The 72,089-nt window shown below is 33.3% G+C and overlaps 4 protein-coding genes, 1 long non-coding RNA gene and 1 other non-coding gene across 9 annotated transcripts; 1 reads left to right on the forward strand and 5 right to left on the reverse strand.

Annotated features, from left to right (window-relative positions):
- The first annotated feature begins 4,133 nt into the window (after positions 1-4,133).
- Positions 4,134-7,149, forward strand: LOC108461739 (uncharacterized). Its single transcript, XM_017761663.2, has 5 exons — positions 4,134-5,300; positions 5,491-5,549; positions 5,662-5,790; positions 6,416-6,551; positions 6,639-7,149. The coding sequence occupies exons 1-5, from the start codon at positions 4,602-4,604 to the stop codon at positions 6,972-6,974; spliced, it is 1,359 nt and encodes a 452-aa protein (XP_017617152.1). The 5' UTR covers positions 4,134-4,601; the 3' UTR covers positions 6,975-7,149.
- Positions 7,150-24,891: 17,742 nt separating this feature from the next.
- LOC108463637 (uncharacterized) lies at positions 24,892-26,474 on the reverse strand. Its single transcript, XR_001868110.2, has 3 exons — positions 26,404-26,474; positions 26,195-26,267; positions 24,892-25,039 (listed from the first exon to the last, which is right to left on the reverse strand). It is a non-coding gene; the product is annotated as an uncharacterized LOC108463637 (long non-coding RNA).
- A 1,012-nt stretch (positions 26,475-27,486) lies between these two features.
- Positions 27,487-30,612, reverse strand: LOC108464205 (eukaryotic peptide chain release factor subunit 1-3). The gene is made up of 2 exons (XM_017764367.2): positions 30,325-30,612; positions 27,487-29,063 (listed from the first exon to the last, which is right to left on the reverse strand). The coding sequence occupies exon 2, from the start codon at positions 29,036-29,038 to the stop codon at positions 27,728-27,730; it is 1,311 nt and encodes a 436-aa protein (XP_017619856.1). The 5' UTR covers positions 29,039-29,063; positions 30,325-30,612; the 3' UTR covers positions 27,487-27,727.
- Positions 30,613-31,863: 1,251 nt separating this feature from the next.
- LOC108464404 (uncharacterized) lies at positions 31,864-39,083 on the reverse strand. 3 transcript variants are annotated; one of them, XM_017764695.2, is made up of 8 exons: positions 38,993-39,083; positions 38,825-38,900; positions 38,617-38,718; positions 38,121-38,169; positions 37,837-37,933; positions 34,439-34,491; positions 33,620-33,682; positions 31,864-32,491 (listed from the first exon to the last, which is right to left on the reverse strand). In XM_017764695.2, the coding sequence occupies exons 2-8, from the start codon at positions 38,896-38,898 to the stop codon at positions 32,228-32,230; spliced, it is 702 nt and encodes a 233-aa protein (XP_017620184.1). In that variant the 5' UTR covers positions 38,899-38,900; positions 38,993-39,083; the 3' UTR covers positions 31,864-32,227. The 3 variants fall into 3 exon arrangements, with proteins under 3 accessions (XP_017620184.1, XP_017620183.1, XP_017620185.1); XM_017764696.2 differs by adding an exon at positions 32,961-33,023 and having other exon boundaries at positions 32,450-32,491; positions 38,825-39,048; XM_017764694.2 differs by having other exon boundaries at positions 38,825-39,049.
- Positions 39,084-39,127: 44 nt separating this feature from the next.
- Positions 39,128-39,945, reverse strand: LOC128295476 (transcription factor GTE8-like). 2 transcript variants are annotated; one of them, XM_053031077.1, is made up of 2 exons: positions 39,447-39,945; positions 39,128-39,217 (listed from the first exon to the last, which is right to left on the reverse strand). In XM_053031077.1, exons 1-2 carry the CDS (start codon positions 39,729-39,731, stop codon positions 39,191-39,193), a joined length of 312 nt encoding a protein of 103 aa, XP_052887037.1. In that variant the 5' UTR covers positions 39,732-39,945; the 3' UTR covers positions 39,128-39,190. The 2 variants fall into 2 exon arrangements, with proteins under 2 accessions (XP_052887037.1, XP_052887036.1); XM_053031076.1 differs by lacking the exon at positions 39,128-39,217 and adding an exon at positions 39,218-39,322.
- A 26,621-nt stretch (positions 39,946-66,566) lies between these two features.
- On the reverse strand, positions 66,567-66,673 carry LOC128295816 (small nucleolar RNA R71). Its single transcript, XR_008286365.1, has one exon. It is a non-coding gene; the product is annotated as a small nucleolar RNA R71 (small nucleolar RNA).
- Between the last annotated feature and the right edge of the window lie 5,416 nt (positions 66,674-72,089).

Raw genomic sequence — 72,089 nt, forward strand, 5'->3', positions numbered from 1 at the left:
TTGATGACATGTTGATAGCGAAAAAGATAAAGAGAGATAAGAAAGGTTAAAGCCCAACTAAGTGAAGAATTTGAGATGAAAGATTTAGGACCAACAAAGAAGATACTTGGTATGGAGATTCTCGAGATAGAAAAGCAAGTAAATTGTACCTAAGTCGGAAGGGGTACATTGAGAAAGTTCTTTGCGGGTTCAATATGCAGAGTGCTAAGCTGTTAGTACTCCTTTAGCGACCATTTCGGACTTTCATCGGCCTTATCTCCTCAATCGATAATGAGATTGAGTACATGTCACATGTTCCATACTCTAGTGCAGATAGGATCTCTCATGTATGCTATGGTTTGTTCACGTCCGTTTATCATATGCGATCGGTCGATTAGCGAGATACATGGCGAATCTGGTAAAGAACACCGGAAAGCGATTCGATGGATTTTAAGATACTTACGAGGCACTACTAATGTTTGCTTACAGTTTGGAAGAACTAAAGATGGAGTTATAGGGTATGTTGATGCTGATTTTCTGGAGACCTTGATAGAAGAAGATCTCTCATAGGTTACGTCTTTACAATCGGAGGTTGTGCAATTAGTTGGAAAGCCACTTTGCAAACTACGATCGCTTTGTCTACCAACTGAAGTTGAGTACATGGCGATTCTTGAGGCTTGTAAAGAAGCTATTTGGTTGAAGGGACTATTTAGTGAACTCAATGAAGACCTTCAAATCAGCACAGATTTTGTGACGATCAGTGCCATCTTTCTTACAAAAGATCAAATGTTTCATGAGCGAACAAAACACATTGATATTTGGTATCATTTTGTTCGTGATATTATTGCTCGTGGTGATATTGTTGTGAGCAAAATTAGCACTCATGAAAATCCTGCAGATATGATGACTAAGTCACTTCCTATAACCAAGTTTGAGCATTGCTTAGACTTGGTTGGTGTTCATTGTTGAAGTTAAACCCTTAAGGGGTTTTTGGAAGAGGTGAAGAACTTGTTTATTGAAAGTTCGCGATGAAGAACTTGTTCATTGAGAATTTGTGTCAAGGTGGAGATTGTTAGAATTAAGTGACCCAAATTCTTATTTAAATAAAATACGATGGAAAATAAAATAAAAGTAAAATCCATATAGAACTAGACTTCTTTTATTTTATTTTAGAATAAGGTTTTAAACCTTATTAAACTCCATCTATTTTATATTGATTAGGATAAGGTGTTTCAATCCTACTAGAATATGGCTTTGCAAGCCTATAAATAGACATAGTCTATTCCTCTTGTATTTGAGTAAAAATTTTTCGACATAGTGAATTTTCTTCTCCTCTGCCCGTGGTTTTTTTCCCGAAAGGGTTTCCACGTAAAATTTATGTGTTCTTTATTTTTATTTATTTTATTCTATTTTATTTTTCACAACTATTAAATTTCCAGCATATTTTCATAATTTCGAATTTATTTCCATTTAATCCCTAAAACTCAAAACTTATAGCTTAGTTTACGATTCAATCCTTTATTCAATTCCAATCAAAATTTCTATCAAATAAACCCCCAATTCCATCATTTTATTCAACATGAACCAAACTTAGAAATCTAATGACTTTCAAAATTTCTACTTAAAACAAGTACTATTTATCTCTAGGATTCCAAAAACTTAAAAATCATAAGAAAATAGGCTAAATTGGCTTACCAAATTAACTTCGAACCTTTAAACCCTATTTTCCCTTTTTCTTTTCTTTCTTTCTTTCTCCCCTGTTTCTTCTCTGTTTGCTTTCCTGCTATTCTGCTTTCCTTCCTTCTTTTTATTCTTTTGTTTCTTTCCTTTATTTCCTTTTTATTTACTTTACTTTTAATAATAATAATTTAATATATATTTTAACACATAAAATCTCGATTTTTATGCTTATGTCACTCACTTAGGACAAATGGTATAATTATCATTTTGGTCCTCTTCATTTTCTTTTAATCTACAATTTAACTTTCATCCTTTATTCAATTTAGTCATTTTTCCTAATTACTCTTAATTAAGCTAAATTCACCTAATTTAAACCTAATTAAACACATCGCTAAACTCATAAATATTTCTAGTAATTATTTCGAACTCGATTTACTAAGACGGAGGCCCGTTAATGTACTTTTCTGATGCCCGTGAATTTTGGGTCATTACATAGTGGATGTCGTAGGGAGTACATCATCCCTTCTTGTGTAGTTGTCGAAACAATCAAAATCAACTATTGGTTGCCAATTGTTGGAACTTGATATCATTCCCCTGTAAGTGTTCCCAGCAATGAACATCGGTTGACTGAAGTTCAAATCAAAACCACCAATTTAGTGTCATGTAGTGGTCCAGTATTTTGTGTTACCACCAAACTCCGACTGTTCAATGTTTCTCCTGTCGTTGTTGACATCTAGGGCCGAAACAAATGAGTGTCTTCCTATTGATGATTCTGAGATATCATAATGGGAACTTTCTAGCAAAAAGGTGAACCCACCGCACAACTTTGTTATTGGACTCTTCGCCTATTCTTCCGTTATGGCCTCTCGAACAGGAACATATGTCAACCTCCGAGGGCCTTCATCTGTCCTTACAAACTCCGCATATAACTTGAGAAATGGTGATCCACTGTTCATATGCATTTGCACAATTGCCTCCAACCCCCTCACACCTCTAATATAGAAAGCGTCATATCTAACGAGGTCGATCGAAGCACAAAATCGATATTTAAGGGATGATACTCTCATCTGGTTGGATCCGACGATTTTCCACCTAATTCTTATCTGAAGTTTGGTCAGTTGTATTTTTAGTTAAAAGCCAACAATAATGTATTCTCTGATAAAAAAACGACCCACTCTCGATGTCACGCACTTCATCGTCGTAATAAACAATAGTATTAATTCGTCCACTCATTTTCAACGAAATAACATATTCCACATGTTCGAAACAAAAAAAAATCATGTAGAGAAATAGTGTTGTAATTAAATATGAACAACAAAAAACGATCATTACTTTATGTAAATTGTGTGGTAACTCCATATTATGTCTTATGTGTGAACTTCTCTTATTCTGATCTTCTTTGCTCATAAATGCCTTATGGCACTCAATGATGAAATAGGTTGCTTTTATAAACCCAAGGGTGAGTGCCAGTTGATTTAGAAAATTTTCTCGAGCTTGTGGGAGTTGAAATTCTTAGAGAGAAAGTGCTCTACGTAGGACGTTTTTTCAATGCATGTAAGATAAAAGCATTGAAAATGCCTCCACAGGAAGCGTTTTCTTGCCACATTAGTTGAAAACACGTCCAGTTGGAGATACTGTCAGTGCTTTTCTCTTATATGCATTGAAAAAAGTCCTACATGAAATGCTTTCTCTCTAAGAATTTCAACCCAAACTTTTAGCCACTCAACCATCACATATCCCAAGATTCTCGGGATATATTTTCTGAACCTATATCAATGTTCGAAAATAATGCACTGAAATATTCAATCAAATCGAGTAGTTCGAGTTTCAATTATGATGTGAATTGAATTTTATAATTCAAATAATTAAAATATACGATTGGTGTAAATATGATGCTTTTAAAATTGAATTAAATAATTATTAACTTTACATCTAAAAGAATTATTAAAAAATTATATATAAAAATTAAAATAATATATAAAATAATATATAAAAAATTATAAAATATATAAAAAAAACCAACCCTAATCCCAAAAATGTAAAACCCTGCTTAAAAAACCCTGGACACTAATCCTAATTAAAAAAAAAACAAAATTCTGACCCTAACTAAAATGTTACACATAAAAAACAATTTCAATTAAAAGCGTTTTCATAAAATAGACATATTCTCATCATTTTTCGATAAAATTATCCAAACACTCTTTTTTTTGACATTTTGAGAAATTCATTCAAGTTTTCAACAAATTTTTTTTTTAAATCCAAGCTTCACATGAATCATGGTTTGAATATAATATATTAATATAATAGTAAGTTTGAAATATGGATTGAATTAAGTATGATACAATGAACCCAAAAGACTCGCATCCTAGATTTATATTTGAATTTTTTTTTTTGGTTAATAAATCAAATAATATTTGGCCAAAGATATATTGTATTTCTTAATAAACTAATTATTAAGGTTGCTCAAAAGTCGAATTCAAAATTTATTATCCATGATTTCAACGAAATTTCTTTTACCAGTTTGGCACACACTCGATTGACGATGTGACGTTAGACAATTAACCCAAAAAAAAAAAAAGTGAAATTCGACCGAAACAGGAAAAAAAAATATTGGCGATGCCACATTATTAATTATTTTATGTCCAAAAAGTCCCCGTCCCTGAGACTTTAGGACAGACAACCGGTTTAGGACCGAATCACCGAAACAGCTACTATAAAGGAAATCTACAGCTTGGATATGTCTGAAAACCAGATTCCCTCCCCCTAAAATAAATATATTTATAAAAAATGGTCGTCTACCCTACTTGTGTACCCTCGCTGTCTCGAGCCTTCTTTTGAGTTTCCATGTGCTTTCTTTCCCCTTCCTTTCTCTCCTCACAATCCCACCTCTGTTTCCATTGATTATCAAAAATCTGTTACCCAATTCTCTCATTCGATCATAAATGTCACTCTCTTGCGGTGTCGAATGCGTTCTCCTGCTTGGCTGTTCGCGTTGGGCATGGAGACGCTGCACCTACGTTGGTTCAAACGACAGTGAAACCTGGCCGTTAGCCACCCCCGACGAGTTCGAACCTGTCCCCAGAGTCTGTCGTTTAATCCTAGCTGTCTACGAACCTGATCTCAGAAACCCCCAGTTCCCTCCCGACGGCGGCTACCGACTCAACCCTGACTGGGTCTTGAAACGCGTCACCTACGAAGACACCCTCGGCCGTTCTCCGCCTTACCTTATCTACGTCGATCATGACCGGAAGGAAATCGTGATGGCAATCAGGGGACTCAACTTGGCCAAGGAAAGTGATTATAAATTGCTTTTGGATAATAGGCTAGGGATGCAGATGTTTGATGGAGGATATGTCCATCACGGGCTGTTGAAATCGGCGGTTTGGCTGTTGAACGTGGAGAGTGAGACGTTGAAGAGGATTTGGGAAGAGACTGGGAGGGAATATCAGATGATTTTCGTGGGACATTCGTTGGGGTCAGGCGTGGCGGCGTTGATGACGGTCTTGGTGGTTAATCACAGGGATAGATTGGGTGGGATTCCCCGAATTAAGCTTAGGTGCTATGCGCTGGCGCCCGCCAGGTGTATGTCACTTAACTTAGCTGTCAAGTATGCTGATGTTATACACTCCATTGTGTTGCAGGTGAGATTACTTATTTTTTGTACTCAGAATTGTTTTCTTTCTAAATTTGTCTAATGCATTTGGAAGCACACTAATATTTCAACAAAAAAATGAAGAGTTGGTATTAGTGACATTTCCGAATCACCTCCATTCAGTGAATTTAGATTGTCAACAATCTCCTTATCAGCATGAAATTATAATTGGTTTCCAGGATGATTTCTTGCCTAGAACAGCCACCCCCTTGCAAGATATCTTCAAGTCAATTTTCTGGTTAGTTTGTGTGTTTTGCATCTTTTCGTTGATATTCTCTTAGAGCTTTATTATTTCTATTATTATTAGTAGTAGTAGTATACCTTAAACTAGGTCTTGATGCATTGGACAGCTTGCCCTGCTTGTTATTTCTTGTTTGCTTGAGGGATACCTTCATACCAGAAGGTAGAAAACTTAAAGATCCAAGAAGACTTTACGCACCTGGACGGATGTACCATATCGTCGAAAGAAAATTTTGCAGGTACCGATATTTTCACTCTCTTGCTTCTTCTTCATCTTTACATTGACCGACGCATTTTGAGTATATTTGGATGACTTCATTGCCCTGCAAAATGAAAACATACAAAAAACTTTTCCCTTGCAGGGTTTTTGCCTTTGTTCTTCTCCTTCAAGTTTACTTCTATTTGTCACATAGAAAATAAGCTGTGTCAAAATTATATTCTTTAGTTGCTTTTAGTCAGTGAATGCATTATCAATGACATTGCTAAAAGCTATTGAGACTGTCACATATTTTACTCCTTGCTTATGAAGCAATCAATTGATATCATAAATTGAAGTTCGGATAAATTTGAGCTACCATGTGGATGCTTGTTACTAGAATAAGTACATTGAACACACACAACTTAGACGTTAGGAAGCTATTTCATAGTTTACTTTTATGTTAGTCGGACTAGGGTATAAGTGTTGGATATGGATATTACTCGTATATTGAAAAGAATTTTCATTATTGAAGAGTTCTAAAATTTCGCTACCTATACTTGTTCCTTGAATGATAAGTTACCAATATTATTTACAATTTTATCTTGGATTATGTTGAGTTTATCTCTATATTTGATGTTAAGTTACCATGTGATTTGAGTCTGCAGATGTGGGAGGTTTCCTCCAGAAGTCAGAACAGCCATTCCTGTCGATGGGAGATTTGAACACATTGTGTTATCATGTAATGCAACATCCGATCATGGAATAATTTGGATCGAAAAGGAAGCAGAAAAGGCTTTGGAGGCAAGTGTTCTTTGTTTGGGTTTAACATTTAAGCTTCTCAGTTGTATCATGGATTACCAGCAATGGCTTACTTGTTGGTTCCTACAGATTATGAGGGAGAACAAATCTGAGACGATAACTGTTCCCCCAAAAATACAGAGACTGGAGAGGTTGCAGACCATTGAGGACGAACACAAAGATGCGTTGGAAAGAGCTGTCAGTTTGAATATCCCTCATGCTGTATCCACAGTCGAGGAACCGACTGAAAACAAGGAAATGGAAGCAGAGGCTGCCAAAGCCAATAATGGAGACAGCCCGAAATCTGAACCGGAGTTAAGCTCTAGAGGGACTAACTGGGACGAGTTGGTTGAGAAACTTTTCAAAAGGAGTGAATCAGGGAAACTAATGCTAAAGAAGGAATCAAATCCCACTCAAACCCAATAGCCTACCAAAAATTATTATTTTTTGTTTCTCAGTTTCCATGGCATTACGGGCGACTGTACAATTGAGGTTGATCTCATAGAACAATGATCCATTGATAATGTATATACATTCTTTCAATTTTTGTGATGATTGGAAACTACATCTATTCAATATAATATGATATATGTAAAAAGAACATATGAGTGCTCATCTCAAATGTAGACATCTCTTTTATGATATTGCGTGTTGTTAGCATCGATAATGCATATTGCATTTTTAAAAGAAGAATAGAGTTTAAATTTAGAGAATAATCATAAATCTCAAAGATAGACTGAAAAAAAGTATTGAGTACAGTAGATGTGTTACTCTCAAATGTTGACATCTCTTTAAAAAGAAAAATGATATTGCTCGCAAATGTTGGAAGTATTGATAAAGCATATTACATTTTTAAGTTAAGAATGGAGTTCAAATTTAGAAACAATTTTATTGAAAGGGGTAATCATCACAAATATCAAATATAGACCGAAAAAAAAAAAAAAGAATTCAGTAGATGTGCTACACTCAAATGTTGGTAGCTATTTTTTTTCCCTCATTTGGAAAAATAAGAAGTAATTTAAAATAAATAAATAAATAAATAAAATGAGCAAGAAAGTGAAAAGAAATAAGAATAAAGCAACATTCAATCCCTAAATTTGGTCTCTAATTTTTTTTGGTCTATATTAGTTGGAATTTAGTAATTTTTTTGCCAATTTTATCAATTTGATTGCATGTGATGACATGGTACACTTCATCATTTAAAAGTTAAAATATATATACAATTTAATTCTTTAAAAGTAAATTTTTACAAGTGATGATGTGAGCACCGTAGATATGCTACTCTCAAACGTTGACAATTTTTTTTCATTTAAAAAAATAAGAGGTAATTTAAAATAAAATAAAATTCAGAGATAAAAGAAAATCCCTAAATCTGCTTTTTTTTAATTTGATCTTTAATTTTTTTCAAATTAATTAGAATTTGATAATTTTTTCTAATTTGATCACTAAATTTGGATTTTATTAAGTGTGATGATATAAAATTCTAAAATTGTCATTTCATCATTTGAAAGTTAAAATATATATAATCTAAAAATATAAAAAATACTTTTTTTGAGTCATGATGTGGCATAATTAGACTTGATCATCAGTCGAGCTCGGGCCGATATAGAATTTTAGGTCTAGGTCGGTCGACCCGAAAAATGAGCCTAAAATTTATTTAAACCCGATCCATATTAAAAATGCTAAACCCAAGCCCTACATGGCCCGACTATAATAACTTTTTTTAGATTACTTTTTATATAAAAACATATTTAAAAAATATAATACATCAAATACACTAAAAATATTAAAATAAATGTTTCACTACAAATTGAAAATATAAAAAAAATATAGACATGTGATTTGGGCTAGACCAGGCCAAAAAAATTCTACCCAAGGTTTGGCCCGTTTAAAAAAAAGAATTATTTTTTGTTCAAGTCCACTTTTTTAAGTGGACATTCGGACTTGGACAAGTGACACAACCCATGATCAAGTCTGAGTATAATTTAAAGTGTCATGTCATCATAATTTAACGAAATCCAAATTCAATGACAAAAAATAATGCGGATAAAAAAATGTTCAAGGACCAAGGTGAAGAAAGCTATTAAGTTCAAGAACTAATATTTTATCTTGGTGTAAAAAGAAAAGTGGAAATAATTTATCATTGTTTATAGTTCTGACTTGTGGTTAAACTATTAGTCTTTGATTCAATCAGTTCAACCATTACAAAAATTAAAATTCTAAAAATCCATAATAATAATAATAATAATAATAATAATAATATAATAATAATAATGTTATGAATATTTTATTAAGTGGATGTCCATCATGGTCAAGATAAATTTTTTATATACTTTAAATTCTAATAGTTATTAGAAGTAGATCTCTACTTTTTTTATACTTCTTATGCCTATAAATAGACACTCTGATGAAGCATTGTAATCATCCGAATTGATCAATAAAGTACATTCTCTATTGCTTTCATTTTTTTTTGTTCTTTATTCTCCCCATCTCTCTTTATTTTATAACACGTTATCAGCACGATCTTGCTCAAAGTGATAGTTACTTTTATCGACGATCAAATTTATCCTCCATGATTTTCAATTTCTTTGACGGTAAGATGCAAAGTTTTTACAGGAAGTTTCTTTTATTTAATGTTTCATATCTGATTATTATTTTTCATTCTTCTTTCATTATATATTATCATTATTTTGATTAACTTATTTTACTTTTTGTTCTTAAGGATGCTGAAAGATTTGATATCGTTATACATATGAAATCAAGAATATTTTCGAACTATCTCATACCTTCTAGTGATGATGATGGTGTTAAAGATCTTCAGGTATATTTTACTATGTTTTATTTATTGTTTATTATAATTGGAGACTAATCATGACAACATGCATAGATAGATTTTGATTTGAAATCTCACGCATGTTTGCGATTACCTTATGAAATAAAGAATCTATTGGGATGTTTATAAGTCTGTCCTACTATATTTGTTGCATTCCCCAAAGTGAATATAAACATAAAGAAAATAAAAGATATACTAATGGACCACTAAAAATGGGAACATAGTAATAAATAAGAAAACAATGAAAGTTCTCAAGATAACTTTTCAAAGGGTAAAGATAACTTATGTTATCAATATGATATGAAAAATTATTGGCCACATATGTGGCGTATCCCAAATATTTTGTTTCATTAATATTCTTTGAGGAATGATATGAAAATGTAGTAATGAATTCTATCATTACAGGTAGAAAAATATTTATCTTATTTGGTATTGAAACAAACAAATATTATTCTAATATTTTATAATACAAAATTAGTTGAAAGCTCCGGAAGAGTTAATATATCACTATGTAAAAAGCACAAAATTTGTGATGGTTAATACATTACTTTTAAAAGTTATTTGTAATAGATCTCATATTGAGATTGTGAATGAGGAAAATATTATATTTCATATGAATAAATAAAGAGGATTGAGTTATTAATTTATAATCTTTATGATATTCTTTTGTCATCATCCTTATTAAATGGTTGAAACCAAAATATTTGACTATGAAAGATCTACTCATAAGTAATAGAATATGATAATTCTACCTAAAGCTTATTATGGTTGGATGCATCTAAAGTTGCAAGTATTTTTAAAACTATTAGTATAACTCTACAGATTCGAATAAGTTCTCAATTAAAATTACGTGATAAAATATAACTAATGAGAACTTCTAAGAGAGAAAACTATGTATGAAAGTCATTAGTTATGTACATGTTATGCACATGGAAAATAAGATCCACTTTCAAAGTTTTCTATTAATAGATTTTTCGACATTTGAAGATTTTGGCATATTCCCTGAAGCGAATACTGCATATAATTATTTGGAAATTATATTTATTGACTTAATGGCATTATAGAATTCATAGTGATTTAGACATTTCCAGTAGTAAATGTCACAATAGTATTTAATGTGGATACAAAATAAAAAGAACGAAAATAAAATTACCAAATTGTTACAATTTAGTACAATTGAAACACATGTTAAAGTAAACCAGAAGTTTACTAATACAAATGCATTTACTACTTGGCGTGACTAGTTAGACTATTCTGGATCGTATATGATGCGAAAATTAATTGAGAATTCATATGGACATCCATTAAAGAACCAGAAGATTCTTTAATTTAAAAAATTCTCATTTGTTGCTTATTCTCAATAAAAATTGGTTCTTAGAAACTCACTAGCTAAAGTTGAGATTTAATATCTTGCATTTCTGAATGAATATGGGCCCATTCATCCACCATGTAGATGGTTTTGATATTATATGATTTTGGTAGATGCATCTACAAAATAATCACATGCGTTATCAACTCGCAACCTGTCGTTTCCAAGATTGCTTGTTTAAATGATTAATTTTAGATTATGCAATTAAAACAATTCATCTTGCTAATGTTGGTGAGATTACATCCGAAGTTTTCAATGATTATTGCATGTCAATTGGGATAAAAGTTGACCATCCTGTAGCTCATGTTCACACACAAAATAATTTAGCTGAATTGTTTATCAAATGCCTCCAACTAATAGCTAAATCATTACTTATGAGATCAAAACTTTCTATTTCAGCATGAGATTGTATTGATTTAGATGTTGTACGCATCAAGCCAATAAATTATAAATAATCCCCATTACAATTGATTTTTGGTCAGGAGCCAAATATTTCCCATCTTACAATTTTTGGATGTGCGGTATATGTTCTAACTGCTCCACCACAATGCACAGGTCATAATAAGAGATTGGGAATGCATATTTATATGAGTCTCCTTATAATATTTTTGAGCAATTAATTCGAGATTTAATTGTAACATGAGTTGTCAGTTTTCCCAACATTAGGGGGAGAGAAACAATAACTTGTAATAAGTTAGGGGGAGAGTAATTGAACCAGAAGTTCAATAAGGATAATTCATTACAAGTTAACTGTTACATGTATTTTCAACCTTAATGAGAATAATCAATTGTTATATACCATCTAATATTTTAATTTGAATCAAAGTCCCAGTAGGACAATCAGTTAGAATAAATAATAGATTGATCGATTCCAAAAATGAAAATTATTCTAGATGTTCATATAATGGAGGCGGGTGCTCTAGAAGAGACCCAAGATATAACTAATAAGTAAAACTTCAGAAGAGATTTAGGTACCTGAAACTGAATTTAAAATAATAAAAATAAAAGATCTCGATAAGTTATGTCAATTAGAGAAAATGTGGAACCGAATAATAAAAGTGGTCGACAATGATTTTGCATGCAATATTATTATTGAAATAATGAAATAAAAGGAGGATTTTGAATAAATCTATTGAGAAATATAGATATGGAATAAATTAGTCAAAATAGAAATGCGCAACTCAAGTACAATTAAATTCGAGGAGTTTTTGGACCAATAGTCCAAATATCTAAAGGTATAAAGCCAATGAGGATGCAAATGAAGTAGTTTTGCTAAAGAAGAATAAAATATGAAGTTTTTCGCTAAGTACTGGTATTGATTATGAAAAGATATAATATTATTTTGTGGTGAATGCAATAACCTTTAGATATATTAGTAAATTGACAATTCATAAAAGATTTAACTTGCGTCTAATGGTTGTTGTTTCAACCTTTATAAATCACTATATAGTAAAGTTTATATTAAAATCCTTGAAGGATTTAGAATGATAGAAGCATATTGAAATTCTCGAAATTATTCATTTATATGAATTGAAATAATTTGAACATATGTGGTAAATTTGAGTTGGTGAAGAAGGATTATAAAATGATCCAAAATACCTATTTGTGTTTTTATATAAGAATTATGATTAAAGTTTGTTATGATTATTGTTGAATCTCCTGAAGATATCAAAATATATTTCTCAAAATTTTCCCTCACTCATGTTTTTTAAAAGAATAGTAATATGAATGCTTATCAAATACATTCAAATAGTCATTTGAAAAGCTAGTATTCAAGATTTAATACATAGAATATGAGAAAATATGTGATGTTTTCATGAGGGTGAGTACATACGAGTTGTACTCTTTTTCCCTTAACCGAGGTTTTGTTCCATTAGGTTTTCTTGGTAAGATTTTTAATGAGGCAACATATTATGCATATTATAGATTGTGTACTCTTTTTTCCTTTTTAGGTTTTTATCCCACGAGTTTTTTCCTAATAAAGTTTTAATGAGGCACATTATTTACCAATGGACATCCAAGGGGGAGTGTTATGAGTATTTTATTAAGTGGATGTCCATCATGATCAAGATAAATTTTTTTGATATACTTTAAATTCTAATAGTTATTAGAATTAGATTTCTACTTCTTTTATATTTCTTATGCCTATAAATAGAGACTCTGATGAAGCATTGTAATCATCCGAATTGATCAATAAAGTACATTCTCTATTACTTCCATATTTTCTTTGTTTTTATTCTCCCCATCTCTCTTTATTTTATAACAAATAATAATATAAGCATTCATTTATAAATCATAAAATTAAATCAAATATTTAAATTAATTTAAAATTGGTTCAAGCAACTTTTAATCGGTTTTATGCCAATTCAATCTTCCTATATGTTTTTGTTATTGATTGAATCGGTTGAACTACCATTTCTTAATTTAACTATTGGATTTTATTTAATTCCAACAACCATATAATTCTTGTATCGATATGCTTTATGTATATTTTAATATATTTATATTTTTTTACGCTACATTTTAATTAACTTTTAATGTCAATAGCTATGTTATGTTTATTTATTAATTATTTTTATTTTTAGTTTAAATAATATATTTTAAAAAACAATGCATATATTCACTCGGACAGCGATTTGGATTTTAAACATGATTTATTTGGGAAAACGTGTTTTAATTATTGTTTTGTTTTTAAATGATGCATATAAAGAATTGGATTAATTTAAATTAATTTGTACCCAATTTATTAATAATTATCATAAATTTAATTTCATAATTAAAATATATTATTACTTCATTTTAAAAATAAAATTATGATTATAGAATTAAAATTATTTTATAAAAATTATTTTAAAACTAATTAATTTTATTAAAAATTTAGAAACCCTGCGTATGTTGGGTTCTAATGCTAGCTTTTAGTTAAAATTAGACCTGTTCATGGGTCGGGCCACTCGACTCGGCCTGAAAGCCAGCCTGAAATGTGGGAGAGTTTGGGCAAAAATATAGATCCAAAAAATGAGCTTGGACAAAAAAATAAGACCCGTTTAAAAAAGGGTCGGGCCAGGCCTCGGGTAAGGCATTTTTGGCCCAAGTCCGGTTCATCCCGGCCTGAATTCACTAAAGGATAAAAGAAATCTATTTTTCTTTTTCTTTTTTAATATTATTTTCTTTTTTTCTCACTATTTTGCTACCATTTTACTATTATGTTGCTACTATTTTGTTGTTATTATTTGGATATTGTATAAAACTTATTTTATTATTAATTTTGTTATTATTTTAAAGATATTTGTTAATTTTGTTATTATTTTAGAGGCATTTGCTTGCTAAGTTGCATCTATCTTAGTGTTATTTAAATATACATATTTTTAAAATTTTATTTTCAATTTGTTGGGAAATATTTATTTTGATGTTTTTAGTATTTTGATGTATTATATATATTTTAAAATTATATAAAATAATATAAAATTAATATGGTAATTTGGGTCGGACACAGGTTTTAACATTTTTATCTGAGTCGAGCTCGGGCAAAATTTTATACCCATTTTTCTGGCAGAGTTGGGCCCAGGCCTAGCAAATGGGCCTAAAATTTTAGTTGAGCCCGGCCTGGCCTGGCCCGGCCCATGCACACCTCTAGTTAAAATCAATACCTTTTTGTGAACAATGTTGGGCTTAATGAAAAATCTTTGTAAAATCCAATTTGGGAGAGGTTCAAAATTGAATGAATCTTTTTGTTATAACAATTAAGATGTACAAGCAAGTAAAGTGGACTGTTTATATTGATTGTGCATGGTGTAAAGAGCTATGAAGGTTTGGAATGGTGTTTTAGCAAAGTGATGATTAGTAATTTTGTTTATCTATGTGGTCCTGGAAGATTGAGTATTTTTAATAATAACAAAAAAGATGGTTTAGAGTGGGTCTCTCTTATCATGATTGTTCTTTTTGTAGAGTCTAATTTAAACCAAAGTTAGTGAATAGTTTAGATGTACTCTTATGTGAAGTTGGTGAACTTGGCAAGTTGAAACCATTAATGAAATTGGATTTGATATTGTGGTTGTACTTGATTGCATTGTGGCCACTCTCCCAGCGGTATGGGTGTTCAAGTATGAAGGGTATAACAACTGCTCCCCTCTCTCGAAGAGAAGTTTATAAAGTGAATTTCTTTGAAACTATTATTTTGTGATGACGAGGTGCTTTATAGGCAAATGTAAAGTTTATAATTGTGACCATTTATCATTTGAGTTAATCGTAGTAGGATTAAGGATTATTTCGCGATTGTTTTAAGATAGAAATCAATGTCTTTAAAGGGTATGATTGTTGGCCTTTACCTTGGCATCACTTCATTGGCCAACTACTTAAAACTTAAGTCATGTACCCAACTTAGAAGATAATATTGCACAAGAACAATAAAATCATTGCAAGTTAAGGTTCTACTTCGCCTTTGCTAATTTGCTGAAGTTAAACCTCCTTTAGGTACACTTCTAGAGAGGAGGTACCCAAATGGCATGGCTTCATTCGATGTTGATAACTTTAAAGACTAGCTAGATGTCTCGAGAAAGCCTACTCAAATTGGAGGTTGGTCGTTTAGAACCACTAATTATGTTGGTAGAATGATCACAGGCATGTTAGAGGAGCTTGAAGGATTTTATTAAGTTCCTTGGTGGTTGCCCCAAAAGAAAGTATTTTAAGAAGTAAAATAAAGATACAACATTACTTATGCAAGCTTCTATGAAGCATAAGGTATATGATCCTACCTCCTGCAAAGTGTTTAAAATGCGAAAAGTGGCTCACCCAAATTTGCCTAATGACGTCGCTTGTTTTTCTCAAAACGAAGAGGTCCTTTAGGTACCTACTAATGTTCTTGCTAACATTTTTCCAAATAAGGAGAATGGTTATCTAGATTAGAAGCTTAATGGTTATCTAAATCAGAAGGTTAACAATGATAGTTACCTTGACTCAGTGCCTTCGATGGTCAAAGAGGGCACGAGTCCTTTAGTCGTTAAAGAATATTCTAAGGATTAAGGGTTTTGGTGTGTAGTGATGCTTCAATTATTATTATTAAGGTTGAATTTTGTTTTCCATCTACTTATCACTTTATGTCTTTTTGCAGATATGGAAATTGAAAGTTTTGGTCGATACAACACTCCTCAATAGTTGATAAGAAGGATACCTTGTTTGCAAAATGGCAAAAAAATTGGCAATGGGGTTTGCACTTACTACTAGGCCAACTAAGACAATGCCAATAACTACTTCTCTAGCTACTACTATGTAAATTATTGCTACTCCTAACATCATTACTACATTGATTGTCGATACTCCACCTTCACCCATGTTTATTTCTCCATCACTGCCCTGGTAACCCTTTTCATGCTAAGTCTAATTGAAAGCACTGATAAAGGTACTCCTCCAGAGACTCAACATCAACGGAAGAGAAAGAGGTTGAAAAAATATAACTTTAATATGTCTTTGTTAGAAATTTGCCATCCATGCAATAGCTCTTTCACTTGACGAGATGAAAAAGTGTAAGCCAAATGGTGGACAATGCAAGCCAAAGTGACGGATAGTCCAAGTGCAAGCCAAAATGACGGATAGTCCAAAGCACAAGCCAAAATGATGGACAGTGCAAGCTAAAGTGGCGGACAATCCAAGTGCAAGTCAAATTGCCAGATAATTCAAAGTGCAAGCCAAAATGGTGGGCAGTCCAAGAATTTGTAAACATGGCGAGAAATCTAACAACGAGCTGTCCTGTGATAAGTAGAACTGCGAGCTACAAGCCGCGTATAACATGAAAATGTTTTTTATGCATGTTACCAATGATGAGTGTGTGTTTGTTTTTTAGTTTTGGATAAAACCGAATCTTAGTTGTTAAAATTTATGATGTGTTTAGGTGTTGAGTAACATGTTTAGTTATTTTATTTTGTGTAAAAGCAATGTTTGTCAAGTTTCAAGTCTGTTTTAGTGAGATTAGTTGAGTTTTTGGTGAGGAAAAACTTTTATATATTGTATAACTTGTAAATTGAAAATCGATGAAAAATGTGAAGAAGTGAAAATATAGCAAGTCAGATTTGATTGCTAACTCTCGTTTTTCTTCCTTTGCTCAAAATCCCAAAAATTGGTATCAAAGTCTTTGATCTTTGAGAGTAATTTTTTCCTTGTGTTATAGCAAAATGTCTTCAATAAGTTTTTCACCTCATCCACCACTTGTGTTCAATGGTGAAAGCTACCATATTTGGGTAGTAAAGATGAAGACCTACCTTCAGGCTTTTGAGTTGTGGGAGGTAGTGAATGTCGATATTGAGCCACCACCGTTGAGGGTGAATCCTACCATAGCACAAATTAGGCAACATAGTGATGATTGTGCTAAGAAGTACAAAGCGATGTTATGCATACAAAGTGGTGTTTCAAATGTGATTTTCACTAGGATTATAGCTTGTGAGACTTCTAAAGAGCTTTAGATAAGCTAAAGGAGGAGTTTTAAGGTTCAAATAAGACTAGGCAACAACAGTTCATTAATCTCAGGAGAGATTTTGAGAACTTGAATATGAGGGAGGCTGACATAGTAAAGCAATATGTGGGCAAAATTATGACAGTGGTTTTGCATTAGATTATTTGGAGACCAGATCAATGATAGTAGGGTGGTTGAGAAAGTCAAAACCACACTTCTAGAGAGGTATGAATCAAATATTTCCTCCCTTGAAGACTCGAGGGACCTGTTAGCAATTTCTCTACCAGAGTTGATCAATGCACACTATATGTTCAAGAGCAAAGAAAAGCAAGCAGAGAAGAGGGGCACGCTGAAGAACCTTTCAAGTAACAAACAAGGAAAGCTTGAGCTCCTCAAACAACAAAGGAAAAAAAAGGCCTAGACAAACAAGAAAGAGAAGAGTTAGAGAGGTGGTAGCAAGGAGAAAAATCCACCATGCTCTCATTGCAAGAAGACCAATCACCTGAAGAGGTATTACTAGTCAGGCCAGATATTCAGTGTAGAAGTTGTAAACAATTTGGTCATATAGAGAAGGTATGCAAGAATAAGGGGCAACAACAATAACAACAACAACAAAACTGTATTCAAGCTTAGGTTGCTGATGAAAGTTAAGCTCAGGAGGAACATCTGCTCACTACCTCTTGTTTTGTTTCAAGCAGCAAAGTCAACAATAGTTGGTTGATTGAAAATGGTTGTACAAACCACATGACTTCAAATGAAAGCATATTCAAGCAGATTGACAGAAGTTGCATTTCAATAGTCAGAATTTGAAATGGTCAGTTTATTGAGGCTAAAGGAAAAGGAGATGTGCTGGTCAACCTCCAATAGGTGCTAAAATAATTACAGATGTGCTTTTAGTTCCTGAGTTAGATCATACTCTCCTTAGCATTGGTCATTTTCTTGAGAAGAAATACAATGTTGTTTTTAAAGATAGATGTTGTACTATATTTGATTCACTGAGACAAAAAGTTGTGGCAGTCTTAATGAATAATAGAAGTTTTATATTGGATTGAAACATTGTGGCCTCAAGAGCCTATACCAGTTCAGTGGATAAATCACACATTAGTCAAATAGATTTGGTTGAAAATATGACTAAAGTTGAAAATGAAGTTGAAGATGAAGACTTTGATGACCTTTTTATTAAAGGCATCAGGCCTATTATTAAAGCTTATCATAGATGTGATTTATCATTGTTGGAGCCTACAAATTTTAAAAAAGCTGCACGAGAAACCAAATCGATGTTTGCAACATAGAAGCCAATGAGGAGTGTTAGAAATTGGCCATCCATGTAACAGCTTTCTCACTTGACAAGATGCAAAAATGCATGCCAAAATGGTAGACAGTGCAAACCAAAGTGGTGGACAACCCCAATGTAAGCCAAAATGGTGGACAGTCCAAAGTGCAAATCAAAATGACGAATAGTGCAAACCAAAATGATGGATAGCCTTATAACACTCACGCCTAACTTGATCTTTGAATCCGTATATGGTATATCACAATGTAAGACCATTTGGGTTTAACAAAAACACTTTGAAAATTTTTAAAACTGAGGTCTTGGCGTATACCCCAACATAATAAATAAAATAGTAATACGATAATAGAAATGTGTTTAAACAAACATCTGGTGGAGGCCTTATAAAAGTTTATAAGGTTATATATATAATGTAATATGGGTAATTCCTATACAATAGCTTCAAGTGCATCGTTGGTGCTTAAAACAACATTCAAAAATCATTTGGTGTATAAGCCAACAAGATAATCTCATGAAACATAATATATTAGATTAAATACATACATCAAGAGTTTATAAAGACTCACATTAAATTGTATCTTGACAAAAGTGGTAAAACATATACAAGTTGATTACCAAGTAGATCTACACGCCACCCCTAAAAGGTCATGTATGATACAAAAAATTTGACAAGTAGCTCACTATTGACTGCAACTCTAGCGTAGTCCCTCAAAACAAAATTACTTCCTTCTACCAACACGCCTGAGAAGGAAAAGATAACAGAGTAAGTTCAACAAACTTAGTGAGTTCCATAAATAAAGGAAATACAACAATCTACAGAGATATTTCTGGTAGACGAACATTTATACCCATGATAAAATTTAACCTTTTAGAAAAGTTTAGTCATACTATTCATAATATGCCCAATAACATTCATATATCTTAGACAAACCCAACATGCAAAATTAACAAAACGCATTGGTGGTCACTATCTGGCAACTTAACCATAAATTACATAATTGAACGATTTACACATACAACCCTGAGTGTAGTATTTTCGACTAAGTACACTTGTAATTTTTTCAAACAGATTGATTAATAAAATTATTCATGAATTAAGTTAATATACTTTGTATTATTGTCCTCACATGGTTTTTGCAAGCAAAACAAAATGAAGCAAATGTTGCTCATTGGTTGTCTGAATGTTTAACTAATACTAAACGGTATTACGTGGTCGGATCATAGTACAGAAAGATAACTTGTATTAGTAGACGAACCTAAGCATGTCCTTAGTCTAATCAGAAATGAGTAAACCAATTTAAAGACTAATATGTCATCTATCAAGTCCAATTGGGGAGATCCCTTATCTTGGGCATCGGAGTGGATGACTCCTAAAAGATAGAGACATAGATGTAACTGACTGGACTAACAATACATTGGACAGAACCCAAGTAGAATAGATCTTGGATCTGTTTATGGATTTATTCACTTGTGGCGTTCATAGTATGACATACCTAAATCTTGAGTGGATGGCGGACTATATATGTATGACTCGTACACTTTGATGTAAGTAAAAGCCTGAGTTCAAATAGATAAGGAACTGAAAACTGATACGTTAGGTGTACGAATTTTGTAGTATGTAGCGTCATTCACAACAATGGAATTCATAGCCCAAAACATGGGTAAATGATTTCCATTCATTGTCATTACATGGTTGGTGAAAAGTAAACATGGCCACGGGTCGTCTGTCTTTGTGATGGATGACTTGATCACTATTTGATAGTGATTGAATTTTCATGACGAAAGATGTAGTGATTACCATGAGATAAAGTAAGATCATATTAGGAGAAAGGATATTATCTTAACTAGATCAATAATATCCTAAGAGGGTAACACACTAATGACAAGGTCATTGGACGAGCACTAAGTAGTTGCATTCGTAATGGTATGTCGTTTGGGAGAGCTTAGTCACGATACTATAGTGGAATGACTTCGTGACTAAATGAGTTTATAATTAATAGGCAAAAATTCGCAACTTAATTATAAATCATTTAAGCCTCAACTTCATATGTCCAATCAGACCCTTTACTAGCTCGTTGAAACCAGAAATGAATTTGCTTGTTTGAATAAAAATGAACAGAATAAATAGAAAAAGAGAAATGGGAAACATTCAGGTATGATCATGGTTTTCTCCGAAATGGAGAAATGAAATTATTTGGAAATGAATGTAGGTTTCAAAAAAAGAAAATGGAAATTTGCAATCCTATATAGATTACTTAAAAAATGTTGTAAGAATGAGTTTATGTTTTTAGACTGTTTTGAAGCCCGAAAATGAAAATAAATCATTCGGTCATAGTAAACATGTTGAGTTGCAACATATTGAACTAATTTTCTCAAAATTTTACCCGAGGTAAAATCATTAAAATTTTATTGAGGTAAAATTAGATAAGAAAATTATTTAATGTGTACATATTAATGTTAATTTTGAGAAATAGGAAAACTAAATCGGGTTGGATCATAATATTACAAAGTACTAAGTCAAAAAGGCCCAAGAAGTACTTGTAATTGGACCCGAGCTGAGGGAGGCTCAAAAACCCTCATATAACAGGAAGGGGGCAGCAACTCTAGTAGAAATAAAAGGATGAGTCGTTCACCCCTCTCCTACTTTATGTAGGATGTTATTTTTCTATTTAAAATAAACATCTACAACTTTATAAGGGTTCTACCTTCTCTTCCTATAAATAGATAGCATCGATAGAGCTATTAACAGAACTTTTGAGATATTGTTATTCTACTGAAAAATAGAGAGAATTTATTCTCAACTTATAAACATATTTTTCATAATAAGAATTTTATCGATTTCTATTAAAGAAGAGAGAATTTATATTTTCACTCTAAAAGGAAAACTTTTTCTAGTTTTGTGTTTTGATTCAATTGGTTTGAGCCCACACTCGAAGTAGTTTGTGGTACGAGAATAACGGAGAAGATCGTTTGATTAAAATTCAGAAAACATCAAGGATTTGCTTATCCAAAAATACAGGTATGAATTCGGTTAAGATTTATTGCTATAAATATCATAAACCAGGTCAATTTTCAAAATTTTAATTTTTTGTGTACAAGAAAACTGTTTTTAAATTTAATTTTTTCCAACAAACCCATCATTGTGCCAGCCTCAAACCCAGAATTCAAAATCATAAACATATCAATCAGACGTATTCATATACAAAAACATCTTTAACTTCTCATATCATTTATGTTCATTTAAGCATGTTTTCTTGTGATCTGCCAGTCCGGTTTGCAATATAGTTGCCCTACCAAAGGCATCACAAACATATCTTCTTCTCCTCCATCACACATCATAGTTCACATATAGATGGTACTAAACTCGTACAACAATGAGTGTGTACATCGACATATGAACAGACCAATTAACCAGACGCCACAAGATTACATTATTATGAAGAAATACTTACCTCGCACAATTTATATTGCAAAATAATTTGTAAAACATGGAAGTAAAAAGGAACTCACCAGAAAATCTAACACAATAATCTACTTAGTAGGTCATTTCCCCTTGTTGCTTAAACCTTCCTTAGATTCTTGAGTTAAAAGAGGGACAAATAGATCTATCAAATCATCAAACTATTAACATTTGACATGCATGCATGAAACAGTAACATGCAACAAAATCGATAGCATGCAACCTAGAATCAGGAAGTTTCCTTCCTCAATAACAATTCTAAAACCTATGCATGCATTACTATAAACACATAATTTTCTCTGATAATGACTTAAGGGTTTACCATAAATTACTGGTAATATGGTGTTAACAATAGTGTTAGTTAAATGCTAGAACTCCTCACTACTGATTCTAACTTAGAATTTCTAAAGCTTCAGCAAAAACGCAAGGAAGAAGAAGAAGCAAAAACAAAACGTACAAACATGCTAGTTTGATATCCTTCTATTGTAGAAATATCCAAGAACAAAACTGAGTGGAAAGTCAGAAGATCCCACGATCACTCTAGAAATTCAAGAAGTATTAATTAAGTATCCAATTATCTACACTATCCCAGTTCAGTTCTAACTAGATCTCAACTAAGCTCTAACATCACCTATTACGTCATCGTAACATATACTAACCACAAAAACAAACCTATCGAGCTGCAAATTAACAAGTTCGCCCAAAACATCTAAGGTTGGCGAATATCTTAACAAAAGAGTCCGCCAAACCTTAGAGTTCGCCAAACTTGAAGTTCATCAAATGGAAAATTCCACAGAATACACCACACACAGAGCGAAAAACAAATACTCTATTAACTTAATCATTTTCTATTATTAACGTAGACAGCTATATGCCAAACAATAACTTGATATAATATTTGTCGATCGAGTTGTACAAGTCCAAAGTGCAAGCTAAAATGGCGAACAATCCAAGAACTTGCAAACGTGGCGTACAGTCTAACAGCGAGCTATCCCGTAATAAATAGAATTGTGAGCTGCAAGCTGTGGATAACATAAGAATATTTTTTATGCACGTTACTAGTGACGAGTTCATGTTTGTTTTTTAGTGTGTTTCAAATAAAACAAAACCTTAGTTGTTAAGATTTGAACCTTAGTTGTTTAGGTGTTGAATGACATGTTTAGTTAATTTGTGATGTGTTTAGTTGTTAAGGTTTGTCAAGATTCAAAACTATTTTAGTGGGATTAGTTGAGTTTTTAGTGAGGAAAAACTCTTATATACTGTGTAACTTGTAAATTAAAAATTGATGAAGAATGTGAAGAAGTGAAAATATAGCAAGTCAAATTTGATTGCTAACTTTCGTTATTCTTCCGTTACTCAAAATCCCAACAGTCTCTCCCAAGAGTGTTCTCATGGCAGTGTAGTTTTCTTGTTCATGGATTTCCACAGAATCCTTCATATACCTTGACTTTCATCATAAGTACATATCAGAGTTTTACTTAAAGAAATTTTACAAAAAATCCGATGAGGTGCTGGTTCAAGGAGGGTATCCCTGTTGTAAGAAGGGTAGATAGTGCTCTTAGTAATAGAAAAGCTGCATGAGAACTTGAAGTTACTACTAAAGAGAAACATAAAGCCTTTATGAAACTTAAGGAATAGTTTCTAGTTAAAGGGGAAAAGGTGAAGGACTTAAAGACAAAGTTGGCTGCTTCACAAAAAAGAGGTTGGAATGTTGTAGGTGAATAAGGTAGATGTTTTACAGAAGATAGCAAACTTTGAGGGAAAGCTTGTTGATTTTTCTCGATAGGCTAAGGAGTTGAAGAAGAAGAAGAAGAAGCATTATCGAAAGAGGTGGAAGAGCTGAAAAATAAGTTGGCTTCTATGTGTAAAGCCAGCGGAGTCACTCATTTTGAAGCTAAAAAGTGATGTATGGCGAAGAGCATTGTTAGGCCTTTGACATTCTTTCCCATGATGCCTTAGAGTAGTTTAAGAGAAATATCATAAATATTCAAGCATCGAATTTGGTGAGCGTTTAAGTGTTGCATGAGTCTTTCAATCTTTTTAAGGATTGCCTTGTAGTTGTTCAGGACATCCTGAGGTCCATTAACATAAGGAACCCTTTGACATTGAATGAGAATCCTAGAGGCAATAAATGTTAAAACTCTAGAGCTTTTATCCTTGTCATTTTATCCTTGTCCCTTCTCCTATGTTGTTTCTGAGGAGACTACGCCTTTTAGCGATGATGTCTCTACTAGTTCTACCCTTGTCAGTTTTATTAGTACATTTCACATTCCTCTAGTGCCAAGAATAGATCATCTCGCTTCTCCTTAGCCTTTTTATTTGTAACTTTTGTTTTAGTTCCTTTATTTTGTATCCCGTGTTGTATAAAATTCAATTGTAAATAGACGTTTGTTTTTTGAGCCAAGCCTGCTCATCCTATGCTATTCTCTACTCTTGTTCTTCCCGTTCTACCTATCTAATCCTTTTGCCCAGCTGCTAATGAAGTTGTATCTTTATGCCTCAATGCTACGTCCACCATGTTTGGACAGCCATATTCTACCCTTAACTCACAAATAATTCACGTTCTATTGTATGATTTCCTGTTGTTGGTTGTATTTTTTTAAGTAAGAGCTTAAGTTGCTCCTAGAGTTCAATGTACTGTTGCAGTGTAACACCCCAAACTTGGCCTAGACGTTATGGCCGAATCTGGCGATGTCACATGATAGTGCTTTCGAAAACTAAATCGTTGATAAATCATTTTTGTTATCTTATATAATCTCTAAATCAAGTTATCTATTCCCAAAACATTATCCATTTATTTACAAAGCGTGATTATAATTTGCGGAAGCTTTTAAAACAATTTACGTAGTGGTGAGTGTTTTGAAAGAAAACATTTGTAACTTTTGAAAACCCATGTTTCCCTACCACTAGTGATTACGAATCATAAGCAACGATAAACAAATCCCAAATTAAAGTAAAAATCCATAAAGGCCTTATTATAGTAAAAATACCCCAAATAATAATACTTATAATCATAATCAAATATGAAAATATATGCGGTTGTGTGGCCACCTTTGAGTCCCTCGCTGCACCGATCCACCTATGTTTGGAGATTACCTGCACAATTAAACGAAAGGGGTGAGTTTATGAAAACTCAGTCTGGGCGTAACCCCTTTTTCAGTAACAATATCAGTCTAGTTTGGGCCATAGCCCATCTTAGTATAGTACAATAACAATCATATATATGCAATCACAAGAATCCTACCTAACCAGCCTCTACACACCATCTCCATCCAACCCTGCACTCCATGTGAGGATATAATCAACCCACCTAACCCTACAGTCCAAGTAGTACCGAATGCCGCACTAAATAGTAATATACAGCTCCGAATAATATAATCCCCAGCCCAATGCAATGCAATATACAACATGTCATGCCAAATCATAGTATTATACATGCATTCAGTACAGTTTTAGCAGCATGCCTCATATACAACCATACAGATGTTTATATCATATAAGGGTATAACAATCATTTTAGTCAATTAGGGGTCTAAATACACTTACCGACCTAACAGTAGGTTCACAGTCGTCTCGGAAGACCCGTGCAACCTTAGCAGTTTAATAGTGAAAAATAGGCCCATAGGCCCATGTCATTTGCCTATGTGGGCCCACACGCCCGTGTGGCCCACAAGGCCCAAAAATGGCCTTAGCCGTGTAGATCACACAGCTTGGCCCAATAACCTTACACGCCCGAGTGGTTCGCCCGTTGTGGGGCCCACACACCTATAAGCCCATATGGCCCAACTCGGGCCAACCCATGAATCGCACATGGCCAGCCTCATCGAACATACGCCCATAGTCGTCACACGGCCTACCACATGGGCAGTCGCAGGCCCAAATGGCATCAACTATTCACACTTTTCGGCTTTTCGCCGATTCCAATTTGTAGAGTTGTGTTTACACACATGTCACGTATTCGATGTTGAATACTCTCTAAGCACGAATACCTAACAAAAGTCATTCAAAACCGATTAGTACTTATCAAAGGTCACTCAAAATCGATTAGTAGTTTAATTCACAGGTCTCAATAATCACTAATAGTATTAGCTTGACCTACTTCCAAAAAGACCCTTCGCTAACGTCGTTAAACCGAGAACCACGATTCCCCAAAAACCTTCCTTTACCCAAAATAACGCCACTTAGTCAGTTAAAGCTGCATTAAATCAAAACGCATAACCAAACCCGAACATTAAATTCACAGCACATTACCTTCGATCAAGTAGAGAGGGAAGTTTCATCTACCCTAACACCAGTTAAAGATCTTCCACCCTTCGAATAGTCCCTAAGCACCCACCAAAAATAGGTAAGTATTCACTTATCAAACAACCAGATATCACTATACTATCACACTTACCAACAACGAGAAAAGAGAACCAATTACGAAGTGCAAGACTTAACAGCAAGAAGAGAATGCTCACCAGAAAGTAACACCGTCGGCTCCAACAGGAAGAAAAGATTCGATGACCAAGAATATGAAAGAAGGGACAGATTCAGCCAAGGGAAAACAAAGTGGAGAACGTTTGCTCACTACACAGTAAGAGTAGAAGAATCAAACAAATAGTCGGTAACGAAGGAGAAAGGAACACCAGTTGTAGGCAAGGCAAAACCAAAAAGAACAAATGCCCTAGCTGAAACACACACCCCAAGGAAATTCGGCCAAGCAGGAAAAGCAAAAAGAAAATAGAGACAACAACTAGAGAGGAAGAAAAAACAATCGTCAAAAAGAAAAACCAAAATTGCGAATATGAGAGGAACTGAATTTTGAAAAAAATGATCCCAATAATCAGATAATTCTCCCCCCTTATTTTCTTTTAAAATTTGGCCACTAAATCCCCACATTTCAAACACTCCAACCGCCTACCAGCATTAGAATTTCACTAACACACAATCACCTACACGGCAACAACAAACAAAAATAAAAACCTTCATTCGCACAAAGACTTAAACTCCTAACTTTTAGCTCACAAGTACTCCCCTTAACTACAAGATTAGTAAGCCTATTCTAATAAATTCTATCGACATTTATTTAAAAGCCTATTGACTAAGGGCTTTATTCATTTAAAACAAAATTTTTGTACAAGCCAAGGCTTGAACTCAAAACTTCTCAAACTCTTCTCAAGACTTTTAACCACTGAAGCAGACATATATTTGCATAACACAAACATTCAAAAAATAAATATTAAGGATTTTTGGGACGTTACATGCAGTGTAGAGTATTATTCTGTACAGTGGGGTTCTCAGCCCCTTAACGCAGTGGCTGTTGGTTATCATTACTAATATTAGGTTGATTTGGATTGTTTTGATAATAGCTGGGCGGTTGCTTTGCTTAAAGCTGTTAGTAGCATTCTCCTTAACCAAATGGTTGGCCAAGCCCGCCGTGAGCAACATAACCTTAATATTTTGCCACTACTATCATAATCGTACTGGTAATACTCCCCTAATCATATTAGTAATCTCCATACCCATACATGCCAAGTCGCTAATTCCAGAGGCCAATTCACTTCAAGAAAGGATCAAGATGAATAGTTGCATGGAACACCGAAGAAGTAAAAAACAATGAACGGTTCCTTATTACAAGCAATCACAATCCAATTGACAGAGACAGCACAATTCAGCAAAAACCAAACCAACAGTGTCTATAGTTACTTTTGAATCAAAAGGTGAAATAAGTAAAAAGACGAAGCATTACATCTGGGCTCTATAGGCTCTCAAGCCATCATACCATCTTTAAGCAGTGCTTTATCAATCAGAATCCTCGTAAACTTCTCCATCAGATAGCTCATCGAATGATCTTATGTCAAGCTGATAGCGGAGGATACCTCCAATGCCACCGAAGCCTCTGCAAAACTGTGATCCTTCTTGGGATTTGTTTGTGACGAATTCAAGAGAGCAACCGAAGCGCTTGTACTCGTTGGCAAACCATTCGAGCAAGGGCATTTTTTCTTGAACTTCCAACTCTGCAGAGGTTTCAGGATCACGGAAGTTGCTCTGATCAGCCTCCTGCTCCTTATTCAGGTGTTTTATGATAATTTCTCCGGTTACACTGTGCTTTAGCATGTACCTATTGATCTCTAGATTTTCCCATACAATAAGGGTTTCTACAGCACCCATTTCCAGAGCCTTCAACGTATCATCTATGCCAAACACATACTTTCCAGTATCCTGGCTTATCTCCTCAAAGTATTTTCCAATTAATCGCTTTTCTTGTATGAACTTCACATTCGACAAGATTTCAGCAGACAACTCAATAGCTTGATTAAAACCGTTTTCACCTCCATAAGACACATCAACAACATTCAAAATCTTGGCTTGTAAACGAGGATCAAACATGTCAGACTGACTCAATTCAGTCTTGAAGTCAGCTGAACCAGCCAGTATCAGCCCAGCAACATTGGGCTGACTGGTCGCAGGATTAATAAAGAACTGGGTGGCCAGTTCTGCAGTTTTTCTCACATAGTTGTGCCGTTTCTCCATTCTCAAACGAGCAAATCGAAGGGCTGACTGTCCTCCTCTTCCATGCTTCTTTGGTAGATCCACAGTGAACTTATGAAGAACCTCTCTTGTGTTTCCACTTAACGTACCAAATAACGTGCCATTACCATCCATGACTATAAATCCAAACTTGTCATCAGACTCTAAAAGCTCATTCAAAGCTTCAGTATGGAACTTGTTATCACAGAGGTACAAAGATGCATTAATAGGTTTGAAAGGTTCAAAGTCAATTGTCACCTTCTTTTCCTTGCCATCTTCAGTAACAATTGTCCCAGTGTAGAGCACCAGCCCGTTGGGGGGAACCTTGTTATAGAGCTTCAACCTCTGTTGAGCAGAAGTAATGGCAGCCAACACAGACTGACGGTTGACCCTACTTTTGATGTTCGATGCAGTTCCAAATTCGTCACCTAACATCTTTGTGACACGGGATATTTGATCACGAGGAGGCATAATGAGGGATATCATGCTGGTCCCATTTCCCCTGGCAGATTCTAGTGCCTTGATTAGCTTTTTTATTTTCCAAATCTCGATGTTCTTGTCAGTTTCATGACCATCTGCCATTGTGTCTTGTGAAGAAGAAAACAACCTGTAAACAACACATACAAAAAAGGCATTGAGACGCTGAGTTATTTGATTAACACAGGAGAGGGGCAACAAGAAAATGCAATTAGGCTTTAGCTGGTAAAGAAGGATAGAAAATAAAGACCGCTTCATAAAGACGAAAAAAGTGAAAAAAGATTATCATTTTTTTCCCCACATTGCTTGGTAAGTTGGTAGGAATGAAAAATGACAATAACGAAACTGAAACCATTTATTGTTTTACAATTATACCCCTTGTAAATTAAGATTAAATAGTACATTTTAAAATTACATAATTTTACTCCCACCACTTTATTAATTTTCAGGGTTTCCAAAACTGGATCACGATCAAACCAGCAATTCCTAGTCCGACTGATTAGACCGCTATAATTGGATTGTTTAGTTCAATTAAATAAATTATTAAAAAAATCATAAAATTTAAAAATATTTAAAAAATAAAAGAAAACTGTTCAACCTCTGATTCATACCAATTCACAAGCAAATCGGTCCAACTCATTATTACCAGTTCAACCTCTGATTCATACCAATTCCCTTTTTCCAATTTAGATTACGATTTGTTTTGATCATTAAGGGTAAAAAATAATCAGCTTTATATTTTCTTTTCAGTTTTTTTCCCTTTTCCACTCTCCTCCATCTACCCTTCCACTATTCAACCCTTGGTGCTAAATTCAAACACATGTCCATATAAAAGATGTCCCGGTGCATAGGCAATGATAATGGTGCAAATGGAGAAACAGGATATTCATACATAAAACTGTCAGATTAGATATACACGGTAACACAGATATAGCTCAGAGAATTACCCCTATTGGATTAAAAGAAGTGGTGAGGGGGAAGGCCGTGGTAATATTAGTCAGTTAAGCGAATCCGAAGGCGCCACGTTAAATTGATTATTATCCAATCGAAATCATGTAAATTAACAATACTCATGCTCAAGAAATGCTATTTCCATATATAATAAGTATTACCAAAAATTAAAATCCCACCTCAAACATATTATATCTATATCAATACCAATCCCAATCCGGATAAGATCAGAAATAAGGAAAGATCAGGCAGATTTATTTCTAATTTTATTATGGATTAACTATGTATTATCGTAAATTCTTATGAATAACAAGATCCATAGGTGAAGTTGACATATTATCCTCCAAATCTTTTGAAGCATCAATAACAGATCGAAAGGCAGAGATGAGAAGAGAAGGCAAAGAAGATCGAATCGAAGATTTAGAGGAAGAAGAGCATACCTCTGAGTTACCGCCGCCTAAAGAAGTGAAAATGGAAGAAAGAGCCGCTGGTTTCTAGGGTTTTCCAGTAAACTTGCTAGCGCTATCACTTCAGCAGCTAGCTCTAGTAGCAATTTTGTTTTACTAATAGCATTCCGACACCCAAAACCGCTTTTTTTTTTTAATTAATATATTTATTTAATCTTTTTTACCTCTACACGGATTCATCCACATCTCTTTTAAGCTCCCATTTTTTACTAAAAGTTATATTTTGATAATTTAATGGAAGCTTTAAACTCTTTACTCCTTGCTTCAATAAATCTTCTGCTGAAGAAACTTTTTAAAAATAATATTCATATTATTATTGAGTTTTTTTAAAAAGCTTACGGACTTTAAAATAAAATAAAAAAATTTAAGATAACTACTTCTCTTTTCGATTAATTCTTCACTTTAATTCAATTTTAACTCCAAACTCAATTTTTAATCATATACATTTCAATAAATTTTCTAAAATTGAATGAACTCTAAAGCATTTTCTTTTTAGCCAATAAATAAGGAGGAAGAAGATGATAAAATTATAAAGGAGAATTATAATTAATTATGTTTAAATAAAATTTTAAGTATTTATTAAAAAGTCATTCAAATTTTTAATGTTTTGCTCATTAATGATGTGATAAATTGTGATTCATTGGTAGGATATAGAATTTTTGCATCATCTGTATCAAATATTATTCTTTAATAATTACAACTGGTTAAACAAATATTTTTTTTACCAGTAACAACAATTTATTTTATTTCCGATTATATATCACTAGTTAAATTAATCCAACCACAATTTCCGAATCAACCAACCTGATCCAAATAAAATTGGCATTAAAGATTTTATAACGTGCTTATATACAAATTTATACTAACCATGGTTTAGATAGCCCTGCATTGTTTAAATTGAATTTCATCATTCAAAATTGATTTTTGGATAACTTTTAAGACAGTTGAACCGCAAAAAATTGGAAATATTTCATTTCAACCAATGGGTGAAGGTTTAATGTCAACGGTTCGCTATCGGCTCGAATGAACAGCAGTTCTATTGATTTTAATTGACTGTGTTGTAGGCTTCTCCGTTGGTGTTGGGGTGTCCTCAGCTTTTCACGTAGAAGAAAGGGCTCTGTACGAGGGTCTGAAACTTGCCTGGGACAGCGGATGTTCGTTTGAGGTACATTGGACGTGAGCACAATAAGGCTGCGGATCTGCGGTTCAGCAGAGCTTAATAGGCTTAGTACGTGTGATGCACCTCCATCCTCGGCTGTGTCTTTGTTGGCTGCTGATATCAATCGTTACATTAGTACTAAGCGTACAGAGCAGGAGTGTTGAATGTAGCCCTGCCTCGGGGGTGTTCTTTGATTGGAAAAAGAAAATTGGAGAAATGATCAAGGCATGGAAACAAAGCGTTGGGGTAGACCGGGTGAGACACGTATGAAGAGGGCCAAAGGCATATTATTGTGCTTCCTTGTAAAGATTGACAGAAAATTCAGAAAAATAATGAGCATCGAGTCGGCTGAATCACCACAATAAATGAGCTAATTATCATTGAGTGTCAAGCTACCATGCCACAACAACAAACTATTAAAATACTGACAAGCTAAAATGGTCACTGTTACAGTGGCCAACAAGACATTGTGACATGTTGACAATCTTACAAATACAGCATCCATGGAGATATCTCAAAAGGAAAATATTTGTTTCAACCCCTCAAGGACCAAAATCTGAGACCCTTTGTTGCTTTCTTCCTCAAGGTTTCTCCAAAATTGTAACATAAATGCAACAAAGTAGTCACCATTCAAGAAATAAGCAGTTTTTTCTAGTGTACTTGTATATGAGCAACATGCGGGTCCAAAAACTTTCAGCTTTTAAGGTGTTTACCGACCTAAGAATTCTCAGCTGCTGTGGAATTTGCTTCTGATGGTCCCACCATCTCTTGGAAGGCATCCACGTCAATAGTCATCTCTTCAATATCAGCCTCAACTTCAGTCATTATCTCATCCCTATCTCCTACCATAGATTCAACCCCATTTTGGACTGAATCAGACTGTAGTGGAGCTTCCTCAGTTGCCTTTTCTGGCTCCGGATTTGGCATCATTTCTGGGTAGGGTTCGGTGCAGACTGTCAATGTGGAGGTTACCAGCAAATTCTACAAAGTATGAAAAGTTGAATCATGACTTTGGCACTAAAAGTAGAAAAACTGAAAATGGACAAATGGTTAGAAAATTAAAAATCATTGACTAGCTGGTTTAAAGTAACTTTGTACTTCATTGAATCTTTGATCACAGAAAGCCCATATCGAATTTCTAATATCCTTTTGAATTTCCAATTTCTTCATTGTTTTTCTTCTATTAAAATCATATTCAACTATTTGGAAACCATACATGGAGCATGCGGCAATGACAACTTATCAAAGGAAAGAGTACCACAAATTGAATTGGATTTGACGTGGTGGAGTAGAAATTTAGAGGAGAAACCAGAGCTAGACTGCAGCATTTAGAGCAATGTAGAAGAAACAACAGGTGTATATATGACTCACCTGAAAACTCTAATAAAATGAAGGACAGAACATTTATATCTAAAACCCTTATATTTCGAAAAGAAACAAAGCACTTTACCAATTAATGTCTTTCAGGAGGAGAATCATAGTCCTGTGTTGGATGGGCATATAAGCAGCGGCGCTACAAATCCCATCAAACATATCGTAAGAGAAGAGAGTAATGGCATTGTGACAAGCAGAGAAGACGAGTATGGTTGGCTGGCCAAACCCCCTTCTTTAGACCTTTCTATCCTGGCCTGCCCAAAGGCTTCAACTGACTTGACAAACTAGCCTTTCTTCTTTACTCCATCCAAAATTACTGCTGCCATTGAAAAGCTAGAGAGCTGGTTTAGCCTATTTGACTAGTTAATGGAACATTCTCTCCTTGGGAAATAAGTGTATATCAACTCATTCGATTAGGAACACTACCCTGATGAGTTAAGCCGTATAACCTAAATGAGCTAAACCAGCCTAAATATGTGTAAACAGTACAATAAAAAGGGTAAAACAAAATCCTAGAAAACTTATTCTCTTGACTGGCATATCTAAATCCTCCATAAAGACAACAATGGATAAATTTAAAGAGTTATAGGCATGACCAAACAAACTGAAAATAAAAAACTCTATCATCATTTACAGAAGGTCCAAGATTTGTTCTCATTGGAATTAACACAATTCAAATCTCTGAAGCTTCTGATTAATGTGTAACTAAATAATAGGAAATTTATATTACCATACCTTTTCTAGTGCTAGGGCAAGCTTCAAGAATTTTGGATAGATGCTTCTTGCATCCAGTAGGATCTGTTGAGCATAACATTTGCACAAAATAAGTGAATGCTGTAAATCAACAGACTATAAACAAGCATACTGGCATATTGGTTCTATTATCCAAAAGATGGAGAAATTGATGGTATGCTACTTAAGATAAATAAAGAACTGTATCAAGAATCTCGCATTAGTACAAAGATCTTATTCAAAAGAGGAAAAAAAACTGTAAAGAAAGTTTATGCAATATTTACTTTTATGTTAAGGTTTAGTATCTTACTTGGTTTTCCCCATCCTATTAAGCTTTATTTTAAGTTTAATTTGATAATTTTTTTAACAAAAAAATTAGGATTCATGTATTTTCAAAAGCCTACTTGAATAGGAGTTCTAGTTCTTTTAGGATTAGGTGGCCATAAGTATTCATGCACTCTTTCTATTAAATTACATATTATTGTGAGAGATATTTCAGCATTATGGCTATTGTGATTTGAGATACTGCTGAGCAGTTAAAGATATTGAGTTGGTTAGGGAATCATGGCTCTCGATGGAAGAGGGTACCATATCTTAGCCTCCATCAATTATCCACTTATTGCTAATCAGTTTAGTTGGTAGTTTAACACTATAGCCATACCCAAAGATAAAAGAGTACTAAATGCAAAAAACAAAACCAACCTAGGAAGAACTAAAATAATAGTAAAAAGATTATTAAAGAAGTAAATGAAGAATGAGAAAAATAGAAACTATATCATGAAACTGTGGTAAAACTTAAGGAATATAATACAAAGAAATCACCTCACAGAGTCTTTGAAGGGTAAATGGTGGGCCCTCAATAAAAGAATGAAGCTCTGCAAAGGGAAAAAATGAATTCCAGAACAAGATGAAACTACAAATCACAAATAAAAAATTGCTTCACATAACCAAATAGACTCTAAATGCAAAATTTACTACACAATTTACCAAAAATGCAAAATACAAGAATCATCTCAGCTTTCAATCATTGTTTCTCATCCATCCCACCATAAATACAAATATGCATGTTAGCTATTACCATTGCTCCTTGTGACTCCAATATGACCACTTTATCCCTTAGTTGTGAGAGGTAGTTATTCAATATTTATTAAAGCTAATAGGAACTGCTGAAAACCTAGTATTTAACACTTGATCTAACTGATAAATGGGAGTTAAAACATTCAAAAGACAAAAGAATCATTATTTTCTATTTTCAAAAAGCTGGAGAGAGAGATCAAACTATTCTTTACTTAATCACCTTGTTATGCGCCTTGGCGTAGGATCTAGTCACAGGTCTAGACGAGAAAGAATTCTTGCTTGGACCTATAGTTACTCAAAAGGCAAATTCGTCCCTGACTGAACCCCCTCTCAAAATAACGTTTCTTTTGATAGAATAATTGCTTACCTCTTTATTTCATATTGGCAGCCTTTTATAGACTGTTAATAGAAAAGGAAAGAGTCCTAATTGACGAAAGTGCATACCATGATTCTTCTGTCTATCAATAACTGCGTGCATTGCGCGATATAAAATAGAATCCTAACTTAGAGTTTATGAAGGAAACAAAAACCTAATATAGTAAAACTAAAACTCTTAGTAAAACCTGATATAAAAAATAAATAAAACTAAAAACTCCTATTGCATTTAAAGCGTCCATATCATTACTCCCCTTCTCGGAATTGAGCTTGTCCTCAAGCTCAAATTCAGAATAAACTTCAGAACTTATCCAAAATCATCTATCTCATCATCATCTTGCTTGCCTTCAACATCTGGTACTTCTATCAAAAATAACCTTTTACATTTGTGTCCCATGGAATAAGACTCGTCACAATTATAACACAGCCCTTTAGCGCTTCTTTCCGCCATTTCTATCCGTGTCAATCTCTTAATAAATGGTGCAGAAGAACCTATTTTGCCGTTGTTCCCTGTTGGTTCTATTGTTTGTCCCCCTCCCTTTGCAATGTTCTTAGTTGTTGGAATGATTGAATTCCTGTCAGTGTTTTGGGAAGTTGACCAGTTTAGATTAGTTTGAGATAACATCTTAGAAGAGACTTTTTGTTTACGTTCCAAAGCTCGAGCCATATTCATTGCAACTCCAAGGTTTCCTGGTTGTTGCATCTCAATATCAATTCTAAGTTCCTCTACCAATCCAGCAGTAAAAAGGTTTACTCGTTGTCGAGGTTTAAGATCAGTAGTCCTACCAAGTAGTGATTGAAATTGGCGTTGATATTCTTCTACCGTCCCAGTTTGTCTCAAGTTTGCAAGTTCCCCCAAGGGGTTATTACTCATGGGTGGCCCAAACCTAACATGACAACACTCTCTGAAGCGTTCCCAATCCAGATTTGCCTCCTCTTCTTCGATTTGATCAAACCATAATTGTGCCTCTCCTAAAAGATGGAATGAAGCTAGGCCGACTTTGTCTTCTTCGTTGGTCCGTTGATTTCCAAAAAAATTTTCGCATCTTTTTAACCATCCTAAAGGATCTCCAACCCCATCATAAGTGGGAAATTCCATCTTAGAGTATCGTGGCACCATGCCCCCACCGTGTTGTGAATCTGAATTTCTTTTCTTGCCTCCACTGCTGCCTTATTCTTCATTATTTTTTTCTGAATCCTCTTTCGTTGTCTTTTGGACCGAAAGAGATAACATCGCCACCTGCTCCTCTAACGCTTGTTGCCTTGTAGCCATTTGTTCCATGAATGCCTCCAGCTTGGCTGTCAAAGTTTTTTCGTCACCCATGACAGCTGGCTCCGATACCAAGTTGTTATGCACCTTGGCGTAGGATCTAGTCACAGGTCTAGACGAGAAAGAATTCTTGCTTTGACCTATGGTTACTCAAAAGGCAGATTCGTCCCTGACTGAACCCCCTCTCAAAATAACGTTTCTTTTGATAGAATAATTGCTTACCTTTTTATTTCATATTGGCAGCCTTTTATAGACTGTTAATAGAAAAGGAAAGAGTCCTAATTGACATAAAATAGAATTCCTAACTTAGAGTTTATGAAGGAAAACAAAAACCTAATATAGTAAAACTAAAACTCTTAGTAAAACCTGATATAATAAATAAATAAAACTAAAAACTCCTATTGCAATTAAAGCGTCCATATCACACCTATAATCCAGAATTTGACTCCAGTGCAACCACCACTTTGTACACCTCCATCCCTTATAACATTAGGTAATACCTCCTGGGGAAGTCACTAAATAAAGAGGAAATTAACATGCATCTACAAGAATACTCTTGCTATTTTTCAGCTAAGAATAGAATGAAAGGAAGATTTAAAGGTGTCCTTATGAATATCATCAGAAGCACAGCAGCTCAAACTGCGACTTCAACCTTGTCAACAAACTCACATCTAGCAACAAGAAACACAGGCCCACCCATTGCAATTGTGAGTGTCTGGGAAATTTTAGAGATTGAAAGCAGTAATTTCAGAAATAGACAACTGAAAAGAATGGAAGATATAAGAATGGGGTTATTTAGGCACTTTTTATGATCTTGGTCCCAACATAGATAAAAGTAAAGAGAATTTGTGGCTTAATGCAGCAGCTAAACTGAAATTGCAAGAAATGATAAACGATGGTAATATTAAATTAAAAAAAAAAAAACAGAGGTTCTCAAACCGGAACAATAATAAAAGTACACCAAACCTCGATAACTCTCCAACAAAAATAAAAAAGAACTTCCAAATATGAACTAGTTTCTAACTTCTTACACTAAGGTAATTTCGAAAACCAACAAGAAGCAAGATGACCATGTCCTTGGATCATACGTCTTATCCTTTAATCTCCTAAACTATACTCAAGTAACCAAAGGAAGACATTCATGAATTAACTTAAAAGTACTTATTTTAACTTTAACATTTCCCTTCATTTACTCTCTGATTGTTCTTACAAAATTCTTCTCATATTCTAATGAATGTTCTGTGTTTTTTATTTCATAAAAAGTTTGCTGCTCTATCACAAAGGGCTACTGTCATTGATTTCTTGTTTGCATCCAAGCTCAAGTAAAAGAGCAAATGCAATACTTGAGCATAAATTCATGTACTGCTAGCATGCTCATATTTCCTCCTAATCAATGTTGCTAAGTTTATTTTTCCTCCTAAGATCACATGGACACTTTAATACCAACTTTTTTATTCACATTTTGGATACATAAAAGAAAACATAGTGTGGAAAGTACCTTCATTTAGCCGTGTAACCAACTCTAGGTAAGTTTCACCTAGTGAAGCATTTTGTTGCTCAACCGTCATTTTTGCCTCAGGATACTCTGATAAAACCTTTATGATGCATTGGTGAAATAAGTAAGCGTCTAATCTAAATGAAGAAATACTGCCCAAAAAGAAACTATCAGATTTCATAATTAAAAAAAAAAAGAGCAATAAATCTATTACAGTCCTAAGTTAAGCTATAAAATCCAAAACAATTATATATTATAGTCAAAGATATAGAGAACATGAAAATAACCAGTTTCAACTGAAAGGATAGCATGCTCTTCAGCTTATCCCAATTATGCCTGCATTAAATACAGAAAACAAGAATTACACTAAAATCTGTATTTATTCTCTTTCATATTCCCATAACAGCTACAGACAACAAATGCCAGCCAAAATTAAGTAAAGTACCACAAGTATCAAGTTTTGAGATTATCTAATCTTCCTTTCTATCACATGATTCTAGAGACAGAAACAAACATAAGCACGACAAGGGAAGAACACATTTTTCATATACAAAACTTCTGAAGTTGCTGGCTAAGAGAACCTATCAATCTGAAGAAGTGTTCTTCCATGAAACAGGGGGTGGCTTTTTTTTTTTCTTTGTTGAAGTTAATATAAAGAAAAAGCAACCCCTACTAAATTTGTATGAATCAGCAAGAAGTTTTCATGGGTTCACAACATTGAAAGATATGAAAATACCAAACTCATAAGTAAATACAAATCAAGGAAAAAGAAAATTCCCATACCAAAATTTCCCAGTAGCGGCACTAACTTGCAATACGCGCCTAACTTGTTCTCCGTCTAGTTCTTCTTCTTCTCGATTAGTCTCAGGGTTCGACTCCGTGCCTCTAAAATCACAACAAAATGTAGTCCATCATTCAGTCAGTAGAAGAATTCGACAACCCAGTAACAAAAAAAAAACAAATAAAGAAAAAAAATCCAAAAAAAACCCACCCATGATTCAAAACAGGCTCTTGCTCGTGGTCATTGCCAGTGGAAGAATTTTCAGTGACAGAAGAAGCCTCCATTCCTGCTTTAGATTGAGATTTCAGATTTCGGATTAGAAAAGAAAAAATCTCTGCTCTGTTAAGCAAAGGGAAACGAGTAGAGTGAGAGAGTTACCCTTTGCCCTCAATTTTTTTTTCTTCACTTTTAAGCAATATTACTATTGAAATTTTTTTTTTAAAAAATACAGATAATTTAACAGACGAAAAGTTTAGGTAAAATTTCAAAATTAATCCCTACGATTTTTATTTTTGAGCAATTTAACCTTTTCCTTTTATTTTTCTTTTAGTAGAAGGTAGCTGCTACCAACTATATCTACGACCTCGGCAACTTGATCACTACCTAGCAAGAAAAAGAAGAAATATCAGTTTTCGTCATGATTTTGTCAGTAAAATTACCTTTACTTGACTGGATTGATAAATTGCTAAACCCTGACTCATCAAGAAGCTACAACAACGGAAAAAGACAAGGCAATAAAATCATAAATGCCAATCTTGCATTTTGGATAAAAGAAAAAGGAAAGGCACCAATACCAAAAGTATGACATAGATGCCATGCATAAGAAGAATACCTCCTTTTCTCTGGATTCAGCTTTTGTTTGCTTTGCCTGCTTCTCCAGCAAATAATCATCCAAAAGTTTACGCAATTTGTATAATGATTCATTACTTAGAGCATCCACATTAATGTCAATCGGTTCCCCATCCATTTGACCACCGCCAGAAGAACAGTGTTCTTTAAGATAGTTAGAAATGTTTTCAGGCAATTCTTCCAACAAAGAGACTAATTCTGTGGCCAAATTATTCATCTCCTCGTCGGTCATGATCTCTCTAATGGGCTCTTCTTCTGCCTTGCTCATAGTGTCTTTTGGGGTTCTTTTTTTTTTTTTCTGTTTATCTTTTCCAAAGGTAAAAACGTTACTATTCTTTTCACAGAAGGTGAGCAATTTAGTTCTTTTGGCTAGGGAGAAGAAGAAAGAAAGGAGATGAAAGAAAATGGAATTAAAGTGTTCAAAAAGAAAACGTAGAGGGCTTAGTTTGCAATTTGATCTAAAATTTTCTGAAATTATGATATACCGTGTGAAGTCAATTTGCTATTGCATTGTTAACCACTCTTGATGGTTGGGTAATTAAAGTCTAATTTTTAATTAAAATATAGTTTAAATTAGATGCTGAGTTTACCAAATAAATTATTTTAGACTAAACTACAAAAATAGTCACATTTGTTTGCCTCATATTATATTTTAGTCATTTATGTTTAAAATATTATGTTTTACTTATTTACGTTATCGTTTTGTTACGAAGTGGTCACTTGTGCCATGTGCAATTTAGGGGTATACTAACTTGTGCCACACAGCCGATCACACGCCTATGTGTGAGACAGTGTGGAGCATACTGACTTCATTTCTAAAACCACACCAAAGGACACACGGCCGTGCAACATAACCATGTGTCACACACGGCTGAGATACATGCCTGTGTCTCTGCCTGTGTGGATAAAAATAGGCTATATACCAAGTCATTTTGCCACCTCATTTGGTATACACCTTCACCTATACAAATGACATCAAAACCATAGCATAATATACCATCCAAATCAATCAAATTAAGTCTAAATGTACCATTTCAATATCAACCACAAACATACTTATAAACTCATGTTTTACTCATTCAAAACATACTAAATACCAATTGCTTCAAACAACTATATAACCAAACCCAATTGTACATTATTTGGCCTTATTTCACAAACATACTAACATTCACTGATCAATCATTTAACACTCATGATACCTATTACCATCAATCATCACAACCAACTCAATATACACAAGGCATAAACATTTATATATGCACATGATTCAAACATACCAAGTATACTAAAATTAAGCCATCACTCATGGGTATATATACAAGCCAAAATATAAACATTTACAATGCCAATTCATTTGACCAACATCATTACCAAAACATAATCAACATGACTCAAAGTCCATATACATGCCATATACTTAATATACCGAAGTTCAAAGATACCAAGTGATAGGTAGATAATGTGATGCGATCTCCGACGATCCCTGAATCCAAGCTTGCTCGATATCACTATAAAACACGAAAAAATAAACGTAAGCTATTAAGCTTAGTAAGCCCATATGAGATAACACATAAACATAAATCAATATGTAACATTCATTAACTATCAAACCTTTCAAGTTCTAAATCACAAAACTATATACTCTCATCATCATTTCTTCGATTCAAAGCTAAAATGGTTTATTCACATACTTGTACCATCTCGTACCAATCTCATATACGTTCTCGTCTTTCATTTACCCATTGAACCATTTGGAATAGAAGTCAGATGCTCAAGGGTCTCACACGATAAGTACCTATACCATCAAGGTAACTTATCCAAAATTCTGATATCATGGCCCGAAGCCAAATTAGCCGATACGCATGGCCCGAAGCCAAATCAGTATATCTTGCACCCGAAGTGCTAATAACATGGCCTGAAGCCAACTCAAAGTATACCTAATGACATGTCACTAGCATCCTAAACTATTCCTAAGGTTCAAACAGGATTCTAACTGTCGAATCATCTTCGAATCGTTTCCGAACTTGTCCGTAATCACATAATTACAATTCATGCTATATCAAAGCATATCAAATACATTTGAAACAAAATTAAAACATACGAACTTACTTCAGATTTTAAGACGGCGAATCGAGTCGATAACTTTATCTTTTCCCCGATCCAAGTCTGTATTTCTCCTTTCTTGATCTAAATATATTTCAAATTAACTTATTTAATCATCTATTTATTCAATTTAGTCCAAAACACACTTTAAAACACATTTACACTTTTGCCCTACATATTTCACATTTTTTACAATTCAGTCCTTATTTCATAAAATCACAAATTAATGAAATTCACAATAAACCCATGCTAGCCGAATTACCATAATGCCCTAGCAGCCCATAATTTTCATTTATTTCACATTTTAACCACTAACTTTACACATTTCTCAATTTAACCCCTATTTTGCATTTTCACTAAAAATCACTTTACAAAACTTGCATAATTCATAATAAATATTCATAATCTACCATCAAACATCAAAAATCATACATATTCATGAATGGAAACTTTCAAAATCTTTAAAAGTTTTGCAAATTAGTCCCTGGGCTAGTTAGTACTAGATGCAACGATCACAAAAACATAGAAATCATTAAAAATCGAGCAAAAACAGACTTACAATCAAGGAATGCAATAGCCGAACCCTAGAAACCTCCCATGGATGTTTTTATTTCTTAGTTTCGGTGATAGAAGATGAAAATGGAGTAAAAACTTGGCTTATTATTACTTAATTCATGTTTATTTTATAAATTACAAATTTAACCTTTATAATTAAACATATAAATCATTTAATATATGCCCCAAAATATCCACTCACCATTATAATGGTCAAATTAAAACATAAGGACTTATAATTTAATAAACCATAGCTATTATATACTTTTAGCTATTAGAACTCAAGTTTTACGCTTTATGCAATTTAGTCCTTTTTATCAAATTAACTATTCAAACGATAAAATTTCTTCATGAAACTTTCACACATACATACTATCATGCTGTAAACACTTAAAATAATATTAAAATAAATTTTCAATCTTGAATTTTTGGTTCCAAAACCACTATTCTGATTTGACTAAAAACAACTGTTACATGATTCCCCCATCTCAAAAACATAAAATTTATAAGAAAAGTAATAAATTACACTTACCAATTTGTGGATTAAAGTTTGAAACCCCAACCAAATCTATTCTGTTTCTTTTCTCTTTTTTTTTTCTCACGTGGAAGGACGGAGAAGACATCTTCTCTTTACTTCTACTTAAACTAATTTAACTTTATTTTTATTTTTTAAATTTTTTTATAATAAATAATAACATATAACATCAACTTTTTTTTAGCCACAAATTTGGCATTTTTATTGCCATCCAATATTTTTGGGCTATTACCAATTTTGGGCTATTAGCAATTTTAGTCCCTTTAACTATTTCCAAATTAAAATTTATAGCGATCTAAAATTACAATTTAATCCTTAGACTAGATTAAATACTTAAATCAACTAAATTGCTTATCCTCAATTCAATTCATTTATAGCATAACTCCGTGAATATTTTTATTAATTATCTACAGACTCAATTTATTAAAATGAAACCTAAAATCGTACTTTTCGACACCACTATATCGGGTTGTTACAATTTGCCCACTTAGTTACATTACACAAGCCATATTATACTCAAATATAACTTACTTTCAATTCCTTTATACTATACCTAATTCAAGTCACAACTACCATTTCAAATTTGTTCACTTATGAACATGAAATTAAACATACATACCACATTTGACCTATCATACCACAACATCAAAATTCACAACCCAAAATAGATTACATGTACTTATGAAACATTATAGAACATAACCGGATGCTCCTATTACATGCCATATAAGCCAAGATGAATTCAAAAGCTACCAAATGATCCCTGGATAGTGTGATTCTTTGAATTGATCGGATCTTCCAATCCACAAAATGTATCTACAAGAAATAAGAAAAATAACACGAGTCAGCTTTTGTAAAGCTTAGTAAGTTCATTGATTGAACGCTAAAGCTTACCAAATCAAACATAATAATAATTCAAATAAAAGATTAATGAACAGAGTTCCTGTCAACGAGGTTATTATCAGAATTCCTATCAATAACAACTCACAATAGGTGAGAATTACACAGTGCATTTATTCACATCACATCCTCAATCGTCGCATTAATAAGATCTAATCTCAGGTAATCAGATAGTATCATTCATTCGAGTTAATTTCATAGTTTTGACCGGCTCATGATGCTACTTACACAAGCTACAAAGAATCCGCAACAGATTCCTATCAATAATAACTCACAATAGGTGAGAATTACATAGTGCATTAATTCACATCACATTCTCCATCGTCGAATTAATAAGATCTAATCTCAAGTAATCAGATAGTATCATTCATTCGAGTTAATTTCAGAGTTTTGACCGACTCACGATGCTACTCACACAAGCTACAAAGAATCCGCAACAAATGCAGGATCTCAAGCTATCATTACGGTATGTATCACCTCTACATGGTACATACTAAATAATCACCGGCTCACAATGCTTCTCACACAAGCTATAGAGAGTCCGCAACACATGCGGATCTCAGCCATCGATGCAGTCTGTATTACCAGCTCAAGGCTTGATAGTTAATATTTATTTTCATTTATCATGTAATCTCCAACCAGTCCATAGTTAAGTATAACATTGAATATAATCATAATAACATGAAATATATAGATATAATATAGAAATAATGGTATGAACTTACAAGATTGATTTTCAGTAAAGGCTCAGAGTATCTCAATCAGTGATCGACAATAAATCAATTCATTATTTCCATTTGCAATTACACACATCAATAATAATCCAACATTATGCAATTAGGTTCATATAATACAATTATAAATGTACTAAAATTAAAATCGAATGAACTTACCGGACTAATCTGCAGCAACGACAAAATACTGGGTTTATTTGTTAATTCTCTTTTCCTCAGTTTTTCCACTCGGTCAAGATCTAAAATCATAATTCCATTTAATTCACTAATTCTAATGGAAAAATTAATTCATTTTATGCAATTAAGTCTTTTTTGACATCTTACAAAATTGCCCTAAACATTTCACTTTTATTCAATTTAGTCCTTAAGCCCTAAACATACAAATTAACCATTTTTCTTTAAAACCCACCTTGACTGATTATTCAAAGGTCTCCATACAGCCCCTATTTGCAATTATTTCACACCAAGTCCTTGTAATTTTATCTCTTTAACAATTTAGTCATTAAAAGTTAAAACTATCAAAAATTACTTTACAAAATAGTCCTAACTAACAACAATACACAATAATCTTTCATAAAACTTCATGAATAACTCAAATTCATCAATGGAATAATCCAAAACATTTAACAATTTTACAAATTTGTCCTTAGGTTAGCTAGATTAAGCTAATACGAGCTCAAAAACATAAAAATTACTAAAAACAAACGAGGTTTACTAACTAAATTAGCAAGACCTAATTGACCGAAGCTTTCTCCTTTCTCCAATGGCCTATTCGGTTTTCAAAGATAGAAAATGTAAAAGATGATACCATTTTCTTACTTAATGTTTACTTTAAACCATTAATTACTCAATTACCAATTTGCCCTTTAATGATTTCATTCAATTCTTAACAAACATAAGCCCAAAATCGTCCATTACAACCATTACTAGCTTAATTATCATTCTAGTCCTTTAATTCCCTCTTTTTAACTAATAAAACCATTTTTTACAACCTCTACGATTTAGTCCTTTTTAATTAATTAGGATCTAAATGCAATTTACCATAATCTAGTTAATTCCACACCATTACTATTATTAGGCCTTTTAAGGAAAGTCCAACTACACAATTGGTCCTTCAATTATATTACATTCCAATTAAATAAACTTAATTACAATTTAACTTTAAACTAATTAAGGCTTAATGAATAAATATCTCAAAGGTTAGTGGAATGATTGCCATCCACCACCGTTTGGACTTTTGGCAATGGTCTAATTGCCAAATTAATCCCTTTGATATTTTAAAAACTATTATGGGTAACTTTTACCTTAATTTAACAGTAAATCATCAAAATCACCTGACCAAGCTTCAAATCACATATAATACGACTCTATAAATATTTAATAAAAATATTTATGGAAACGAGGTTCTAATACTTCATTTTCAATAACCATTTGACTTTCGAATCGAACCACTTATACTACCTTTTAATTCAATTGCTTAAATTCCTCAAATAAAATTTCACATAAAAATTAATATTGACTCGTATAATTTAAATACTAATTATACGAACTCACTCGTTGAATTTCTGGTCCGATACCACTATTTTCGACACCACTGAAAATGGGTTATTACATTTGGCGTACCTTTTTGGAGGTTTAATGTAACACCCCTACCTGTATTCGTTACCAGAATAGGGTACGAGGCATTACCGGAGTTTACGAATTAATTTTTTTTAACTCAATATAACCCCTTTATAGATATTTAACATTCCCTACAATTTTAAACTGAGACCAATCCACATCAACCAATCTAATGTAACATATTTTCAAGATAGATTCATGCATATTTATAAGATAACCTCATCACATACTAAAACCAAGATTTGTTAGCCACACCAATGGCTGACCTTACAATCATTTCACATTAACATTTCCTTTATTAGCTTATACATGCCACTGATTTCCAAAATAAAGTTTCTTTATATACCGAAATCTTAAGGTTGATAGTGTGATGTGTCTCCGACAGAATCCGACCTCCGAGCTCTTAGCACTATAAAACAAGGGAAAAGGAAATAGGGTAAGCACTTTGTGCTTAGTAAGCTCATATAACAAGAATTATACTTACCTAATATTTCAATACAATGCAATAAACATTCAAATATACATTCAATGCATTATTACCCTAACATGCACAAACTCAACATTCAAGTTAGTCCAATAATTTCCATGTACCAATAATATATACCATGATTGATGAGCTCATCAATACCATGATTTTCATTCCCTTGTCATTTTTCCATATTTATCCCGTTAAATTTCTAGAAATTTCGATGGATTTTCAGAGGTACACTTTTAGTGTACAATTCCAGGTCCGTCAATTCATATTCATGTGCGCACATTTCCATTTCAGAGAGCACACTCCCGCAAACCTTATCCTTAAATGGATTACCAGTCGAGCTAAATCACAGAAAATAAACTCATAGAGTATTGTGGGATTACCAGTCAAAGCTAAATCCCTACAATGACAATTACTCTAATAAGCTTGGATCTAAGTTACCAGTCCAGGCTAAATTCAGACCCTAATTCGAATTACCTGTCAGGGCTAAATCCAATTTACACATATTCTTCGGGAAGGCTATATCAGGATAGGATCACCCGTCCGGGCTAGATCCTTTTTTACCGTCAATCCCTTTTCAGAGATCCATCGAATTTTCCTTTCATTCAACTGGTATTTCTTCCCCTTTTATCAAATATATCAATGTTTCATCAATTTTCATATAATGAATATTCAAATCATATTCACATCAATAATATACATTTCAAGCATTTAAGAATATAATTCAAGTTACACGAACTTACCTTGATACTTGTTCGTATACAAAAATCTACTAATCCCAAACTTTTTCTTTTCCTTGATCTAGCTTCGTATTTGAATTTTCTATATCTAAATAAATAAATTTAACTATCAATTTAATACTTTTCATGTTCATATGTAACATTCTCTATAATTCCACTATTATTTATAGTTCATTCAAAGCTGTCTACTTGAGTCGTAGTCACTAAATTATTTATATCTCAAGCTACAAAATTCCAAATTAAAATCCGCTTGATTTTTTTGAAACTACACTCAAATACCTTTCTACCTTAAAATTTTCAGAATTTTTGGTTCAGCCAATAAGTACAGTAAAATCTTCAAACTTACCCCTGTTCTGCTGTCGGACAACTTTGACCTTTCATTGCTAAAAATTAATTATCTCTTAGTACAAAATTTGATGATGTTTCTGTTTGTTTCTATTGAAAATAGACTCATTAATAATTTAAAAATGTAAATTTTAACCTCTAAATATTTTCTCCAATTTTTGAAGATTTTCCAAAGTCAGAACAGGGGAACCCGAATTTATTCTGATATTGTCTCACAAAATTTATTATATCTCATGATTTATAATTCCATTGCTTACACCTTTTCTTCTATGTGAAACTAGACTCAATAAGATTTATTTTCATATTTTCTTCATCTTCTAATTTTATTTCCACAATTTATGGTGATTTTTCAAAGTTAGTCTACTGCTGCTATCCAAAACTGTTTTAGTGCAAAATGTTTATTACCATTTTTCCCCTAAGCTTTTAATAAATGATAATTTCATCCCTACTCAATTAGCCTCTCAATTGAGCTGATTTTTCTCAATTAACACTTAATTATATCACTTTAAACTACTTTATAACCTTTGGGGATCAGAATTTTAGTACTACACTTTAATTCCAAACATTTTCACAATTAGGTCCTAAAAATCAATTTCTATTGAAATTACCTAATAAAATCATCTCATAAACAAATTAAAGCTTCAATTTCATGCTATTTCATCATTAACTTACAGCACTCAACCATGGTGACTTTCAATTGCATCCATGAAATAAAAAACTAATGAATTTAATAGTAGGACCTAGTTGCAAAAGTCTTAAAAACACAAAACTTATAAGAAAAAGGCAAGAATTAACTCATTTGGTGTAAAAATTATCAAATACCAGCTTGAATAAACCCTTAGGACATTTTTGGCTGATTATAATGAAGAAATATGAAGAGAATTCTAGATATTCCAATTTGGTACATTTTTATTTTCGTAAATTTTGTTAATTTTCCATTTTGCCCTTATTTCACCAATTCTCCTGATTTTTCTCAGCTTATGCCGCCCAAAATATCTCCTTTTGGGCTTATTTACAATTTATGTCCCTCCTCATTTAAGAATTGAGCTATTTAATCCTTTTAGTAACTTTTACATCCTTTTCAATTTAGTCCTTTTTACTTAATTAGCTACCCAAATGTAAAAATTTTCTAACGAAATTTTAATACCATATTACTAACATTTCATAAATATTTATAAAAATATTTTTGACTTAGTTTTACGAGATCGAGGTCTCGATACCTTGTTTTTATCCAATTTCTTCAATAATTTCTTTTTCTAACTAACCACTAAATCGGTAAAATTTTTCTATCGATATTTTCATACGATTTTCCTATTATATCAATATTCATGAAAAAAACATTAAAATAAATTTCTCTTTAAATCAGATTTGTGGTTACGAAACCACTGTTCCGATAACCTTGAATTTAGGCCATTACAACTCTCCCCCCTTTAAGGATTTTTGTCATCGAAAATCTTACCAGTAAAGAGGTTAGAGTAATTTCCTCATTGTATCCTCCGGTTCCCATGTTGCTTCCTCAATCTCATGCTTTTGCCATAATACTTTCACCAAATTCATCTTTTATTTCTGATCTCCTTTGTCTCTCGAGTTAAAATCTTAATCGGTTCTTCAGTGTAACTTATATCTGGCTGAATCTCTACTTCTGTCGGAAAAATAACCTATGAAGGATCCAATCGATACCGTCGCAGCATAGACATATGAAAAACATTATGGATTCTATCAATTTTTAGTGGTAATGCCAATCGATAAGCGACTGGTCCAATTCTTTCTATGATTTCATATGACCTGATAAATCTTGGACTCAGTTTCCCCTTTTGACCAAATCGAAGAATTTTTTTCCAATGAGACACTTTCAGGAATACCTTGTCATCGATCTAAAATTCAATCTCTTTTCTTTTAAGATTGGCATATGATTTTTTGACGATAGCTGCTTTTAGACTATCCCGAATAACCTTTACTTTTTCTTCTGTTTCCTAGATCAAATCAACCCCATGTATATTCTTTTCACTGAGCTCTATCCAATATAACGGTGTTCTACATTTTCTACCATACAAAGCTTCATACGGAGCCATTTTAATACTAGACTGATAACTGTTATTGTAAGCAAATTTAATCAAAGGTAGATACCTCTCCCAATTACCTTCAAACTCTAGTAGAAAACATCAGAGCATATCTTCCAATACTTGAATTACGCGCTTAGATTGGCCATTTGTCTGAGGATGAAATGCCGTGTTGAAATACAACTGAGTACCCAGGGCTTCTTGCAATTTGTCCCAAAAACGAAACGTAAATTAGGGATCTCTATCCGATATAATGGAGACTAACACTCCATGTAGCCTGACAATCTTAGATATGTACAATTCAGCCAGTTTATCTAAAGAATAATCCATACGTACCAGAATAAATTGCGCTGACTTTGCCAATCGGTCAATAATCACCTAAATGACATTTTTTTTCTTCGGAGACAACGGTAACCTCGATACAAAATCCATAGTGATTCTTTCCCATTTCCATTCCAGTATAGTGATTGGCTGAAGTAACCCTGAAGGTACCTGATGTTCAGTTTTAACTTGCTGACATATCAAACACCTTGATACAAACTCAGAGATATCACGTTTCATACCTGACCACCAGTACATCTTTTTTAGATCATTGTACATTTTATTATTCCTCGGATGTACAGACATAGTACCGCTATGAGCCTCGTGTAAAATCTTCTGTATGAGCTCTAAATTCTGAGGTACACATACCCTACCTTTGAATAACAAACAACCATCAATCCCAACCTGAAATTCAAAATCAGTACCTGACTCACATTGTACCCATTTAACTTGTAAATTCTTATCATTCTTCTGAGCTTCACATATTTGCTGTAGAAATGTCAGTTTAGCTCTCAATTTAGCTATGATTGAACCATCATCAGTCAGTGACAACCGGATATTCATAGCTCGTAAAACAAACAGAGAATTCTGGCTCAAAACATCAGCTACAACATTAGCCTTACCTGGATGGTAATTAATAATCAAATCATAGTCTTTTATCAGTTCAAGCCACCTGCGCTGTCTCAAATTCAAATCTTTCCGCGTCATTAGATATTTCAGGCATTTATGATCAGTACAAATATGACATTTCTTACCGTACAAGTAATGCTGCCATATCTTCATCGTAAATACAATAGCAACTAATTCAAGATCATGTATTTGGTAATTTATTTTATGTGGTTTAAGTTGTCTTAAAGCATAGGCTATTACTTTACCTTCTTGTATCAAGATACAACCTAAACCATTTAATGAGATATCACAGCAAATAACAAATTTTTTACCCGGTTCAGGCTACACTAATACAAATGCTTTCGTTAGTAGATCTTTCAATCGATTAAAACCTGCTGACACTAATCAGTCCACTCGAGCTTTACATCTTTATGTAGTAATCAAGTCATTGGAAAAGCTATCATAGAGAACCCTTGTACAAATCACCGATAATAACTAGCTAAATCCAAGAAACTTCTAACTTCAGATACATTCTTCGGTAGACTCCAATTGACAATGGCTGAGATTTTACTCGGATCTACCCTGATGCCTTTAGCAGATACAATATGTCCAAGAAAACCCACTTCTCGAAGCCAAAATTCACATTTACTGAATTTAGCATATAATTGCTTCTCTCGTAGAATTTGCAACACAATTCTCAAATGTCCTAAATTTTCTTTTTCATCTCGAGAATAAACCAAAATATCATCAATGAATACTGCCACAAATCTATCTAAGTATGGTCTGAATATCCAGTTCATCAAATCCATAAATACTATAGGTGCATTAGTTAGCCCAAATGGCATAACCAGAAACTCATAATGCACATAACTGGTTCTGAAGGTTGTCTTTGGCACATCTGGCTCCTTTATCCGTAGCTGATAATAACCTGATCAGAGATCAATTTTTGAAAACACTGTAGCACCTTTCAGCTGATCAAATAAATCACCAATCCGAGGTAATGTGTATTTATTCTTTATGGTTACTTTATTAAGCTGCCGGTAGTCGATACGCAGTCTCAAAGACCCATTTTTCTTTTTAACAAACAAAACCGGAGCACCCCAAGGTGAATGACTCGGTCGAACAAAACCCCTATCAACAAGTTCCTATAACTGTGTCCTTAACTCCTTTAATTCTGTAGGAGCCATTCGGTATAGAGCTATGGAAATCGGAGTAGCTCCCGGAATCAAATCTATAGAAAATTCAATCTCTCTTTTTGGTGGCAACCCAATCATACCTTTTTTTGACATACCTCTGTGCTGCCATCACTAAAATCACATTAGATAACCCCTCTGTTTGATCTGATTTAACCCGGAGTAACTCACCATTCTGACATTTTAGCACAATATATTTCTGTCTACAATTTAGTACTGCATCATGCTGGGTCAGCCAATCCATGCCCAATATCACGTCAAACTCATCAAATGGCAGTAACATCAAATCAGCTAGGAAACAAAAACCTCTTACCATCAGTGGACAATTTTTACAAATTTTATCCACTAAAATAGATTGGCCAAGGGGGTTCGAGACTTCAACCAAAAATTTAATAGGTTCAATAGATAAATCTTTAACACATGCAAGTTTTATACATATATATGAATGCATAGAACCAGGATCAATTAATGCAGTAATATCAATGTCAAGTAATGAAAATGTACCAGTAATAACATCGTGTGCTGAGCCATCTTCTCTGGCACGAATGACATATGTCCTAGCAGGTGCTCGTGCCTCAGGCCTGCCTGCAGTATCTTTTGTAGCTCCTCGGCTACCACTGACATTATCGGATGGTCGAGGTGGTCTACCCCTCAAAACTGGATTAATCGGCTTCAATGTCTATTTAGCTTTTTTTTCACCCCTTTCTGAACAATCTCTGAGGAAATGATCAAATGAACCGCATTGGTAACAAGCCCTACTTTTTAGCCAGCTTCTTTAAAATAAGCTTTATTACAGTACTGACATCTCGACTTAGGGGTACCAACACTGCCAACACTAGTTACTGATGGAGTGGAAGGTCTTAGATTAGTGCGTTGAGAACCTCGCTCTCTACCCGAATACCCAGTGGCTGAGGTAGAACGATCCTGGTATTTCTTCAATTTCTTTGAAGTAGAAAACTGGGATTTTCCCATCGGTCTTTTATTAAAAATTCGAGCATCCCTCTGAGCATGTTTCTTTTCTTTACTTAATTCTTCTTCTTTATAAGCTCTCTCTACCAATGTAGCAAACTCTCGAATTTCAAGAATTCTAATCAGTAGCTTAATATCTTCATTCAACCCTTTTTCAAATCGTTTGCACATTTCGACTTCTGACTGTACCCATTCCCGAGCATATTTACTCAACAGAAAAAATTCTCTTTCATACTTAGATACTGATTTGTTACCCTGTTTCAGCTTAATAAATTCTTTTCTCTTCTGATCGAGGAACCTTTGGCTGATATATTTCTTTCTGAACTCGGTCTGAAAGAATTCCCATGTAATTTCTTCTGTCGGAACAATTGAAGCTTTAGTATTCCACCAATGGTAAGTTGTGTCTTTTAGCAGTGAGACGGTACATTTTAGGCACTCTTCTATTGTGCAAGATAATTCCTCCAAAACCTGAGTAGTATTCTTTAACCAGAATTCAGGCCGTTCGGGATCATTATCAATTGCTACTCGAAATTTTTCGGCCCCATATTTTTAAATTTTATCTACTAGAGCTTTTCCTTTTTTGACAGATTCAATACCTGTACCCTATGGGATCTTGGGAACTGGTGGAGGAGCAGGAGGGGGAGCTTGAGCTTGTTGCATTACAGGGTTAGTTCTTAAGTATTGACTAAACCATTCATTCATCGTTTGAAAGAAAGCTCGTTTTGCCTCCTCACCTTTGCCCTGAGATACGGGCCTTGTACTACTAGTAACTTCAGCTTCCCTCTGTGATCGTTCTGGAGCCGAAGCATGACTCCCGAGTTCCTTGGATTGAGCTCAGTCGACAGGCATTTACTATAAGAAAACCACATTTAAATGATCAGGAGATATCACATTATCAATAATAATTTAAATGGCATGTATAGCTAATCCTGTATTTACTACGTCGGTCCTAGAACCGGCTAAACCATAGCTCTGATACCAACAAATGTAACACCCCCTACCCGTATTCATTGTCAAAATAGGGTACGAGGCAATACTCGGGTTTACGAATTAATTTTTTTCTCAATATAACCCTCTTATAGATATCTAACCTTCCCTACAATTTTAAACAGAGACCAATCCACATCAATCAATCCAATTCAACATATTTTCAAGATAGATTCATACATATTTACCAGATAACCTCATCACATACCAAAACTAAGATTTGTTAGCTATAATAGCCCGATTTAGGCCCTATTCAGGAAGGTGGTTTCGGGACCACGAATCCGAGTCAGAAAAATATTTAAAAATTATTTTCCATATTTATTATGTGTGAATTTATATCTGTGAAATTTTTGTGTTTTAATTTTATCGCTTGAGTGCTCGATTTAATAAAAAGGGCCTAATCGTGTAAAATGAAAATTTGATGTTTTAATATGTAGAGGCCGAATTGAACTTGTCTTAGTAATATAAACCATTTATAATTCAATTAAACCATAATATATAGTGATGGACGGTTGTGGACAACCATTATAAGGATTATATATTAAATTATAAAGGTTGTTTAAGTAAAATGATTAAAATGTTATTAAATATGTATTAATAAAACATAAAATAAAACCAAGTGTTCATATATTCTTTGCATGACCGAAATTGAAGAAAAGAAAAAGAACATAAAGGGTTTAAAGGTTCAGCCATTAGCAAGCTTGATTCAAGGTGAGTTTTAGTTCGACTTTTGATATTTTTTTACGTTTTTGAGATCGTTGCTATGTTATCTACAAAGCCCATGCTTGAATTTCTAATTTTGATGAATATTTTGAGTTATGCCATTGACGAATATTTGAGTTTTGTTATGTTAGTTGATGAAATATGAAAGATATATTTTGAATTGATATGTATGTTTAGGATTGATATGTTTTGTATTGGAATTTTTGATGATTTTGAGTAGTTAGGACTAAATTGCAAAAATAATAAATTGAGAGACTAAAATGTGAAATAAATGAAATTTATGGACTTGTGAGAACATAAGGAAGATGTGGCCTAAGCATGATATATTGAAATTTTGTATGTTTTGTGTTTTTTGCAATTTGGACTAAATTGTAAAAAGTGTAAAATGTCAGGGTAAAATAGTAATTTGCCTATTTATGTGTTTTTGGACTAAATTGAGTGAAAATATGTTTGAATAAGTTTAATTTGAATATGTTTAGATCAAGAACCAAAGAAATCGGATTTGGATCGGGAGAAAACTAAAGTTGTCGACTAGTCGTCCTGTTTCGATTTTCGTCGTCCGAGGTAAGTTTATAAGAAAATAAATGCTGTTAATTTTGAATATATGTGATTGTAAAAGGTTGAATTAAATTTTATGATCTTATATATAAGATATCTGAATGTGTATATGCTTGGGAACTAAGTTTACGAGTTCGATTCAACAGAGTTACGACATCTGGAAGCCCCATATGAACCTTAGGAATAGCTAGGATATATATGTCATGACATAGTATTTCCGATATGTGTGTTCTCAAGTAAGACCATGTCTGGGACGTTGGCATCGATATGTGATTACATGTAAGACCATGTCTAGGACATCGACATCGTATCTGATTTGTGTAAGACCCTATCTAAGACAGTGGCATCGATATGTGATTACATGTAAGACCACGTCTGGGACGTTGGCATTGTACGAAATGTGCAACTATCCGAATATCCTGTTTAATTCCGAATGGTTCAGCGGGCAATAATAAGTTAAGACCGAATGAAAAATTGAGTAGGCTCAGGTATGTATCCATACTAAGTTATGAAATTATGCTAAGTTGAATGTTTGAATTGATGATATAAATGTTACATGTTGAGGTGAACTTTATGTATGCATATGGAAAGTGTATTAGGCCTTTTGATTATATTATATGAATATTTATGAAATGATTTATGGATATATGTATGAGGGTTTATGTATGTTCGGTTATATAATGGTACTATGGTTTTGAATTTGAATATTATGTTGATAATAGATACATGTATAATTGGCCATGAATAAGTTTATATATGAAAGTATATGTTATACATGAAATTATAAGCTTGAGATTTAATGTCATTATGATAGTATAATTTGGTTTAGTTTAAATGAGATGATTATGTCATTTAATTGTTTATTTGCTTATGATTTACTAAGCTTAAATAGCTTACTGTGTGTTATGTTTACCTCTGTTTTATAGATTTCGAGATCTAGTTATGAGCTCGGGGATTGTTAGCAAAGTCTATCACACTATTGACTATCTTCGGTATTTTATAAGATGAATTTTCGAAACTATGGCATGTATAGGCTGGATTATATTTTGAAATGTTTGATTTTGGTTAATGTAATCATGAGCCATGTTAAAATGGCTTATTACTTTGTTATGTTCGGATTTAATGCTTCGTTTTGATGATGGTCATGCTTGATTTTGATGTTCGACTATTGCTTATATGTATATATATGTGTGTGTGTGTGTGTCAATCTTTGTCGATATGCTTTAACAAGGTTTTGTTATGTGACTTAATATTAATGCTTTCATGCATTTGGTTTTGGCATAAGAATGTTAACAGGTTATATTATGGTAGGTATGTTTTATGATATATTTGAAATGTAAATTAGGTATGATATGAAATGTTGTGGATAGATCTTCTTGTCAAATAAATATGTATGATATATATATGATGAGCTTGGTTTTGGTAATTCGGTATTGGTAATTATGGATGTATAAGTGATTGATTTGGCGATGGGTTATGCATAGATGAAATATACATGTGAAATTAGTTGTTATGTTCGATTAAGGTATTATACATGAATTGGTATTAAAGGACATTGGTAATAATAAGCACAGGTGATTCGACACTTGCGTGTGTATATATATATATATATATATATATATATATATATACTTTTGCACATGATATATTGGTATGATATATATAAATATATTCTCAATGTGTATATATATATATATATATATATATATGATGTGGTTGGTTATGTCTTTTGGTTGGATTTATATGCGTAAGTTTTGCGGAATATGAAATTTATATACTTATTAACTTTAACTTATTTTTAAATTTTATATATACATAAATGAAGTAAAATTTGTTTGATTCATAGTTATATTTCCAAATACCATAGTTATTAAATAACCATATGATTCGATTATTGGTAATCATGGAGTATGTACAATTTGTTGTTAGTATGTGCATGAGCAGTAGCTATGAAATTGTTTTGATATTCAGTTAATAAGTGGGTTCGTTGGTATATGCTTGGTATATGATATGTATTTGTAATTAAAATTTGAAATCTTAAATAAGATTAAAGTATTCATGTGATTGATTCACGAAGCATAAATTGTTAATTGCCTGTTTTGAGTTGTGTTTTGATTAGTAATGCCTCGTAACCCTAGTCTGACGACGGATACGGGTTAGGGGTGTTACATTAGCCATTCCAATGGCTAACCTTACAATCATTTCACATTAACATTCACTTTATTAGCTTTATACATGCCATTGATTTCCAAAACAGAGTTTTTTTATATACCGAAATCTTGAGGTTGATAGTGTGATGTGTCTCCGACCGAATCTGACCTCCGAGCTCTTAGCACTATATAACAGGGGAAAAGAAAATAGGATAAGCACTTTATGCTTAGTAAGCTCATGTAACAAGAATTATACTTACCTAATATTTTCAATACAATGCAATAAACATTCAAATATCCATTCAATGCATTATTACCCTAACATGCACAAACTCAACATTCAAGTTAGTCTAATAATTTCCATGTATCAATAATATATACCATGATTGATGAGCTCATCAATACCATGATTTTCATTCCCTTGTTATTTTTCCATATTTATCTCGTTAAATTTCTCAGAATTTCGATGGATTTTCAGAGGTACACTTTTAGTATACAATTCCGGGTCCGTCAATTCATATTCATGTGCTCACATTTCCATTTCAGAGAGCACACTCCCACGAACCTCACCCTTACAGTGGGATTACCAGTCCAAGCTAAATCCCTTGTAATATAAACTCATAGAGTATTGTCGGGATTACCAGTCCAGGCTAAATCCCTTGCAACGACAATTACTCTAATGAGCTTGGATCTGAGTTACCAGTCCAGGCTAAATTTAGACCCTAATTTGAATTACCTGTTTGGGCTAAATCCATTTTACACATTCTTCGGGAGGGCTATATCAAGATAGGATCACCCGTCCAGGCTAGATCCTTTTTACCATCAATTCCTTTTTAGAGATCCATCAAATTTTCCCTTCATTCAACCGGGATTTCTTCCCCTTTTATCAAATATATCAATGTTTCATCAATTTTCATACAATGAACATTCAAATCATATTTACATCAATAACATACATTTCAAGCATTTAAGAATATAATTCAAGTTACACGAACTTACGTCGATACTTGTTCGTATCAAAAATCTACTAATCCCAAACTTTTTCTTTTCCTCGATCTAGCTTCGTATTTGAATTTTCTGGATCTAAATAAATAAATTTAATCATCAATTTAATACATTTCATGTTCATATGTAACATTCTCTATAATTCCACTACTATTTTTAGTTCATTCAAAACTGTCTACTTGAGTTATAGTCACTAAATTATTTATATCTCAAGCTACAAAATTCCAAATTAAAAACTGCTTGATGTTTCTAAAACTAAACTCAAATAGCTTTCTACCATAAAATTTTCAAAATTTTTGGTTCAGCCAATAAGTACAGTAAAATCTTCAAACTTACCCCTGTTCTGCTGTAGGACAGCTTCGACCTTTCATTGCTAAAAATTAATTATCTCTTAGTAAAAAATTTGGATGATGTTTCCATTTGTTTCTATTGAAAATAGACTCATTAATAATTTAAAATTTTAATGTTTAACCTCTAATTATTTTTCTCCAATTTTTGATGATTTTCCAAAGTTAGAATAGGGGAACCCAAATTCATTCTGACATTATCTCACAAAATTTATTATATCTCATGATTTATAATTCCATTGCTTACACCGTTTCTTCTATGAGAGACTAGACTTCCATATTTTTTTCATCTTCTAATTTTATTTCCACAATTTATGGTGATTTTTCAAAGTTAGTCTACAACTGTTGTCCAAAACTGGTTTAGTGCAGGATATTTATTACCATTTTTCCCCTAAGCTTTTAATAAATGATAATTTCGTTTCTACTCAATTAGCCTCTCAATTGAGTTAATGTTTCTCAATTAACACTTAATTCTATCACTTTAAACTACTTTATAACCTTTGGGAATCAGAATTTCAGCACTAGACTTTAATTTCAAACATCTTCACAATTAGGTCCTAAAAATCAATTTCTATTGAAATTACCTAATAAAATCATCTCATAAACAAATTAAAGCTTCAATTTCATGATATTTCATCATAAACTTACAACACTCAACCATGGTGACTTTCAATTGCATCCATGAAATCAAAAACTAATGAATTTAATAGTATAACATAGTTGTAAAAGTCTTAAAAACACAAAAATTATAAGAAAAAGGCAAGGATTAACTCACTTGGTGCAGAAATTATGAAATTCCAGCTTGAATAAACCCTTAGGACGTTTTTGACTAACGATAATGAAGAAATATGAAGAGAATTTTAGATACTCCAATTTGGTCCCATTTTTATTTTAGTAAATTTTGTTATTTTCCTATTTTGCCCTTATTTCACCAATTCTCCTGATTTTTCTCAGCTTATGCCGCCCAAAATATCTCCTTTTGGGCTTATTTGCAATTTATTTCCCTCCTCATTTAAGAATTGATCTATTTAATCCTTTTAGTAACTTTTACACCCTTTTCAATTTAGTCATTTTTACTTAATTAACTACCCAAATGTAAAAATTTTCTAACTAAATTTGAATACCATATTACTAACATTTCATAAATATTTCTAAAAATATTTTTGACTTAGTTTTATGAGATTGAGGTCTCGATACCTTGTTTTTACCCAATTTCTTCAATAATTTCTTTTTCTAACTAACCACTAAATTGATAAAATTTTTCTATCGATATTTTCATACGATTTCCTATCATTCAATATTCATGCAAAATTATTAAAATAAATTTCTCTTTAAATCGGATTTGTGGTTACGAAACCACTGTTACGATAACCTTGAATTTAGGCCATTACATTTAATTTCTCTTCTAGGTCTATTTTTGGCAACAAAATATTGTGGTGTTGACTGTGGTGAATAAGTAGCTCTACTCTAAGAATCTGTTTTAACCTTAGAAGTATACTTTATTGTAGATCTTGGATCAATTTGAAGCTCCCTTTGCTTTTGCTAGTTTTTATTGGAAAAGTCTTTAAGAGATAAGTTACGTAGCATAACAGTTTCATAAAAAATAACATCTCTACTAATCACAACTTTTCTATTTTTAGGACACCATAACTTATACCCTTTAACACTAGCCTTATAACCAAGAAAAACACATTTAATGGATCTACATTCCAATTTCCCATTAGCAACATGAGTATACGCAGGATACCCAAAAATCTTCAAATCAAAATGACCAGCAGGATTACCAGACCCTACCTCTTATGGAGTCTTTTTCTCAATGGCAACAAACAGAAACCAGTTAACAAAAAAAATGCAGTAGAGTCCACTTAGCCCAAAACTACTTCGGTAAACAAGCATTTGACAATATACATCAACCATTTCCATTTTTATTCTATTCATCTGTTCTACAATGTCGTTTTTTTTGTGAAGTATGACGAACTATCAAGTGTCTCACGATTCCTTCTGATTTGCACAATTCATTAAACTCATCAGAACAAAATTCCAAGCCATTATCTATGCGGAGGTGTTTTATCTGTTTTCCTATATGTTTCTTAATCATAGTTTTCCAAGCCTTAAACATGGAAAACACTTCACATTTCTACTTTAGGAAAAATGGCCAAACTTTTCTGGAAAAGTTATTAACGATCGTCAGCATATAGTTAGCGCCACCCCTCGAAGGCACTCTGGATGGTCCCCAAAGATTAGAATGAATATAATCTAGTATCCCTTTCATGTTATGGATTCCTCTGGTGATTCGAACTCTCTTTTGCTTCCCAAAAATGCAGTGCTGACAAAACTTTAGTTTGCTAATGCCTTGTCCATCAAGAAGTCCTATTTTGCTTAATTTTTCCATGTTATTCTTACTCATATGCCAAATTCTAGTAACATTATCATTTGATAAGGAAGAGAAACTGACAACTGCATCACTAGTAATAGTAGAACCTTACAAAACATATAACTTGGCAGCCTTTCTTTACCCTTTCATCACAACGAGGGAACTCTTGTTAATTTTCAAAACCCCACTTTTAGCTGTGTACTTGTGCCCTTTTGGATCAATAGTATTCAACGAAATCAAGTTCCTCTTCAATTATGGTACATGTCTTACCCTACTAAATGTTCTGACGACTCTATTGAACATCTTAATTTTGATCGTGCCAATACCTGCGATTATTTCCCATAAAAATAACAAATTCAGAAACTATTTCATTTATTGTAAACAAATGCCGATTGGCACTCATACGGAAGGTGCAACCAGAATCAAGGATCCACTCCTCCCTCACTTTAGAGTTTTCGGCAGAAGCAACTGGGAGTTCACCATCGCTGTAGTCTTCTACAACATCAGCTTCACCGGATTGTTTTGGTTAGTTTCCCTTTTGATTCGTAGTCTCCATTTTGTTCTTATTCTACAACTTATAACACCCAGACTTTATGTGCCCTTTTTTCTTGCAGAAGTTACAAGTTTTACCTTTTTTTGAAGATATCGATCTATCCTTAAATTTACTACGAGGATTTTGTTCTTGTGTCCTCCCACGATTATCATCAATATTTTATTCTTGTCTCCCATGAAAAATGAGACCCCCTCCTTGAGGGTTAGATCCAACCATAAAATATTTTATCTTATCATACGAGGTTAAGAAAGCATAGACTTAATCAACTGTGAGAGATTCGCAGCTATACAAAATCGTATCTCTAAAGGTTGAATAAGACGGGGGCAATGAACAAAGTAGAATTAACCCTAAAAATTCTTTATCATATTGAACCTCTATGGCCTCTAGGTTTGAGAGAAGTTCTTTAAACACAGTTAAGTTTTCGTGCACAGATGCACCTTCCTCCAAACTTTAGCATAAAGACGCTACTTCATATGCAACTTGCTAGTTAGGGTTTTCGACATGCATAACTACTATAGCTTTGCCCATAAAGTAGCGACGGTCTTTTCCTCCATCACGTCATATAGAATTTCATTCAAAAAATGTAGATGCAATTGCGTTAAAGCCTTTCCATCTTTACACTTCTTCTCTTCCTCCATCAATGTTAAGGTATGTTATGTATTCCTAGCAAGGCATCCTTCAAACCCCTTTGAGTAAGAACTGTCTGCATCTTTATCTACCACAACGTGAATCTGGTGTTACGGTCCAATAGCAGAATATCATACTTCAATGTCGCCATTACTATGATCGAGATAAGTAACCTAAAAAGTTCTGATACCATTTTGTAGAAACGAATGTTAATAATGGCAATATAGAACGGTAGCAAAGCAAAAAAGAAAAAGAAAAATAAAAACACACAGATTTTACGTAGAAACCCTTTTCGAAAAAAAAACCACGGGTAAAGGAGAAGAAAAATTCACTAATGTCGAATTTGAATGATATAAGAGGAGTTTAGACTACACATATTTATAGGTTGAAAGACCTTATTCTAATCAATGTCAAATGGATTAAATGTAGTAATGTTGAAAAACCTTATTCTAATCAATGTAAAATAAAATAAGTATAGTTCTATATTGATTTTACTTTTATTTTATTTTACCAACGTATTTTATTTTAATAAGAATTGAGTCACTCAAATATAATAAACATAGATACTGAGCATCATCGGAGACTTCTCATAGTTTGGTGAAGTTTTTTAATGTTCATTGGCAGAGATCAAGTGTGCAGCTCAATTATGAATATATGACCCTCCTAATTTATGTATGTAATATTCTCAATTTAGAAGTTTTTTTCATCGAATTATCTAGAAATTATTAAAAAAATAAAACACAAACTTGAAAGCGCACTAGAAAATAAGCATTTAAATTATAACTATAATTGTTGATATAAGTATTTGACAATGAGGAGATAAGAAGATAGTGGTAACTAGGGGCCCAGTTCACTTATGACAAGCAAAGAGCCGAAGCCAAATTAAGAGGTTGAAGGAGAAAGAGAAGAAAAGAAGGGAGGAAGATAAAGATAGCTAGAGGAGTCATTTAGGTTTTTCTTAAAGAGAAAGGGGGATCCTTTGTCTCTCGTGCCTTGAGGTATATAAAAGGAAGATGCCCTTTGTATGGTAGTGCCACATAGCCAACACAATACGGATAATAAGCTTGCCTGTATGGCGGCTAGGCGGTAGTGTCATTACAGGTTACTTGTCACCATGTGTAGTATTGTGTGGTCCTGCTTTGGCATTCTCCTTGTTGAAGTAGTACAAGGTTGTTATGCCTAATGAATGGTCTCTAGGGTGGCTCTAAGATGGCTCTAGAGGGATTCACAATAGGTATTTACTGGAAGGTTACTCGTGATTCGCGTATAGTGAGGGGTCATCACCAAGCTATCCCATGCATGTTCTGTCATGTGTCATTACTGGAGTAGGAATATACCAATGTCCAATTAACTTGTGACACCAACTCAAGAAATTTAAATAATAGTATAAATATTACAAATTATGGAAATATCTCTTCGTAATTAAGATAAGTTATATTACTTGAAAATATTTTAATCTTTTCATTTTAACAAAAACCAATAAAAACATACATATGGTGGGATTTGAACTCCCACCAATTAAATCATAAAATTTTAAATTTATCATTAAACCAAGGCTTCATTTTAACATGTTTTATACATTTTTATTTAAATATGCACAATTTATTAGTATATTAAGAATGTTATTAATTGAGTTGGTATCACAAGTCGACTTGACACTAACTCACAATTGATGACAAAACCATAATAAATAATTGTAGTGCTATTTATTTGATATATTTATGTGTTTAAATTCTGCTTTTACTCGTTATTTAATCTAATTTTTTGTTTTATGTTTAATGTGTTATTATAATTAATTAGTTTCAAACCATACATTTCATTGTTTATTTTATATTATTTTGAAACACTTGTTTCAAATCCTTAGTTTTCACACACATAGGATTTCTAGTATTAATTTAATTATTTAATTAACTTATTTAGATACCAAGCTATAATCGAGTACAACTTTGAAGCGAAACTTCAACACTTCAACCATTTTATTACTTTTAATAGTGAAACAAAACTATTCACAGCTCAGCCTAGTGATGCGAGTCTTAAGGCCTAATTTCAGATCTAAGGATGTGATGGGCTCTCATTACTTTAAGGCCCAATAACAATGTTAAAGGCTAAGCAAATCAAACCAAGATTTGGTCAAAGATGAGATTCGAGGACGAATCTTTTCAAGGAAAAAAGGGAATGATACATGCATGGATGGGGTGGAACTTATTAAATTCCATTCACCGAAGCTACCAACTTTCAAGTTTGAGAAATCAGAATACTTGCAATGACTTTTTGGATGAGATCCAGGAATTCCTCGGCTGAGATGTCTTCATGGTGTTCGAAGATCTATCTCTTAGCTTCGACGCACTTTGAATCACTTGATTTCAAATTCGGGAGCTCAAGTTATTATTGTTTTAATAAAAATTGCGCAAGCAGAGTTTTAATAAAGATTGCGCAAGCAAAATTTCTGGACGTGATTATGATGGGAATTATGAGTTTTGCACTTTTAATTCGAGTTTAAATCATATTGGGTTCAATTTTGAGCTTAATTTTTATTATATATGAGCCCAATATTGTATTTATCAACTCTTATTATTTTATTATTTTATTATTACTAATTTTTAATAACTATTAAGTAGTTTAAGTTATTTATGAGTTTTATGTCAATGATAAGCCATAAAAGTAACATGTTTTCAGTCTCATTCTTGATGCGTTTTTGGATGGTTTATTATGCAAATTAGTGAATTTGATACTCCTAATCCTTTAAATTCATATTACTATACTTAGGTGAGCATAAGGGATCGAAAGGAGAGAAAAACAAGCCAAAACTGAGCAAAAAAAGTTGTTCTTAGCATCCACACGGCCTGACCCTTTCTACACAGGCTAGCCACACGCCCGTGTGAGCCACACGGGTTAGACACACGTCCATGTGCCAACCCGTGTTGATTTCACACCCGTTTCCCAAACACACCTAAAAACCCAATTTTTAGACTTTTTGGGCATTCTAAAGACCTAAGGCGACACATAGAGAAGAACGAAGAAAAGACTCGAAGAATGCCACCAGATTCAACTCAGAAGCGGATATCCTCCAAGATTGAAGATTCTATTCAATTTCCTTAGAAATTTTATTGAGTTTCTTTATGTCTTGTTGTTATCCTAACTTTGAGATTATTTATTTCCAGATTATGAACTAAATTCCCTAGATATCTAAAGAAGATGAAACCTAAGATGAATCTTATTATTTGATTTCTAAACTACATGAGAAATACATGATTTTTGTTCTCAGTTATGTATACTTATTTCGTGTTTTAATATTTTCAAGATATTAATTCATGTTTAATGTGCTTATTTTAGTGGAGCAAAAGTCTCTGTTTAAGAGTGGATCTACCTTAATTGAGTGCAGTTGCATGCAATCCTAGAAATAGGACGACATAAATCTACCAAATTAGGGTCAAATCTAATAGGGGAATTCATAGATTGAATTAATGCGATAATAGAGGTTTTAATTAGAAAGAGATTTCAATTAATCAACCTAGAGTCAATTATTTTTACTCTTGAAAGAGATATTAACATAATTTAGGGATCTGTACGGAACACAAGTGAATAAATCGTTTAATTCAGATTCAGAATAATAGGTGAAGTCTAGGTGGATTCTTTCTTGGGTATTGTCTATCTCATTGGTTTTATTTGATTATTTTCTTAATTTCATTCTCTATTGCATTCTTAGTAATTAGTTTAGTTAATTTTAGATTAAAAACAATCATCCCAATTTATCGACTAAATAATAGAAAAATAGTAATTACTAGTACTTTTATTCCTTGTGAATACGATATTCCTTACTCACAATAGCTATACTATTGTTTGATAGGTACGCTTGCTTTTGTCGTAATTATAGTTAGTTTAGTGACCATCAAGTTTTTGGCGCCGTTGCCGAGGACTTAAATATTAGGAACACTTGATTTTTATTAATTTAGCCATTTATTTTTATTGCATTTTATTTTTGTTTCTACTTTAATTTTTGTTTTTTATTTTTTTCGTTTATTTGCTTCTGGCAGGTTCCTTCAGCTTGTGACTAGAAGAAACCCGTCAGGACCATTAGTATTTGATAGTGAAATTGAAAGTACAACTCGAAGAAACCATAGAGAAGCAAGGCAAGGTCGACAGAATATAGTTGAAGAGCAAGAGGACGTTATTATTATTACTGAAGAAATGACTAATAATCAAAATAATCAGCTCCCTCCTATGGTTGCTGCAAATCCTACAAATTTGAATCCTGCTCCTCGTACTATGTACGATTATGCTCTAACTGGGGCTGAATCATGTATTGTGAGACCCACCATTTTTGTGAATAATTTCAAACTGAAACCAAACACTATTAAAATGATTCAACAATTTGTTCTGTTCGATGGTTTGCAAGACGATGATCCAAATACTCATTTGGCTAATTTTTTGGAAGTCTACGACACTTTCAAGATAAATGGTGTTTTTTACGATGCCATTCACCTACGGTTGTTTCACTTCTCGTTGAGGAATAAAGCTAAACAGTGGTTGAACTCCCTACCACGAGGTTTGATCACCACATGGGACCAAATGACCGAGAAATTCTTACTGAAGTACTTTCCACCGACTAAGACAACTAAGTTAAGGAATGATATCTCTTCCTTCATACAGATGGACTTAGAGACCCTATATGATGCATGAGAGAGGTATAAGGATTTATTGAGAAGATGCCTTCACCATGGGTTACCTCTATGGCTACAGGTTCAAACTTTCTACAATGGTTTGAATCCCTCAACTAGGCAGTTAATGATGTAGTAGTCAGTGGTACTTTGAATAATAAAACACTTGAACAGGCTTATAAGTTTATAGAGGAGATGTCACTAAATAATTATCAGTGGCAAGTTATGAGGACAAAGCTGAGAAAAGCAGCCGGTGTTTTTAACTTAGATGCGGTCACCATGTTATTGAATCAGGTAGAACTTTTGAATAAAAAAATTCATAGTTTATGTGTTTCTATGCAGGTACATCCGGTGCTGCAATGCGACGCAAATGGAGGTGGAATGAATAATTTAGAATATTTACCCTTCGGTCCTAACATGGAAAATGTGCAAATAAATTGTATGGGTAATACTTCTAGACCTCAAAATAATCCTTATAGTAACAGCTATAATGTAGGATGGAGGAACCACCCAAATTTCTCATGGGGTGGTCAAGGAAACCAAAAACCACAACCCCCTTCAAGCTTTCAACAACAACGTTATCAGCAAGAGAAGAAACCAAACCCTGAAGAGATGTTAGCAAAATTCATTTCAGTGTCAGAGACCCATTTTCAAAACACCGAGACTACTTTGAAAAATTAACAAACGTCAATTCATGGGCTTAAAAATCAGATTGGACAGTTTCCTAAATTGGTTTTAGAGAGGCTGCAAGGTAGTTTACCTGGTAACACCGAACCCAACCCAAAAGAGCATGTGAAAGCAAGTACACTAAGGAATAAGAAAGTATTGGCTGAACCTGAAAAGAAGCTACACAAGAATCTAATAAGGAAAATGATGAGGGGGTAAATCCCAAAGTGAGTGAAAAATCGATACTTAAAGAATATATACCACTGATCCCATATCAAGCAAAGTTGAAGAAAGACCGTATGGATGCACAATTTGGTAAATTTCTTGAACTTTTCAAATAGTTTCATATTAACTTACCTTTTGTTGAAGCTATTTCGTAGATGCCTACATATGCAAAATTTTTGAAGGAGCTATTAACAAAAAAAAAAGGAAGTTTAAAGAACTATCCACTGTGGAACTTAACAAGGAATGTTTAGATATTCTCCAAAATAGAGTACCAACTAAGCTAAAAGATCCAGGAAGTTTTACTATTCCCTGTTTTATTGGTAGTTTAAATATTGAAAAAGCATTAGCTGATTTAGGTGCTAGCATTGATTTGATGCCTTATAGAATGTTCAAACAGCTTGGTCTTAGGGAACCAAAACCCACTAGGATGAGTATTCAGTTAGCTGATATATTTGTTAAATATCCTAGGGGTATTATTGAAAATGTCCTTGTAAAAGTGGATAAATTCATATACCCTATTGATTTTGTTGTACTTGTCATGGATGAGGAGGTTGAGGTGCCTTTAATTTTAGGTCACCCATTTTTAGCCACTGCTAAAGCTATCATTGATGTGGGTGATGGTAAACTTATGCTTAGGGTAGGTGATGAAGAGATTATTTTTAAAATCTATGATGTCAGCGATTCTCTAGAGAGCAAGATGATTCCTGTTATTTTATTGACTCTATTGACCATGTTATTCAAGATTCATTACAGGAAATTGCTCATAAGGACACGTTGGAACTGTGTCTTGTCCAAGGGAGGAGGTAGATGACGATACTGCTTTCATAGGTGAGGTAAAAATTTATTTAGATTCTAATGAGTCTTCACTGAGATAGAAGAATTATGAGGGTATTAAGGTAAACGATAAATTAAAATTAAAACCCTCTATTGAAGAACCTCCCAAATTTGAACTGAAGCAATTACCAAATCACTTAGAGTATGCATTTTTTAGAAATAATTCTACATTACCAGTGATTATTGCTTCAGATTTGCAGCCAAATGAGAAAGATGAGTTATTACAAGTATTAAAGGAGCATAATAGAGCTATAACTTGGAAGATTTCTGAAATTAGAGGGATCAGTCCTTCTTTTTTCACCCATAAAATTTTAATGTAGGATGAATACAAACCATGTGTGCAAGCTCAAAGACAACTAAATCCTAACATGAAGGAAGTCGTTAAGGCTGAGGTAATTAAACTTCTAGATGCTGGAGTTATTTATCCTATTTCTGACAGTACTTGGGTAAGTCCTATGAAGGTTGTTCCTAAGAAGGGAGGCATGACTGTTGCCGCTAACGAGAAGAATGAGTTGATTCCAACGAGAATAGTCATGGGATGGACAGTTTGCATTGACTATAGGAAGTTGAACTATTCCATCAGAAAATATCACTTTCCTTTTCAATTTATTGATCAAATGTTGGAAAGATTATCTGGGCATATGTATTATTGCTTCCTAGATGGACTATTTGGCTACTTTCAAATCCCAATAGCTCTCGAGGACCAAGAAAAAAATGACATTTACATGTCCATATGGTACGTTCTCTTATCAAATAATGCCTTTTGGATTATGTAATGCTCCTGCTACTTTTCAATGTATGTTGGCCATCTTTGATGAACTTGTAGAAGAAATTATGGAGGTATTCATGGACGATTTCTCGGTATTCGGTAACTCTTTCCATATTTGTATTAAAAACTTAAAACAAGTTTTAATGAGATGTGAGGAAACGAACCTTGTACTGAATTGGGAAAAATGTTACTTTATGGTTGGAGAAGGAATTGTATTCGGCCATAAAATTTCTAGTAAAGGGACTGATGTTGATAGAGCGAAAATTGAAACCATTGAAAAATTACCTCCCCCTAGTTCAGTTAAAGGCTATTCAAAGCTTTTTAGGACATGCTGAGTTCTATAGAAGGTTTATTAAAGATTTTTCTAAAATAGCTAAGCCTTTAACAAATTTTCTAGAAAAAGATGTGCCTTTCGATTTTAGTCAAGAATGCTTTAAAGCATTTAATACTCTTAAAGAAAATTTAATTAATGCTCTGATTGTGGTTGCACATGATTGGAATTTACCTTTTGAACTAATGTGTGATGCGAGTGATTTTGCAGTAGGTGCAGTTCTTGGACAGCGAAGAGACAAGCATTTTCAACCAATTTATTATGCCAGCAAGACGTTGACAGATGCACAAGAAAATTACACTACTACAGAAAAAGAATTGCTAGCTGTGGTTTTTGCATTTGATAAATTTAGACCATATTTAATATTATCTAAAGTTGTTGTTTACACTGACCATTTAGCTCTTCGTTATCTCCTAGCTAAATAAGATGCAAAACCTCGACTTATAAGATGTATTTTATTATTGCAAGAGTTTGATTTAGAAATCCAGGATAAGAAGGGAGCTGAAAATCTTGCAGCAAATCACCTTTCCAGACTAGAGAATTCTCATCTCAAGGAGTTTAATGAGAATGAGATAAATGACTCGTTTTCTAAGGAACAACTCTTCGTTATAACCGTCTCTAAAGTCCATTGGTTTTTGGATATTACGAATTACTTAGCTGTTAACATCCTACCAAAAGGTTTGACACATCATCAAAAGAAGCTATTCTTTGCTGATGTGAAAAATTATTTTTGGGAGGATCCTTTCTTTTTTCGTGTATGTGCAGATCAAGTAATTCGGAGGTGTGTCACAAAAGCGAAAGCGAGTAAAATCTTGGAACAATGTCGTTCAGGACCAACAGAAGGACACAGTGGGACTAGGACAGCACATAAAACACTTGAATTAGGTTTTTATTAGCCCACACTATTCAAGGACGCTAACAGGTATGTTACTTCTTGTGATAGATGCTAGAGAACAGGTAATATTTCTAAAAGTGATGAAATGCCTCAAACTTATATGCTCTTTGATCATGTTATTTCGTGATAGGTTTTAAATATTTATAATTACTCTTCTTAAACTAACTATTATTGCGATGTAGGCAAGTGTACCTATCGAATAGTAGTATAGTTTTAGCAAGACCGGATTGTCGAACCCAAAGGAACTAAAAGTACTAGTAATGACTGTCTTTTTATTATCTAGCCTAGGAATAAAGAGATTTTGTTTTAATTAACTAATTATCTAAACTAAGAACGCACAGAGAAAAGAATTGGGGAATTGCTTTTTGGAAAAATCGATTGACTTAAGACAATACCTAAGGAAAAATCCACCTAGACTTTACTTGTTATTCTGGCTCCGAATCGGACATTTTTTCATTCAACTTGTTCCGTAGAGATCCCTAAGTTATGTTATTATCCCTATTCAAGACTAATAACGTCTAATCCCTAGATTGAATAACCAAAACTTTTCTCTAATTAACACTCTAGGGTTGCATTAACTCGATCTATGGATCCCCTTATTAGGTTTCACCCTAATTCGACAAAATCTTGTCACCCTATATTTAGGCGCGCAATCAACTTTGCTTAATTATGACAAATGTACTCTTAGACAGGGTCTATTCCTCTTCTGAATAAGAGCATGTCTTGAATCAGTATCTTGGGATATCAAAACAAGAATTAAGAACACATAATTAAGAACAAGTTAAATATTTTTCATACGATTTAGAAAATAATAACAAGATTCGTCTTAGGTTTCATTCCCCTTAGGTATTTAGGGGTTTTAGTTCATAACTAAATAAGAAAACATCTCAGAAGAAAAAAGAATACAAAACATAAAGAAAACCCAAAACTCCTGAAGGGAAATTGAGGAGAGATCTTCAGTCTTGCTGATGAATCAGGCTTCTGAGATGGGTTAATCGGCTTCTTTGGAATAATTCCTTACTCCCTATTCCCCGTCTCCCTTTTTTTCCTTCGCTAGGGTATATTTATAGGCTTTGGAATGCCTAGAGGCCCTCAAAATTAGCCTTTTTTCCGAATTGGACTCAACTTGGGCTCAACAGGGACACGCCCATGGCACACGCCTTTGCTTGATTACTTCAGGCCATGCTCGAGCATGCCAAATTGACATGACCGTGTGGTCTGCCCGTGTGAGGAGGTCTAGGTTGTGTTGATTTCATACTTTGGCCTATTGTTTTTCCATTTTTGGCCCGTTTCTCGTTCCTTTCACTCTCATATGCTCTCCTAAGTATAAAACATGAAATTAAAGCATTAGGGGCATCGAATTCACCAATTCTAATGAGAAATCATCTATAAAATGCATTAAACATGGGGTAAAAATATGTATAATTTATGGTTTATCACTCTCATGTGAAATTTTTGACGTCTAGGGCATTGATTTTATGGGCCCATTTCCTAACTCGTTTGGTAATAAATACATCCTAGTAGCAATCAATTATATGTCAAAGTGGGTAGAAGCTCAGGCTTTACCTACCAATGACGCTAAAGTGGTAGTTCGATTTCTTAAGAAGCTTTTTTCTCGATTTGGAACACCTAGAGCAATTATTAGTGATAGGGGTATGCATTTTTATAACGCTCAATTTGATAAAGTTCTTAAGAAGTATGGGGTGCATCATAGAACAACTACCCCTTATCACCTTCAAACTAGTGGACAAGTTGAAGTTGC

The sequence above is a fragment of the Gossypium arboreum genome, chromosome 7 (genome assembly GCF_025698485.1).
Source record: "Gossypium arboreum isolate Shixiya-1 chromosome 7, ASM2569848v2, whole genome shotgun sequence".
NCBI classification, from domain to species: domain Eukaryota; kingdom Viridiplantae; phylum Streptophyta; class Magnoliopsida; order Malvales; family Malvaceae; genus Gossypium; species Gossypium arboreum.

Excerpts from the sequence above, each read along its gene's own strand:
- LOC108461739 (XM_017761663.2), top strand. The coding sequence starts at position 4,602 with ATGTCACTCTCTTGCGGTGTCGAATGCGTTCTCCTGCTTGGCTGTTCG. Across the intron at positions 5,550-5,661 it reads ATCTTCAAGTCAATTTTCTG|CTTGCCCTGCTTGTTATTTC; the intron begins GTTAGTTTGTGT and ends TGCATTGGACAG. Across the intron at positions 6,552-6,638 it reads AAGCAGAAAAGGCTTTGGAG|ATTATGAGGGAGAACAAATC; the intron begins GCAAGTGTTCTT and ends TGGTTCCTACAG.
- LOC108464205 (XM_017764367.2), bottom strand. The coding sequence starts at position 29,038 with ATGGCAGATGGTCATGAAACTGACAAGAACATCGAGATTTGGAAAATA.
- LOC108464404 (XM_017764695.2), bottom strand. The coding sequence starts at position 38,898 with ATGGAGGCTTCTTCTGTCACTGAAAATTCTTCCACTGGCAATGACCAC. Across the intron at positions 38,170-38,616 it reads GCCGCTACTGGGAAATTTTG|GCATAATTGGGATAAGCTGA; the intron begins GTATGGGAATTT and ends TATTTAATGCAG. Across the intron at positions 32,492-33,619 it reads TTGCCCTAGCACTAGAAAAG|AATTTGCTGGTAACCTCCAC; the intron begins GTATGGTAATAT and ends CATACTTTGTAG.
- LOC128295476 (XM_053031076.1), bottom strand. The coding sequence starts at position 39,731 with ATGAGCAAGGCAGAAGAAGAGCCCATTAGAGAGATCATGACCGACGAG. Across the intron at positions 39,323-39,446 it reads CTGAATCCAGAGAAAAGGAG|CTTCTTGATGAGTCAGGGTT; the intron begins GTATTCTTCTTA and ends CCGTTGTTGTAG.